Source organism: Coregonus clupeaformis, chromosome 8 (genome assembly GCF_020615455.1).
Source record: "Coregonus clupeaformis isolate EN_2021a chromosome 8, ASM2061545v1, whole genome shotgun sequence".
NCBI classification, from domain to species: Eukaryota; Metazoa; Chordata; class Actinopteri; order Salmoniformes; family Salmonidae; genus Coregonus; species Coregonus clupeaformis.
The window spans coordinates 56,432,815-56,483,567 of NC_059199.1; the positions used below are offsets into that span (position 1 = coordinate 56,432,815).

Consider the following 50,753-nt stretch of genomic DNA (forward strand, 5'->3'; position numbering starts at 1 on the left):
TATAAATGCAATTTCAAAGATTTTACTGAGTTACAGTTCATAGAAGGAAATCAGTCAATTTAAATAAATTAATTAGGCCCTAATCTATGGATTTCACATGACTGGGCAGGGGCGTAGCTGTGGGTAGGCCCACACACTTGGGAGCCAGGTCAACCCACTGGGTAGCCAGGCCCAGCCAATCAGAATTAGATTTTCCCCACAAAAGAGCTTTATTAAAGACAGAAATACTCCTCAGCATCCCCCCTCATAAGACTACCCCGCAGGTGAAGAAGCCAGGTGTGGAGGTCCTGGGCGGGCGTGGTTACACTTGGTCTGTGGTTGTGAGTAGGGTTGGATGTACTGCCAAATTCTCTAAAACGACATTGGAGGTGGCTTATGGTAGAGAAATTAACATTACATTCTCTGGCAACAGCTCTGGTGGACATTCCTGCAGTCAGCATGCCAATTGCACGCTCCCTCAAAACTTGAGACATATGTGGCATTGTGTTGTGTGACAAAACTGCACATTTTAGAGTGGCCTTTTATTGTCCCCAGCACAAGGTGCACCTGTGCAATGATCACGCTGTTTAATCAGCTTCTTGATATGCCACACCTGTCAGATGGATGGATTACCTTGGCAAAGGAGAAATTCTCACTAACAGGAATGTACAATTTGCGCACAAAATTTGAGAGAAACACACTTTGTTTTGGCATATGGAACATTTCTGGGATCTTTTATTTAATCTCATTAAAAATGCGACCAAAGCTTTACATGTTGCATTTATATTTTTGTTCAGTGTTATATAACAATATTTTAATGTGAATAAACCATTAATTAATGCATTTTCAAAGTACTAAGCATATGTTCACATAGATTACTGATAAAGACACTAGCAAACTATCAGGCAAATTGTTCATTTAAGTCAACAATTGGAAAAGGAATACCATAAAATACCACTAGGCAGCAGTGTAGTATATTGGTGCTGTATTGATGCTTTGACTATGTGGTTAGATAATGCGGGTTCACTGGAAATTAAAGTATCATGTAAATAAACAATGCACTCTTACTTTAAGTCATTTTAAAACCCTTGAACACATCCTTAATAGTAGCCTATCAGGTAAAGGCTACATTTACACTGGGGGAAAAAATCTAACAATCTTATGCTAATCCTATGACTATAACAAATTAACCTTGTTACTTAGTTGATATAGAATTGTATTCATCTGATGTTACATCTCTTAATTTTCTGATCATACTGTGTATGATTACGGCAACCTATTTACTTATCTTTCAAACATTGTCTGCCTGGATTACAACACTTCCTTAAGCAGCAAACCATAAGGACGGATGGAGTTTTCCACAATAGCTCTCTCTTGAACAGGAGATGATCCCTCAGGCACATAGACCAGCCAGTAACTCTCTCTCCGACACTGTTGCCTTTTCTGAGGGTTGATCCTATTCTGTAGCACCACCTTGTAGGTTTTGTTATCTACTTTGGACGTGAATCTCTTGGAGAACTTCTCAGCTATGTTAATGTCCGGTGTTGAGTAGACTCCTCTTCCGACAGTAGCACCAGCTCCATCTCCATCTCCATCATTCCTGATGATGCCCTGAGATCCGTCCATAGCAGGTCCGTGGTAGGACACTGGCCAAGCCTCGTCTCCGGTCCCCAACCATCCATCTCCATCCCTGTATTTGTTCAAAACCTTCAGGGCAATGCGGTTCCAGCCACAGGGTCGGACGTACTGCTCCTTTCCCCGAGTAAACACTGCTTCCCCATCCTTAACATTTGTAAAGTCGTAGTCATACCGAGAATCAAGAAACTCATTCACATTCACAGAAACAGTGGTTTGTGGAATGGATGCGGCGGATGGGGCATCTTGTAAAGCTAAGGCAACATTTAAAGACAATGTCCCCAAACTTGGGTACTCCAACTCTAGAAGGCCCTCTTGTACGTAGAACTCCTTTAGTGCAACTACATTGACAAAGTCCTGTGGGGTTAGTGAAAGTGTTCCCGCAGTGGCTGATTCCACGTTGCAACCTGAGACGGCAGACAGAGCCTCCAAGATGAGATTTACGTTTGGCATGGTGAGAGTTAGAAAACTCGAAAACAATTACGGAAAGAAGACTTCACAGAGAGCAGAAAAATCATTCCTCTTTGTGATCAGACACGAAGGCGTCTGCTCTTGTACTTTCACCTATGCATAGACTGTGCTGTGGAATGTCATCTTTACTTTCACTTTCTCTTTCAGTGACTGGAAAAACAAGTTAGTGTATGGTAAACGTACACTGACTGTACAAAACATTAGGAACACCTTCCTAATATTGACTTGCACCTCCTTTTGCCCTCAGAACAGCCTCAATTCGTCGGGACATGGAATCTACGAGGTGTCGGTAGCATTCCACTGGGATGCTGGCCCATGTTGACTCCAATGCTTCCCACAGTTGTGTCAAGTTGGCTGGATGTCCTTTGGGTGGTGGACCATTCTTGATACACACGGGAAACTGTTGAGTGTGAAAAACCCAGCAGAGTAGCAGTTCTTGACACAAACCAGTGCGCCTGGCACTTACTACCATAACCCGTTCAAAGGCAGTTAAATATTTTATTTTGCCCATTCACCCTCTGAATGGCACACATACACAATCCATGTCTCAAGTCTTAGAAATCCTTCTTTAACCTGTCTCTTCCCTTTTCATATACACTGATTGAAGTGGATTTAACAGGTGACCGCAATAAGGGATCATAGCTTTCACCTGGATTCACCAGGTCAGTCTATGGCATGGAAAGAGCAGGTGTTCCTAATGTTTTGTGCACTCAGTGTAGAATGATAGTGTACAAATCTTGATCATCCCCTTTCTTGTTATGGTTGAATGGTAGCAGCAAAGACAGAAGGGAATGCAAACGCTTAAATAGTTAAGACTTTGAATATATCTCAAGTTTGACAAGTTTACTTAAAGTGACATTACAAAATAAAAGTTTGTATTTTTTCAATCTGCAGTTGTTACATTTTTTTTCACTTTAAGTAATTATATATACCCATTGATTCTTGAACAATATAACTTATAAATACTTAATGAGCTTAGTTGAACCGTCTTACCCGATCAAAACCCCAATTATAACCCCAATCATAAGCTTGATTCTATATTCTCAAAACATGATTCAAACTATCATTTTGATCTTATGGATGGTCAGTCCTCGCATCCATAGCGCTGTCTATGAATTTGAGAGTGGTTATATTTCTTCAGCCCCATTGGTCAGCTATTTACCAAAACAATGGCAGGTTAACCCATTTGTTATTGTTTGAACTGCAGGTTGCCTCTGTGAATTGTTGCCTTTCAGGTAAAACAACAAATTTGTGCAGCACCTGTGTGAACAGGAATTGAAGTCTCAAGGTAAAAGTACTTCTGTAAATGATTGAAGTCACAATGGTTAGGACTAAACCTTATCTAACTGTAAATCTATGCCTGAGAGGTTTGGATGGCATGAAGTCAATATTTAATCTCTAACCCTGATATTTTTTCATAGGAAGTGAGTCAGCGCTATGCCAGTCTGAAGCACACTGGTAATGCCCGCCCCCATTGCTCAGGGAGTGCCAGGATTGGCCCAGGGAGATGTTACATATGCAACAGTGGCCCAATGTGTTCATCCAGGCGCATGATGCATCACATGCACTGCTGACATTGTTCTTTGAATATCCGTTCTTGATGGAAATATGATTGTATTTTGATTTGTGCATATATGAGTGTTTCTGTAAATGTTGAAAAGGTAATGTAATAATTATTGTTGGTTTTCTCCAAAGAATCTCAATACAATTGTTTTAAGCCAACAGGATATATAATTAGTTGGATAAAATAATAGTATCTTACGTATCTTGAAAGATGAAAATACATTTATTTTAGGATTAAAGAGCAACCTGTGTAAAATGTACTCGTACTGTAATACAAAGAGGTAAAATACGAACTGTCTGGTAAAGGTCATCAGTCAAATCAATGTTTTATTCTCTCCAAACCCTGGGATGCTGGTCTAGCAGTGACCACAGCGGAATAGATGACGTGATGCTGGTCTCCCAGTACCCTCGATCTTTCCCTCCAGTTCTGCCGACCCAGAGATGCATACTGAACCTCAGTGTCTTCCACATGAGAAGGGCTCTGAGACACACACGGAAACATACAAATATTTACATTTAAATTTTAGCAATGTTTTCAATGAGTGATATTCATTTGTACTCACTTCTTCCCCATCACTATGTGTGATCTCAGACTCTATAAGACAAAATATGAAAAAATACATTGTTTTCAATGAGAGCAATACTTGGGAGAATGCACACATTTTACACAAACCCTACTATAAAGACTTTTCTGTCAGCAAACAATTGGACAGTGTTCTTTACCTAGATTTGACAAGCACCTAGTCTGGAGTTCAGTTCCTTCCTGCTTGTGTTCTGTCAGTATAGGGAATAGAGTAATTTTGTCACGTTTGTAAAAAAAGGTTGTTGCATGGCTGTATAGGCCAATTTCATTTATTACAAACAAGATCAGAGGCATATAATATAATTGTTTAGATTTTTTTTACCTGTACTGCATTTCTTTCTTCTTTTGCTCAGTCTTCCTATCAGCAAAAAGCCCAGCAGACCAGCCAGAAGCACCACGATGCATAGTCCAATGACAGCTATCATCATCACAACTAATAGACAAAAGCATGAAGCACAATTTGATATGTGAAAATGTCACCTGATAACAGGACGAAAGCCCAGTTCATGCTCTCTGAAGCGAGCACACAGCATGGAGGGTCGCTAACAGTAAACACAATGTTGGGTGGGTGGCACATACAACACATAGTAATATAATAGGATCTCTATGGGGTGGCACGTATGTTCTTTATTTTGCATCGCGACTTTAGTCCATCTTCTTTAAATTTCAAGACCCTCGATATTGAACAACACACACTGCCATTTCAATTTCACCACAAAGAGCAAAAACAAGGTTTTTACCCCAATTTGTGTCTGAACTTTCGTGGACAACCTACCATTTGTAGGGCGTGTCTCTCTGTTCTCTCTCCAAACAACATCTGAAAATTATATAGTATATTGGTCATAGACTATACTTTTACAGCTCACAGTTAAAACCCTGGATTTTGGTGTAATATTTATACTTTTAAGAACTGCAAGGTGTTGCTTTGTGTTACCTGTTTGCATAACAGCAGTGGTACTCTGGATGTTGAGGTGATCTGGGTTTGCAAAAAAAGGTTATGCATAAGCATGACATTTTAAGTATGATACTGTGAAATGAAAATACACAGACAATTAAATAGATACAGTGTAGATATAAGGGAAAAACAGGAGGAAAATGCAATTTGGAAAGCTCTACCTGTTAACACCATTACTTTGGCTGCCATTTCCCCATTACACAGGTACTCTCCAGAGTCCCCTGGCTGCAGATTGAGGATCTGCAGGGCACTATCTTCATCATAGGAAAACCTTTTCTGGGTGTCCTTTCTCTCCATTTTTACGGTCCCATTTCTGAACAGAGTCGAGATGGGTTCTCGTTTCGCATGACTATCTTTCCTGAAGAACCACCTCTGCTTGGCTTTGCTAGATACTGTACAGGGCAGCAATAGGGCTCGGCCAGCAGAAACAGCAAACTTTTGGCCTGTGGGAAGATATATTTATTGTACTAAATATTGGTAACAAGAGTATTTGACACTGATAGTAATATGCTCATTAGATGAACAAAGTAGGCTATGTTTCTGCTCCCACTTAACAAAGCAATGTTCAACCTGGGCATTGACATTTTTCTACAAAGTCACAACTGCAATTACAGCAGATCTCGACAGATGGTTTAATCTAACATTATCAGGTCGAATTTCGATAGTCAAAATGAATGTCTTGCCTAGACTGAATTTATTTGTTAGTACGCTTCCTTTGCCCACGCCATTAGGGTACTGAGATAAGAAAAAAAATGCAGTCTTAAATTTGATATTGAAACAGAAATGTCCCAGAATTAAAATGACTAGCCTCCAGAAACCCAACGTTTCTGGGGATCTAGGTTTACCAAACTTCAAGTTATATGCTTTGTCTCTAGTGCTCTGCCCACTTAAGAAATTGTTTGATCAAGATAAATGTCTTCCTTGGTTGGAAATAGGGGAAAATATAGTGTCAACATTTACATTGAAATATGTACTATTCTCTGCCTTTGCTCCTAAATTTTGCCATACTCAGTTTGGACCAATCATCGCCTGCTCAAAACAAACCTGGCAACAAATCAAAAAAAATGGGTAATTGGGAAGTGCAATGGCATACCCAAACACCAATACTTAGAAATAATGCACTACCTTTACCTTTGGTATTTTTCTTTGTATTTTATTAGGATCCCCATTAGCTGTTGCAAAAGCAGCAGCTACTCTTCCTGGGGTCCACACAACACATGAAACATGACATAATACAGAACATTAATAGACAAGGACAGCTCAAGGACAGAACTACATCAATTAAAATATATATATATACACTACCAGTCAAAAGTTTGGACACACCCGCTCATTCAATGGTTTTTCTTTATTTTTTAAAACTATTTTTTAAATTGTAGAATAATAGTGAAGACATCAAAACTATGAAATAACACATATGGAATCTTGTAGTAAGCAAAAAAGTGTTAAACAAATCTAAATATATTTTATGTGTGAGATTCTTCAAATAGCCACCCTTTGCCTTGATGACAGCTTTGCACACTCTTGGCATTCTCTCAACCAGCTTTATGAGGTAGTCACCTGGAATGCATTTCAATTAACAGGTGTGCCTTCTTAAAAGTTAATTTGTGGAATTTCTTTCCTTCTTAATGCTTTTGAGCCAATCAGTTGTGTTGTGACAAGTTAGGGGGGTATACAGAAGATAGCCCTATTTGGTAAAAGACAGAGTCCATATTATGGCAAGAGCAGCTCAAATAAACAAAGAGAAACGACAGTCCATCATTACTTTAAGACATGAAGGTCAGTCAATACGGAAAATGTCAAGAACTTTGTACGTTTCTTCAAGTGCAGTCGCAAAAACCATCAAGCGCTATGATAAAACTGGCTCTCATGAGGACCACCACAGTAATCGAAGACCCAGAGTTACCTCTGCTGCAGAGGATAAATTCATTTGAGTTACCAGCTTCAGAAATTGCAGCCCAAATAAATGCTTCACAGAATTCAACTGTTCAGAGGAGACTGTGTAAATCAGGCCTTCATGGTTGAATTGCTGCAAAGAAACCAATACTAAAGGACACCAATAAGAAGAAGAGACTTGCTTGGGCCAAGAAACACGAGCAATGGACATTAGACCGGTGGAAATGTGTCCTTTGGTCTGGAGTCCAGTTTTGTTTCCAACTGCCGTGTCTTTGTGAGATGTGTTGTGGTTGAACGGATTATCTCTGCATGTGTATTTCCCACTGTAAAGCAAGGAGAAGGAGGTGTTATGGTGTGGGAGTGCTTTGCTGGTGACACTGTCTGGGATTTATTTAGAATTCAAGGCACACTTAACCAGCATGGCTACCACACCATTCTGCAGCGATACGCCATCCCATCTGGTTTGGGCTTAGTGGGACTATCATTTGTTTTTCAACAGGACAATGACCCAAAACACCTCCAGGCTGTGTAAGGGCTATTTTACCAAGAAGGAGTGATGGAGTGCTGCATCAGATGACCTGGCCTCCACAATCTCCCGACCAGACAATAATCAAGATAAGACAAAACTAGAGCCTGCAGGACTTGCTTTTTGGAGTGTGAGGGTCAAAAAAGCAGAGTGTCTCTTTATTACAGACATACCTCTCCCCATCTTTACAACCATTGAATCTATATGTTTTGACCATGACAGTTTACAATCTAAGGTAACGGCAAGTAATTTAGTCTCCATAACTTCTCAACAGCCACACCATTCATTACCAGATTCAGCTGAGGTCCAGAATTTAGGGAATGATTTCTACCAAATACAATGCTCTAAGTTTTAGAGATGTTCAGGACCAGTTTGTTAATGGCCACCCATTCCAAAACAGACTGCAACTCTTTGTTAAGGGTTTCAGTGACTTCATTAGCTGTGGTTACTGATGCATATATGATTGAATCGTCAGTATACATGGACACACATGCTTTGTTTAATGCCAGTGGCAGGTCATTGGTAAAACTAGAAAATAGTAGATGGCCTAGAGAGCTGCCCTGCGGTACACCACACTTTACATGTTTGACATTAGAGAAGCTTCCATTAAAGAAAACCCTTTGAGTTCTATTAGTAGATTGCTCTGAATCCACGATATGGCAGAGGTTGAAAAGCCATAACACATAACACCCTTTGAGAGGGAAACATATTATTTTTAAACAATGGTCTGAACAAGGAATTCATAAACTTTCGGACATAATGAATGATGAAGGTTTATTATCCTTTTATGACCTAAAGAATATGTATAATTTAACTGGTTCGTCATTGTTTTTTTATACATGTTTTTTGCAGTTAAGAACCGCTATGCGCACTTATGGAGCCATTCCATCCACTCACTGAGTTTTTATGTAGCCAGTACACAAGTGGAGGTTTTGTATTCAATCTATATAAAAAACTACTAGAAGCCCTCCATAAACCAATGGGAAGAGTTACGGTATGGAATACAGATCTTAAAGACTACAAACAAAATACAGATTGGAAAAGAGTCTAGAATGGGCCTCCCGAGTGGCGCAGTGCCACTAGAGATCCTGGTTCGAGTCCAGGCTCTGTCGCAGCCGGCCGCAACCGGGAGACCCATGGGGCGGCGCACAATTGGCCCAGCGCCGTCCAGGGTAGGGGAGGGTTTGGCCGGCAGGGATGTTCTTGTTCCATCGTGCACTAGCGACTCCTGTGGCGGGCCGGGCGCAGTGCACGCTGACTTGGTCGCCAGGTGTACGGTGTTTCCTCCGGCACGTTGGTGCGGCTGGCTTCCGGGTTAAGCGGGCACGGTGTCAAGAAGCAGTGCTGCTCGGTTGGTTTGTGTTTCGGAGGACACACGACTCTCGACCTTCGCCTCTCCCGTGTCCGTACGGGAGTTGCAGCGATGGGAGAAGACTGTAACTACCAATTGGATACCACGAAAAAGGGGGGTAAAATCCCCCCCCATAAAAAAATTGTTATTTAAAAAAAAAATATATATATATATATATATAAAACGATTTTAAAAAAGAGAGTAGAACAATATCCCAATGACCTCCCGAAATTTGAATCATCAACTGATACACTACAAAAATTCCTTCCATTTTATTTGACTCCGCAGAAACGGTGCCAATTTAAACTGGCTCCTATTACAACTTGTCTGTTGTGTTCTCAAATAAATATTGGAACCTACATGCACATGATGTGGGACTACCCCAGTGTGAAGACGTTTTGGTCACAGGTTGCCAGGTGTGTGTCGAGCATAGTTGGTGCTGCCATTCCCTATCTCCCAAAAATATTATTGTTGAAGGATGACTCTTCACTGACTCGAGTCACAGTACTCCAGAAACGAGTATGTTTGTCTGAACTGACTGCGGCAAAAATAATGTTAGTGACCAGATGGAAGCCTCCACATAAGCTCAGCATAACTCAATGACTACAAAACTTCCTTGACTTTATTTCACTAGAGCGCTCCATAGCTCGTATGAACAGCGCCAAGGAAACAACATTTGATACCGTACATTCAATAGAGCAGTTGATAAGTTCAAAAGCTTATTATGAGTTAATGTAATGCAATCATGTTTGAATTTATCAACTGTATTTGGAATATCTGTGTAGAATATCGATGTATGCAGGCTGATTCTATTCATGTGTGTCTTGGTCCCACAAACAGTTTTACAAACATAAGATAAGTTACCCATTATGTTTTGTTTTGTGGATAGAAACAGAATGTCCACAACATGAGCCCGTGGGGGGAGGGAGGGGGAATAGGAATGGGTCGCACCTACTAAGACGCGGGGAGGGAGAGTGGAGATGGGACCGACAGGACAAATAATGCTTATTTTATTTATGTTTTCTACTGCTTTTAATTTCTTTATACATGTACTTTTTGAATATTAATGCCTGTCTGTGATCTGAACACCTCGCAAAAATAAATAACAATAATGAAAAGTTTGTCACAACAATATTAATAAGTATGTTTCAGCGAATTTTCTTTAAAATAGTTTACTATCACTTCAATGACAGAGCAATTTCACTGATGGTTGTCCACTTTTCCTGCTTGAAATTGATAATTGGTTCAACCATTATTTATCGCCAGTCAGCGGTCCATTTTCAGCTCTCATCATCAAGGACAGTGTCGTGTATTAGGATTATGCCTTTGTTAAATGTTTTTAAGTGGAACTGAAAGAATGTTGATTTTAGTATCAAGAGGGAATGTTTTAGTGTAACGCCACATACAACAGACAGGAAGTGTGTTGTAGACAGGGGATTGGACAGTAGAGGGAGCCACCCACATCTTGGGGAGTTTATATATACTGGGGGAAAAACGAAGAAGGGGCAGAAGCATTCAGATTAAATTGGGACGGGGCTTCTCCAGACACCAAGTTATCCACGCGGGTCTGTAACTTATGCTGTAACCTCTTGATTTTAATAAAAGCCTTTAAACACGGTGCAGCCTAAGCGGACTCCTTGATTGACGGCAACAGCCACCAACAACAGACACGACAACAGCACCCAATATATTTTATTAAAATTCTAGAGTGGTGGTCAGACATGCGCTACATTTCACACTGTAAGCTGTCCTCATACCTTTCAGTACCTCCACGTCTGCCACTAGCTGGTCGTTGCAGTAGTAGTCCCCAGAGTCAGATGGCTCCAGCTCTTCTATAACCAGAGATCCATCAGGCTGGAGGTGATATTTCTGGTGGTTCCGGTAAGCAACCGACTGGCCTTGTTTAGTGACTATGATCCCGTTGACGTGGTGTCGCCACTGTAAGTCAACAGTGCCACTGCAGGCCAGGTACAGACGATGATCCTCAGGCACTGAGACTCTTCTCACTGAGGGCAGACATAACAAGCGTGAAGTGAGTTTAGTCTAATTAGAATAAACTGGACTAACTGATATGTTGGGAAATATAGAAATCATTTTGGCAAGTTTGGCAACACCTCTGAGCATGTCTGCTTTGTGTCACAGCTAATTTCATCTAAGACTAAATGTGGGGTAGTGTGTTGGATCAGGGGTGTTTTCTGAGAGCCTGACTTGTCCCAAGCCTCTGCAATCATCTGAGTGCAGTCTACTTCCACAGTGGCTGTATGTAGAAGAATATAACTTTTTGTCTATCACTGCATGCAAGGCTGTGTGTCACTCATATCTTCCTGAGTCCATTTTGGTCGTGCTTCCTGTGCGATCCACTATTCCTCTTTATCTAATGGGAACATGTCATATCTTTAGAGTGGGAATAAAATTAGCCCACTTTAAGGAAGCTAACATGTGTGTGGGGGTTTTCGAGACAAAACCATTAAAACAAATACAGGTATTAATGGTGGCATTGTTTGGAAAATGTTACTGTCACAATGAAGATATAGTTATTTTGGCCTCTGTTATTTTGGCAACTATGATTGTTCACATATTGTAATATAAAGTGCCTTCAGAAAGTTTTCACACCTTTTGACTTTTTCCACATTTTGTTGTGTTACAGCCTGAATTTAAAATGGATTAAACTGAGATTGCTGTCCCTGGCCTACACACAATACCCCATAATGTCAAATTGGAATTATGTTTTTTGAAAATGTTACAAACAAATTAAAAATTAAAAGCTGAAAAATCTTGAGTCAATAAGTATTCAACCCCTTTGTTATGGCAAGCCTAAATAAGTTCAGGAGTAAACATTTGCTTAACAAGTCCCATAATAAGTTGCATGGACTCACTCTGTGTGCAATAATAGTATTTAACTTCTACGGGATCCGTGTCCCGTATACGGGACGGTTGAGCTAATGTGCGCCAATGGATTAGCATTACTGTTGTAAGCAACAGCAAACTTTCCAGGACATAGACATGTCTTATATGGGCAGAAAGCTTAAATTCTTGTTAATCTAACTGCACTGTCCAATTTACAGTAGCTATTACAGTAAAAAAAAATACCATGCTATTGTTTGAGGAGAGTGCACAACAACAAAAAACTTATCACGGCATCTGGTTTGATACATTCACCTCTGAAGGTAAATAATGTACTTACATTCAGTAATCTTGCTCTGATTTGTCATCCTAAGGGTCCCAGAGATAAAATGTAGCATAGTTTTGTTTGATAGAATCCATTTTTATATTCAAATGTAGGAACTGGGTTCTACAGTTTGAGCCCCTGCTGTCTCTGGCTCCAAACCCACCCCGCCCGGCCATCTAGATGTGTGAGAGTTAGTGTATAAGCTAATGATCCATAATGTATGTCATTCCTGGGAGTGTGTAAACTTACATTTTGTATTACCATATCATTTTTGTATGTTCTCTATAGTTATGTACTTGAAAATGTATCAATTGACCAATTCGGCACATTTGGGCAGACTTGATACAAAACAGTCCAGTATTGAAATGCTTCACTGGATCAATCTGAAACTTTGCACACACAAATTTAAATTGCGCCTAAAACTGCAATATTCTATTGTGGGCTTTCTCTTGCATTTCAAAGATGATGGAACCAAAAATAATAATAGAAAACATATGTTTTTTTGTTTGTATTATCTTTTACCAGATCTAATATGTTATATTCTCCTACATTAATTTCACATTTCCACAAACTTCAAAGTGTTTCCTTTCAAATGGCATCAAGAATATGCATATCATAGCTTCAGGTCCTGAGCTACAGGCAGTTAGATTTGGGTATGTCATTTTAGGTAAAAATTCAAAAAAGGGTCAGATCCTTAAGAGGTTAACATGATTTTTGAATGACTACATCATCTCTGTACCCCACACATACAATTATCTGTAAGGTCCCTCAGCCGAGCAGTGAATTACAAACACCGATTCAACGGCAAAGACCAGGGAGGTTTTCCAATACCTCACAAAGAAGGGCACCTATGACTTGGGTGTCTGGAGACAATTTTGTCTTTGACGGGGCTGTAGTGGAGCGGGTTGAGAGCTTCAAGCTCCTTGGTGTCCACATCACCAACAAACTATCATGGTCCAAACACACCAGACACACCTTTCCCCCTTCAGGAGACTGAAAATATTTGGCATGGGTCCCCAGATCCTCAAAATGTTTTACAGCTGCACCATCGAGAGCATCCTGACCAGTTGCATCACTGCCTGGTATGCAATTACTCGGCATCTGACCATAAGGCGCTACAGAGGGTGGTGCGTACGGCCCAGTACATCACTGGGACCAAGCTTCCGGCCATCCAGGACCTATACACTAGGTGGTGTCAAAAAATTGTCAAAAGCTCCAGTCACCCAAGTCATAGACTGTTCTCTCTGCTACCGCACAGCAAGTGGTACCGGAGCGCCAAGTCTAGGTCCAAAAGGCTCCTTAACAGCTTCTACCCCCAAGCCATAAGACTGCTGAACAATTAATCAAATGGCCACATGGACTATTTACATTGACACCCCCCACCCCCGCTTTGTTTTTACACTGCTGCTACTTGCTGTTTATTATCAATGCATAGTCACTTTACCCCTACCTACAGTTGAAGTTGGAAGTTTACATACACCTTAGCCAAATACACAATTCCTGACATTTAATCCTAGTAAAAATTCCCTGTCTTAGGTCAGTTAGAATCACCACTTTATTTTAAGAATGTGAAATGTCAGAATAATAGCAGAGAATTATTTATTTTAGCTTTTATTTCTTTCATCACATTCCCAGTGGGTCATACGTTTACATACACTCAATTAGTATTTGGTAGCATTGCCTTTAAATTGTTTAACTTGGTTCAAACGTGTCGGGTAGCCTTCCACAAGCTTCCCACAATAAGTTGGGTGAATTTTGGCCCATTCCTCCTGACAGAGCTGGCATAACTGAGTCAGGTTTGTAGGCCTCCTTGCTCGCACACGCTTTTTCAGTCCTGCCCACAAAATGTCTATAGGATTGAGGTCAGGGCTTTGTGATGGCCACTCCAATACCTTGACTTTGTTGTCCTTAAGCCATTTTGCCACAACTTTGGAAGTATGCTTGGGGTCATTGTCCCATTTGCGACCAAGCTTTAACTTCCTGACTGATGTTGCTTCAATATATCCACATCATTTTCATTCCTCATGATGCCATCTATTTTGTGAAGTGCACCAGTCCCTCCTGCAGCAAAGCACCCCCACAGCATGATGCTGCTACCCCCGTGCTTCACGGTTGGGATGGTGTTCTTCGGCTTGCAAGCGTCCCCCTTTTTCCTCCAAACATAACGATGGTCATTATGGCCAAACAGTTCTATTTTTGTTTCATCAGACCAGAGGAAATTTCTCCAAAAAGTACAATCGTTGTCCCCATGTGCAGTTGCAAACCGTAGTCTGGCATTTTTATGGCGGTTTTGGAGCAGTGGCTTCTTCCTTGCTGAGCGGCCTTTCAGGTTATGTCGATATAGGACTCGTTTTATGTGGATATTGATACTTTTGTACCTGTTTCCTCCAGCATCTTCACAAGGTCCTTTGCTGTTGTTCTGGGATTGATTTGCACTTTTCGCACCAAAGTACATTCATCTCTAGGAGACAGAACGTGTCTCCTTCCTGAGCGGTATGACTGCTGCATCGTCCCATGGTGTTTATACTTGTGTACTATTGTTTGTACAGATGAACGTGGTACCTTCAGGCGTTTGGAAATGTCTCCCAAGAATGAACCAGACTTGTGGAGGTCTAAAAATGTTTTTCTGAGGTCTTGGCTGATTTCTTTTGATTTTCCCATTTTGATTTTCTGGAATTTTCCAAGCTGTTTAAAGGCACAGTCAACTTAGTGTACGTAAACTTCTGACCCATTGGAATTGTGATACAGTGAATTATAAGTGAAATAATCTGTCTGTAAACAATTGTTGGAAAAATTACTTGTGTCATGCACAAAGTAGATGTCCTAACCGACTTGCCAAAACTATAGTTTGTTAACAAGAAATGTGTGTAGTGGTTGAAAAACGAGTTTTAATGACTCCAACCTAAGTGTATGTAAACTTCCGACTTCAACTGTACATGTACAAATTACCTCGACTAACCTGTACCCCCGCACATTGACTCGGTACCGTTACCCCCTGGATATAGCCTCGTTATTGTTATTTTATTGTGTTACTTTTTATTTAATTTTTTACTTTAGTTTATTTAGTAAATATTTTCTTAACTATTTCTTGAACTGCATTGTTGGTTAAGGACTGTTGTATTCGACACATAACATTTGATTTGATTTGACCTATTGGTAGTTAGCCTTTTTTTTTAAGCAGACATTGAATATCTCTTTGAGCATAATTAATTACACTTTGGATGGCGTATCAATACACCCAGCCACTACAAAGATACAGGTGCCCTTCCTATCTCAGTTGCCGAAGAGGAAGGAAACCGCTTAGGGATTTCACCATTAGCCAATGGTGACTTTAAAACAGTTACACAGTTTAATGGCAGTGATAGGAGAAAACTGAGGATGGATTAACAACATTGTAGTTACTCCACAATACTAATGTAATTGACAGAGTGAAAAGAAGGAAGGCTGTACAGAATAAAAATATCCCAAAACATGCATCCTGTTTGGCAACAATGCACTAAAGTAATACTGCAAAAAATGAATAGAAAGTGTTATGTTTGGGGCAAATCCAATCACAATTAAGGTGGCACCTTAATTGAGAAGGACGGGCTTGTGGTAATGGCTGGTGCGGAATCAGTGGAATGATATCAAATACATCTAACGCATGGTAGAAAAAAGAAATGGAATGGAGATAAGCACAGGCAAAATCCTACAGGAAAACCTGGTTCAGTCTGCTTTCCACCAGACACTGGGAGATGAATTCACCTTTCAGCAGGACAATAACCTAAAACACAAAGCTAAATTCGACACTGGAGTTGCTTACAAAAAAGACAGTAAAGTGGCCGAATTTGGACTTAAATCTACTTGAAAATGTATGGCAAGACCTGAAAATGGTTGTCTTGTAATGATCAACAACCAATTTGACAGAGCTTGAAGAATTTTTTAAATAATAATGGTCAAATGTTGCACAATCCAGGTGTGGAAAGTTCTTAGACACTTACCCAGAAAGACTATCAGCTGTGATCGCTGCCAAAGTATTGACTCAGGGGTGTAATATTTATACATTGCAACAAAAAAAAGTATGTTTTCACTTTGTCATTATGGGGTATTGTGTGTAGATGGGTGAGAGAGAAAAAACAATTTAAACAATTTTTTATTCAGGCTGTAGCACAGCAAAATGTGGAATAAGTCAAGGGGTATGAATACTTTCTGAAGACACTGTACATCTTCATGAAGTAGCATCTCAAATCAATTTAGGAAATAAAGTTAAATAGAAATTGCTCATAATTCTTCTAATACACTATGGTTTTCCCAGTGTATACTCCCTCTTTTTATGTTTTGTTCATTTTGTCTTGAATAGAAAGAAAGTATGGGTGGTGTGCGTGTAGTACTCAATCAATGCAAAGAACAAAATGTTCACTGTACCTGTAGCTGTTGCACTGGAGGTGAGGGGAATCATCAGAAAACACAACAAAGGCTTGAAATAGCTCCACATCTTTCACCAAAACTCTTGACACTGCAGAGTTCATCGGTATATGTGATAGTAACCCCTCCTTCACTCTTCCTCTGTTCCCTGTTTAAACCAGACCAAGACCATGTGTGTCTGTGTGGTCATGACTGAGACAGTGACATTATGGTGACTGATGGGCAGGCAGCATTATACTCCTTTAATAGCATTATACCATTGACTCAACATGAGGATAACATTTGATAGTGGAAATCCCAAATGTTTCATTATGGTTCAATGAGAGGACATTGACACGTCTTATCACATATACCTGTTATACTGTGTGTCATATTGCATGTACAATACATATTTATTTCATACTAATTTTAAAATGCCTTATTTGGATTGATTGGTGAATAAGAGTCCATTCACAGGGCTAGGCCTATCTGGAAGTTGAGACAGTGTTTAATTACATCCTCGTGAGTACAGATTTGAACCAGGTGGGACCCCGGCAGAGTGACTTTCCAAACAATGCTATTAGAATGATGACAGTAGTAGCGAAATAAATGCTTTGTACTAGTTTTGTGCATTTGACATGCTCTCGAGTCTCGAGACATACCAGACGGTTCAGAGATGTTGGACATACAGTAACCTACTTAGCCTACTTCATACAGTGGAGGGCGCCAAACAACAACAACCCCCCCGGGTGCACGTTTTGGTTTTTGTCCTAGCACTACACAGCTGATTGAAATAACCAACTCATCGTCAAGCTTTGATTATTTGAATCAGCTATCTGAATTGACCCTTTATGCACAACCTTTTTAAAATCATCACTTACGTTGCTGCAACTGTCACTTTATTCATAGTTCTACATTCATTGTCGACATTTACATATCTAGCTCAATTACTTCGTACCCTTGCACATCGACTTGGTACTGGTACCCCTGTATATAGCCAAGTCATCATTACTTATTGTGTATCTATTATTACGTATTATTATTTTTCTATTTTCTCAAGCTCTGCATTGTTGGGATGGGCCCGTAAGTAAGCATTTCACTGTTAGTCTACACCTAGCATGTGACGAATACAATTAGATTTTGATTTGATGCTTAAAGTGATTAAGCAATTCAATGTATTTCAAAGAGGCTATCGTTTTTCTCATGTTGTATCTATATTTTCATTCCTTTCCATACATCATTTGAGCAAAGAAAATATTCCTTATTGTTGGACAGTTGATTGGTTTTCATAACCTGTCCTTTGACAGGAATGTCTAATTACATGTCTAGTATTGGATATTTTTAACGTCTCTCAAAATTCTGATGCGCGAGTGGGCGGAATCACCTTTAAAACGTCTGCTTTCTGACCACCCACAACGGTTTACGCAGTGTAAATAGTAAAACTATTATTGGACAGGTCGATTGAAAAATCAATCTAACAAATCGTTGCTTTGATTGGATCCTGCATTGAAAATGGGGCGGGCTTTTGCCGGAAATGTCGTTTCCTTGTCTGGATGTCATCATATGCGAGATGGTGCTGTGGACCGAATGCATATTATGAAACAAAATAAATACAAAATCTAATGTTTCGCGTAAGAAATTATCGTTTTATTTTGTACATTGATGGACCCAATCACAAATTGAGCATCATTAGCTGTAAAGTCGTTTTTGTTTGATATAATTTATCAGTGATTACACCCCCTCTAACAAACGCTTTTGTGGCTATGACTACGGATTTACTATCTGATTTGGATAGTCGTTTCTTCGCTGATAACCTTCTGACAAGCGAAGATTGGGGTAAGTGAGAGAGAGAACTACATAAATGCTACTGTAATGTATGTTTACCACCTGGGCAGCATGGATGCGTTAGCTAGCTACGTAGCTAACTAGCTAAAATGATCCGCTACTGTAGCTAACTAACGCGACTTTTAGCTGATCACGAACCCGTGAAATTGACTATGCCTATTCCCTTTCCTAAACCCAGGCAAAAAAACAAAATGTGAAAGTTAGTGATAGAATGATACGCAGTTTGGGGTGGTTTGGTTTCTTTCGTGGGTGTGTGTCAATGACTAGCTATATATGTACACTGGGCAACAAACCGGATATGTTAGCTAGTTATCAAAAATACTTGGTATTGATGTGAGAAAAGCTTGTGCTGTGCAAGCTTTCGTTTTCCATAAGATAAAGGCTAGCTGAAAATACCTTCGGTCCCAAATACCTGAATTACAAACGTATGCAATATATGAAACAACCATAGGCCTTAGCCTACCTAAAGACTGAAAACATAGCTAGCTATGGGACATCTGGTGGTCTGGAATATCTGGGCATCTGTCCCTTTCTTAAATCAATAGAATTTGCATATTTCTTGCTTTCATTGTAGGGCACTGTATTTGAGATAACTTCCCCTTTTACTGACTCTCTGAATATTGCTTTTGTATGCTCAAGTTTGCAGACTTAAGTCTTTGGTTGTCTCATGCAATCTGTAAACTGTGAGGGCTTTAATTTCCTGTGATCACTGAACCTGATTAACTCTAACATTTACTCTTTATGATAGACATAATTTAAACAGGCCTGTAGTATGAATCAAACCAATTGTGGAAAACGTTTTATAGTTGTAAAGGATAGCCTACTCAGTATTCTTTCAGCGTTCTTTCAAGAAAAAAACACCCCACGATAATGTAGGCTAGAACTATATTTTTCATTTCAGCCCATAAGTTGGGCCTCTAGTTAACGGGGTCTGCTATTATCATGAGTAGCTACGACTTTTGCTATCCCTTGGCTAATTGAAATTCAACAGTAATGGGGAACAATTCTCAGCACAGAGAAGGTTGTTATCGGATCCCTCTGCAATTGAAGCTGGGTCACCTCAGGGCTGAAAACCTCCATCTCATTTATTTTAAGCCAGCTTCCCCTCAACTGCTTAGATTTCCCTCTCTTTGCAACGCCAGAAAACCCAAACTGGACTCCTGTGAATTAAACCTGTTTTTAATTTTAAATGGGTGTAGAAAAGCATCAAACCTTGAGCTTATTTTGGGTATTGTGTTTATGATCACCACCATCATTTACAAGTAGATCCCTCTTCTTGTTTTAGCTCAAAGGTCAGAGTCATGCATTTCAACTCTTGTCAAACCAAATAAGGCACGGGGAACCATGGCGGACAAGAGGTCGCAGTGGGACATTGATAAGGCTTTACAAACGCCATAGCAACTGACACTCAAGCAACTAGACTTGAGTCTGTCCATATTAATAATTATGTTCCTACAGTACTAACTAATTGGTCTGTCTGTCTCAGATGCCTGTCTGTACCAGTGTGAGAGCATGGAGGAGGGAGAGGACGGGGAGTACACGAGAGGACTGAAATATGAAACATCGGTACGGACAAAGAGAGTTTCTGCTCACAGACCCTGACTGTATTATCTGGCCACTGTACTGCACATGTTTTATCACCACATTGAAGTTAATCCAAAGCTATGACCAATGCTAATCGCTCTTTCAATGACTTAGACCAAATTCCCTGTCTACTCAACATGAGGCCTATTTCAATCTACATCCCTACAATCAACCATTGGAAATTTCTTGTTTGTTAGTAATATATGAGGTAACCACCACTGTTACCTCCATATCTGCTTTCACAATATGGTCCAAATTTGAGATCCAACAACACGGGTAATTAAAATGTTAAAATCTTCCATTGACTTGATTTGTGCAGAAGTCTCAGTTACGAGTGTATCTCAAATTAAGATTTGGTCCATAAAGACTAGGCCTATCTGATACAAGCATCTCAGTCAATTCAGAGTTGCCAGGCCGTCATTGTAAATAAGAATTTGTTCCTAATTGACCTGCCTGGTAAAATAAAGTTGAAATAAAATACAGTGTGCAATAGTGCAGCAGTCTGCTCATTCTTGCTCTATGAGAGTAGTATCAGAATAAACCAGGCAGCGTTACACACTAGCTAGCAGTGGTGAGAGTTCAGTGTGTGATGCCAAGATGAAATGAGGTAAATTGAGTGAGCCTGAGACGGGCTGGCCGATAATGGGGCTGATTGCCTGTAGGGGCAACCGATTGCGTGCCCCCTATCGACCTACTGACTAATCCAGACGATGGCCTAATTCTGCGCTCCACTTCCTTGCTCTCTTCGCAGTTTGACAACGATCTCGTGCTGACTCTTGATCCCGACAATCCCACGTCACCATGGAGACACCTGGACGACAACCTTCTCACAGGTGCAGAGATTAATAAAACATGGCAGGAAACATGAGAAGAGGTTTTCCTTTTGAAAGTATTAGTTGTGGTAGTAGACATGTTATTACTACTATAGAAGGCCCATAAGGTAAAATAAGGACATGAATGAAATAGGCCTAATGATTTCTCCGTGTTATTTTAAAGATCAAACATGTACAAGGCTAATGCAGGATTTATGTACAATAAGCTTTCGAGCTGTTTGACCTCAAAGTATTAGTGGAAATGTAATTATGTGAACATCAATACTTCCCTAATGCACTACCACTCCAATTTATCAATAAGGATGTCATTGTAGCTCAGCATCAGTTGTGGTGTACTTGTATAACCTTTCTCCCTCCCTCCTCTCTCTTTGTCTTTCTCTCACTCTTAAGGGGACAGTCCCGTATTGAAAGATAAAATGACGATAACGCAGCCTTTGCCAGTGGACATGTGTAAGTTCCTCTTTGGCTATTGCTTACGTGTGTGTGTGTCTTAGTTTATGCTTGAATGTGAAATATTCACTGTGTCCTTTGTATAATTTGTGTGTGATGTTCCAGTGTTCCGGGTGAAGGCGGAGCCTCCCTCCCCTGCCTCCTCGCTGGCCTCAGACTGCTCCCTGACGTCACTCCAAGACTCACAGGTCAGTCCAGACAGAGATCAGCTTCCACATCACACTACTAAAAGCATCTTATGCAATATTGATGCACCACAGTTTAGAGACTCTGAGATACAATGTTCACAAAGTGCTAATTTTAGAGCCTAGTTAGAGTATGTCAAAACTAACCAATGTGCAACAAAGGTGTGAAGCCTTTTTTAAATGTCTTCCACATCTCTCTCTTTCTATCACTCAGATCACAGTGAAAGGGGAGAACCCGCCCACACCTCCTTATATGTTTGGAGATGTGCTGTCACCACCACTTGGCACATGTGAAGTCACAGTGGCCTCCGCACAACATGCCCAACCACAGTCCCAACTGCCCCCACAGCCACAGCAACACCAAACCGCAGCCAACAATGGCATCGACGCACAGGCCACAGGTGTGTGTTGCTACAGTGATGTCAGCTATACTGGAGGTGTACATGCTGCACAGGAAAGAATTCAGCCACAAGAGAGCAGACTTCATATCATGTACTTTTGATGCAAATGTTCTTGGCAGACATTTATAGTGCATGGGAGTGGTTTTAACTCCCACACTGTCATGCTCTCTGTCACACTATCATGTTCTCTCTATCGCTCACACACTCCCTCCCTCCCTCCAGTCCACCCCACTGCGGCCACGATCAAAGCCAGTACCATCCTGAGCAGTAAGCCTCCCATCCAGCCCAGGCCTGTGTGTGTAGCAGCTCTCCCCGTCCCCCAGGCTCCCAGTCCAGCCAAGGCCCTCATACTGCACAGCCTGCCTAGCATGGACCAGAGCAGGCCTGGTAAGTCCTGGGACCAGACTGACCATTTTTCACACATGACATTCCAGGCTTACCATTTGGTGAATGCACGAGGTTCATTAAAGGGGAGGCTTGAATTAAATTTTTTAAATTTCTCTGTGTGTGTGTGTGCACTTGCTCAAATCGCTACAATACCTATCAATGTATATTCCTGCGACGATTGTTGATTAGAAAGCTATTTATAGGGGCCTCCCGAGTGGCGCAGCGGTCTAAGGCACTGCATCACAGTGCTAGAGGCGTCACTACAGACCTGGGTTCGATCCCGGGCTGTATCACAAACGGCCGTGATCGTGAGTCCCATAGGGCGGCGCACAATTGGCCCAGCGTCGTCCGGGTTAGGGGAGGATTTGGCCGGCGGTGCTTTACTAGGCTCATCGCGCTCTAGCGACTCCTTGTGGCGGGCCGGGCGCCTGCAGGCTGACCTCGGTCGTCAGGTGAACGGTGTTTCCTCCGACACATTGGTGCGGCTGGCTTACGGGTTAAGCGGGCGGGTGTTAAGAAGCGCAATTCGGTGGGTCATGTTTCGGAGGACACATGACTCGACCTTCACCTCCCGAGCCCGTTGGGGAGTTGCAGCGATGAGACAAGATCGAAATTGGGGAGAAAAAGGGGGTAAAGTATAAAAAATTTAATCTCAGAGTATTTTTTTTATTACCCGTATTCTGGATTTTAGTGTGTCTGTCTGGTAAGATAATCTATTATGTAATGGCATGGTTATGTAATAGCTAAGTGATGTTCCTTTCCTCCCATAGTGGTGCTTTCCCAGTCTGTCTGTCTGGGGTCTGCTCCAGCCATCGTCAAAATGGAGCCTGTCTCTCCCACCATGCCTCACGGCCATTGCCCCACGGCCCCATTCCCCAGCAAACCCATAGTCCCAGCGTCCTCTCTGCCAGGGAACAATGGCATCGATGTGAGTGTCTGTCAGTCACATGTCAGTCAGTCAGTGAGTAGGATTTGGTCTCTTTCACTCTCTTCAACTGTTGTATTACCTCAGGCTTCACTGTCAGATCATACACCATGCCATCAGCTGCTGTTGACAAGTTCTGCCATGATTACATTTCATGCATTCTCCACTCCGGCCGTGTCACAGATGAAGGTGATGAAGAGGCAGCAGAGGATGATCAAGAACCGGGAGTCGGCGTGCCAGTCACGCAAGAAGAAGAAGGAGTACCTGCAGAACCTGGAGGGCCAGCTGAGGGAGGCGCAGCAGGAGAACGAGCGCCTCCGCAGGGAGAACCAGGCCCTGAGGGAGAGGCTTGCCGGGAAAGAGGTACAGGAGGGGTGGGGAGAGGGAGGGAGGGTGGAGTGGGAGGGAAGAAAGTACAGTGGAAGGGAGAAAGGAGAGGTATGGGAGGAGAGTAGTGGCGGAGGTACAGGAGGAGAATCAAGGGGAGGGTAGGATAGAAAGAAGGCAGCAGGGGAGCTGGAGAGCCAAGAAACCTCCCTTAAAGGTGCAATATGTAGAAATCGCTCTTCCATTTCCTGGTTGCTAAAATTCAAATAGTTCGCCTAATTTCACTTTGTGACAAAACAAGCAATGTGTACCATCAAATCCGCTGTGAAATACTGTGTATTTTCAATAACCAAAACCGGGCATAAAATTAGGTATTGGCGGGTAAGAATGTCTATTTTACCAGCCACGTTGGCAGGTGGTCAATTTGCAGGGCTCTACAGTGTGAGCATTACATTTACGAATACAAATATTCAAAAGTCAAGTATGAGCACAGTATGAAAATGTATGCACTCACTAACTGTAAGTCGCTCTGGATAAGAGCGTCTGCTAAATGACTAAAATGTAAATGTAAAATGTGCTAGTTGCGATTAATTGTAGAAAAATGCTGCAGAAGCTGTTTTCAAAGTATTTCTGCTGTTTTGTTTCATAGCTGCTAATCACACAAAGAAATACGAATCCTATATCCCACCTCACGCAACAACACTGCCTGGCAGGAGAGCTGTGCGCTCTGAGTGAAGTGCTGATAGATTCATTTTTGCGCATAGAAGTTGGTCAAATTAACTCTACAGTGAGACTTTGTCCTCGTGTTTGTTGGCTATTTACATTGTTTTATTCACAAGCTAGGTTGTTTTTCAACGTTAGTTTGAGTCTGCTGCTTCAACTGATAGCGAGGAGATGCCCTAGTAAGATCCCAAATATCACAGACACACATGACACGACACAAGTGGCCCTGTTACCACGGTAACCTCCCGCCCTTATAGGCGCAGCTGAAAATGGTCTCTTCTGATATTTTGATTAAAATTAAGGGAAATTGAGCAATATACCACATTACTTTTTACTAACACATTTCTTGTTTTAATCATGGTCATCCGTTCTGTTTTTATTTGTAATTTTTCGCTGTAATAATGGCGAAAAAATATTTTGGCCGGTAAAGAATCTGAGTGGCTGTTAGATTTTAAAAAATCTACCTGCCACAGTGGCTGGTGGACCAAAAAGTTAATTTTAGGCCCTGGACCAAAAATATAGTATTTTCAGCTGTTTGAAGCTAGTGTACAAAACCGAAAGTAAAAAATGAAACTTGAGAGAAGCATAGAAATACTGCACATAGAACAGATCTACCGCTTCTTAGACTTGCTTTTAATATGAATGACAGATCTATGTGAATTTGGTCGGATCGACCAAAAAGTTACATATCGCAGCTTTAAGCAAATGTGTTCGGCGATTACATTACTGAGCCAGAGCTAGATTTCCCTAATGAACTGGATGGACTGCATTGCTTTCAATTAATCTTTCCAAATGAAAGTCTTAAGAATGTGGTTAAGATTTGTCTGTACATGTATTTTAATTTTTTTAAGTATTGACTAGGGATACATTCAAAGAGGGCATTGAGGACACATGTTTGTACTTGCGTGTGTACGCTGTGCTTTAACACTCCTCTCTCGGTGTTCCAGGGCAGTGAGTCTGGGAACAACAAGAGGGCCGTCTGCGTCATGGCAGTGCTACTCTTTATGACCTTCAGTTTCGGCCCTGTCAGGTAAAAGTCACTGTTCATAGTCACTGCCATTCAATGAAGTGTTAACAATCGGCAAATTGGCCAAAACAAATCCTTTGTTTTTAAAGAGTACATTACTCCATGATTTTAATGTTTTGATTTTGACCAAATGTTTCTTCCAGTATCACAGACAGGAAGCTGGAGACGGGGTTACAGGAAGAGGTGGTCCCTCACACAGGAAGACATCTCATGGAGTTTGAGGCGGCTCAGGAACACAGCAGAGTGGAGGAAAGGATGGATCCTGAGGAGGAGGGAGGAGAGGATGGGTGGAAGGGAGGAGAGGAAGAGAGGGAATCCACTGATTCATATCAGTTTAGGTGGGTAATAAAGTCCAATTCATAGTTAATTCTGCATATCCATGATGGTGAGCCTGTTCGTTATGACCTTTTCACAGCCATCTGCGACTGCTGGCCATGTGGGTCGTACATCCAATCATGCATCTACCAAAGGTTCTAATCGATGAGGCTTTGCAAACATGGCTTCAGTCAAGTAGAATGCCCTTAGAGAACAAGGCAGTGTTTGAGCTGTGCAGAAGATTTGGATGCAGTCATACTGGTCTGATCTTGGAAGTATGTAACAGGCTGTCATAAAATGAATGATGTCCACATATGACATATGAGTTTACTTTGTGTTTACAACTTTTTAAGGACTTGTGCCCTTGAAAGCACTAGGTTTCCATAGAATATTAGTGATATACTGGTTAGGCTTTCAGAAGGATGTTGAATCTGTTCAAAGTTGCGGTTTCATGTTTGGCTGTTTTCAGGAACCTGAGTGACGTGTTCAGCGACGTGAAGGACTTGGTCCTGCAGGACATCGGCCGCTATTTCACCTCCAATGACTGCAGGCAGTTCAACCGTTCCGAGTCCCTCAGGTCAGCAGCGTTGCTATGGTCGCAACTCAGGAGTCATCCCATCTCTCACCAAATGATGCAGATATGATATTGTTACTCCCATCTTCAGTGCACCTGTGCTCTCATATATCTGTGTTCAAAGGAGGCGGTGTATATCATATCCTCATAGATCCCACTGTATGTGTTTATTAGTAAAGTTTCTGTGTAATCTTGAGTAGAGCTGACTGTTTCACTTCCTCCTTCAGGCTGGCGGATGAGCTGAGAGGATGGGTTCACAGGCACCAGATCGAAAGGAAGATGTCTGGAGGGAAGCCAAAGATAGTGAAAAAAGCTAGAATAGCGCAGGTGCGTTTTCATCTACTTTTTTAGTATTTCTGTATCAGATCATATTTTCGTAGTATTTCAAGTTCACATGCGCACGTGAGTAGGCATGATACCCTCTGGTGTGTTGAACGACCTCGTTGGTGTTCATGTGTATTGTTTGGTTACACACATGCATCATAGTTGTTTCCCTTCCCTTTTCTACAGAAGGCACAGCTAAGGAAGACAAACTTCTCAAGATATCTTCCCATACAGACCCATCGTTCCATTGAAAGGTAACCGTTGTAGACTACTTTTCCCAGTAGTCAACAGTGGGTGTATATTCTTCCATTTCTAAGTGATTCCTTGGCTTTTGCTTGTTCACTTGTACCATACTAAACCAAATATGGTATTTGCATCAACTGAGGAAAAAAGCTGCTGGAATGAGTCCGACCATTTTTATTGGTATTTGTCTTAGCCCAACTTCCCTTCTGTCTCTCACAGTCAGATACAAGTGTTCCCTGCTGGTCCAGAGATCAGCTACAGTGACTTCATGGACGCTATTGACCGGCGTGAGGACACCTTCTACGTGGTCTCCTTCAGACGAGTAAGACAGAACAGCAACGCCAAACCTCTACGGAAATGAAACAGTGTGAACAAAACGGACAGTTGGTGTCATTCACATAATGTAAAACAAATATGTCCGACATTTATGAACATACTTTCTCTTTGTAGGATCACCTGCTGTTGCCAGCCATCAGCCACAATAAGACCACACGGCCCAAAATGTCTCTGGTGATGCCAGCTATGTCCGTCAATGGTGAGTTTGTTTTTCTTGATATCTAGATGGAACTATCAGCAGTTTAGAATTCTGCCAAATTATAGCCTCATTGCACTGCTGTACACTTCTAAAGATATTGTCAGATATCACTTTTTTGAGATGCCCTCGTAATCTTTGAACAATGGAGATCTTTGAATTATGAATTTCGTTTACGTACAATTTACGTATTATGTAAAATTGTCAACACTTATGTGTTATGTGCCCTTGAGCAAGGCACTAATCCCTCATTTGCTCCAGGGGCACCATACTACAATGGTTGACCCTGTAAAACAACACATTTCACTGCACCTATCCGGGGTATGTGACAATAAAATCATTTTTTTGTTTGTTTAGTTAGCCTCTGTATCTGTCTATCTATTGTACACTCTCCTCCCCATCGGTATGTCTCTTTTTTCACATTACACTCTCTCTCCCTCCCACAGAGAGTTTATATAATAAATCCCAGGGATATGAGATGATGATGCAGGTTGATTGTGAGGTCATGGACACACGGATAATCCCAATCAAAGCCTCCGCTGTTCCCCCGTCCCTCCGCGACCCCCCTCCTGCTCCCCCCGCCCACCATCACCATAGCAACCACACCTCTCTCCGAGGCCGCCACCATCCCCACACCGGCGGAACGGCATCCCCACGGCAACCCTTACCTGTCAGAAGACGGGAGGCAGAGTATTACATCAGCCAGGGGGGCGGGGTTTGAGGTTAGTGAAGGTAAACAAATGAGAGGGGGATTAGAGGAGAAAGAAGAGGTAGTGGAAAACGGGATGGAGAGGGTAATGGGAGATTGAATAGGTGACGTGAGATGGGGAGGAGGACTTAATAAGGGAGAGTGGAAGGGGTTGTAGGAGGCAAATCTGTTAGGGAATTACAGAGGCCATCTGTACTAATTGAAACAAATGTTTAACAATTACGTTACGGTGCCACGATGTTGAAACGTTGTCTCAGCAACTCAAAGCAAATGTGTTTATTCTACTGAAGACTCAATATCTGAATCAATATACTAATAGACCAATGGGTAATACCCAATTCGCAAACCTACTCTGTTTTATATTGAAAAAGTCACAAAATTATAGAAGACAAAATAAGAAACAAAAAGAGGAAGCAAACCTAAAAGGCGATGCCATCATCCACACTATATAACCTCATGTCACTTGACACCCTCTTTTTTTAACATTCTAGGATTAAAAGTTTAGTAAATAATTTCTTAATATATACTTTTTAAAAACCTGCCCAAACATTGACCTAGCAGTTCACTGCACTTAGACGGCGCAGAATTAATCACTGAAATATATGCAGCTTTTTTTTTTTTGGAGAGGTTACGTCTGTATATTTGTGTTTATCGCTCTCCATTGAAATTCCATTCAGAGGGCTCCTGCAGAAAATGCAGGTCGGAGGCTAGTCGGAGGCTTAGATTTGGGTTTTGTTTATTTTTATGTGAAATGGGTTTGGATTTGTATGATGATTATTTAACTTGGGCTTCTTGGTTGTAAATATAAATGGTAGCTGTTGAGATATTATTTTTTAATTCATACATATATTTCACTCTGTCCTCTAAACCTCTTCATCTTATGGGCACAAACCTGCTGTTCCTATGCTCCAGAAGTGAGCACAGTAATAAATAAGTACATGGATGGACTAAATATATTTGCATTGAACGCAGACGACCACCTTGATCATACAGTGTGTTTGTATATACTGGTAATTTTCTGTCACTTGCGCAAATCTTGCAGCTGATCCACTGTATCTCTATGTAATTATGAAGAACAGCAACAGATGTGGTAGCAGAGAAAAAAACCTAGGATGTATTAACATCTGAATAAATTCTCAATGTCATCAGCAATATAGCAATGTTAAATTACTGACACCTTATCCAGAATCATCCAGGGACTCTGAAATTATAAAATTGATTGTGTTTCTTATACACAGTATATGTGAAGTAATTCCAGTGAACTGTAAGCGTCGTTTTCAGTTTTTTTTGTTTGTTTGTTTGTTTTTTACCCCCCAAATGCAGTCAGCCTGAGTCTTCTGACCAAAAGTGGTTTCTGAGTCTACAATGAGATGTGAAGTCATTTTCTTTAGTTGCAAACTCTCTGAACTCTCTGTATGTTTTGTCCGACTTTCTCTGCCTGAAGCACTGCATACACTTCTTCGGCAAGTGTATATGTTTGAGATAATAATGCCGTTCTCATGGGAATACCACCCATGTTTTTTTTCATTTTTATATAAAAGTATTATTATCCAAATAAATTAATAAAAAAAGTTTTGTTAGGGGTGTTGAGAGGTCTCTATTTGTAGTCTTATTTCTATTTCAGACCCTACTTTTGCCAATGGAAATACAGGAGCACAATGCTACTAGTAATATATGGTGAGATGTCGGACCCAAGACATTCCCTTTTGCATTTACATGTCAATTGACTCTCTCACACAAACACACTCCCCACACACACGCACATTATATGTACACAGACACACACACACACAAACGTTATGCATGAAAATCTATGGTTATAATGGTAGCAATGTTACAGAAGAGTATTAGGGCCAAGTGAAGAGGAAAAAATATATAAACAGCAACAGGTGGTGGTACTTGGATTATAATTTTTTGCATGATAGTACTTCTCTACCTATGTATGTAACCACGGTTCCTCCTTCTGAAAATAATTGTATTTTATTTATTAAAATTGTTATTATTTATTTGTATTTTTTATTTTATTTTAATTATATATATATATATATATATTTTTATATATATATATTTTTTTTTTTTGTCATTTAGCAGACGCTCTTATCCAGAGTGATTTTCTGTAATCTGTGGCACAACCTTTACAAGGTCCTACTACTTATAATAATATGGTTGTTATGTGCTAAAAGAGAGGATTTCCTTCTTACTAAAGCCAATTCTAACGTATAGTTTCACCAGGTCTAACTGCAGGCATTTCATTGGTGGCGCCCAGCAACAGGGAGCCAGGGAGACATGCCGTTAACCAAAACCCCTACTTTAATCTTGAAATGTAACTGACTTTATTCTCAACATTTTGACTTTATTCTCAATTTAATTTTGTGTTTATTCTCGAAATATTGCCACTTTATTCTCTAAATATTGCCGCTTTATTCTCTAAATATTGCCGCTTTATTCACAAAATTTAATTTAGACTTTATTCTTTACTATCGTGCCAAAAAGTTATAATCCAAGTACCACCACCCGTCGCCATTATTATTATTTCACTTGGCCCTAATACTCTTCCGTACAATGTACATATATGGTCAACGCCGCCTGTTTTCTTTTCTTATTGAAATGAATTTTCATAAATAAAACTTTTTACATTTCCTCTTTCTCTGAATATGAGAAGTTTGAGCTGCTGCCCTTTTGTTTGTAGAAAACGAACATTGAGTTTGATAAATAAAGCACTTTATTTTTTTTTAAGTACACTGTTGCACTTCTCTTGAACATACCAAAAAAACCAGGAGCAACATGAACATAACTCTAAACATAACTATCAACCAACTTTTTTTGTTTCTCAGTTTTCCTTTGAATTGTTACGGCTCCAGTGTGTCACCATTTTTCTGTAACCTTGATTTGATCTCTTTATTTCACCTTTATTTAACCAGGTAAGCCAGTTGAGAACAAGTTCTCATTTACAACTGCGACCCGGCCAAGATGAAGCAAAGCAGTGCGATTAAAAACAACACAGAGTTACATATGGGGTAAAACAAAACAAAGTAAAAAATACCACAGAAAATATATATACAGTGTGTGTGCAAATGTAGCAAGTTATGGAGGTATGTCAATAAATAGGTCATAGTGCAAAATAATTGCACCCCCATAGAGACTGCCATAGGTCCACACAACAGGCCCTCTTAAACCGAAGGCCAGAGTAGTTGGTCTCATTCCAGCAGCTTTTATTGTCAGTTGATACAAATACCCTCCTTGGTTTAGTCTAGTGCAAATAATCAGAAAATAAGCATATAATGCCTTCTCTACTGAATGCTTTCACTTTGTCGCTACTGCGTTTTCATCTTGCTACTGCATGTAGCCTTACAAATACACTGCAAATTATTAACAAGTCAAATTTGTCTTTGCAGCAGGAGGAGAAATTTCCATCAGGGAACTGCATGCAAAAGGACAACCTAAAAGTACAAAAAAACTGGTCTGGTGACCAAGTAAACAAAGCTTCATATAGACTGGCAGCTATGTTTTTCAGTGCAAGAACAAGAACCCATCATTATTCAGGGACAAGCTGAGGTAGTTGAATGTTCAGCAGAGACTGATGACATGAGATGGTAAAGTATATTTTAATTCCCAGAGGACAGGGCACTGCTTTGACAGAGAACCAAGGGCCTAATTGCTGAAGTAATGCCTAACTATAAAGCAGAAGGCAGATGACCAGGGCAAATAAGAGCGACAGGTTAGCCATCATAAATGCAGGATGGGGCCTCCTTCACTCCGTGACAAAGTTGAAGCTCAGCTCACACACGCACATATCCTATTCCTGGGGTATTCAGAAAAACGAGTCAAGAACAGTCCTAAAAAAAGTCTGCCTGACGTGACTTTGACATTAACTTTAGTTACTTTAGGGAATGTCAAAGTAATCAGTCAGATGGGTTCTTTTTCAGTGTCTTTTCTTGCTCATCTGGCTTTATGGATAACAAAGAGCGCATTGGTAAAGGTTAATACAACTGAGACACTCAAAACATGTTTGTCTTCATCATGCATCTTTCTCAGCTAGGGGGCACTTGAGTTCTATGCATTGTCGCTTCTCTGTGAATCAGACCCCAGTCTTTGATGGTGGGGTTGTATGACCCAAAAAATAAATCTCCATGTCAGACCCTTACAGGACCTCAGAATAGTCCATAACATTTGGAGACATTTCTGTCTGGTCACGAACGGTCTGCAGGGAATGCTACTTTCTTTTTCGAAAACATTTTCTCCTATTTTGGAGGTAATAAAATTGACTTTTGGCTCAGAAAACATGGGAAAAGAGGGATGACTATAACCAATTTTGATAAAGTAAAAGGTTCAAAGGAGAGTGTTTTGGCTTTGGCCCCTTAGGGGCGACACTGTAAACATGACAATTCTGCCTCCAGAACATTCCAATGATTTTCTTTAGATCGCACTTTAGTATAGCTGCTCGGTGCGGTGTAATTTACACTGATTTACAGGGTGATTTTACCAGTCCACTGGAGTCTGTTAGTTAGAAGCTAATGTTTCTTGTACAATGTTGTTATTTCAGTAGGTAGTATGTCTTGGATTTTAAATACAGTAGGAAATATCCTCTCACTCACTCACACACACACACAGCTGCTTAGGGTGTATTGGAAGCCTGTCTGGCCCTCAGGTAGGGGTTTACAGTCAGCTTCTACATTTCCCACCAGAGTTACAGACATGAAAGATAGACCCAGTAAGCAAAGTTACGTTAAAAAGATGTGTAAAATACGAGACATTGAAGTAGGTTCATTTTAGGTTCTGAATGTAAGGTGAAAATATGTATTTTCCAGATGTTGAAATTAGGTTTATTTCGGTTCTGAATGAAAGTTGAAGACGTCTAATAAAATAAATGAAACTACAATTACATTCTCAGTAACGCTTACATAAATGTAATTTTTTTCTTGATATGTTGTTGTTTATCTACCTTAGTTGAATGCACCTGACTGTAAGTCGCTCTGGATGAGAGCATCTGCTGAATGACCAAAATGTAAATGTAAAAACAAACACATGCAAAGCATGCTGGGTATTATTCAAATGAGTTCCACATCCAAACAAGTACACATTTGGTCGATCCGGACTAGACCAAATAATAACAAATCATAGACGTCTAGGCTCACAAGTTTGAACAGCACAGTTCAGTACAGAAGAGCACTGTATAGTACAGTGAAGTATGGGACAGGACAGTAGTTTAATTCAGTACTGCAGAGTACAGTACAGGTTAATTCAGTATAGTACAATACAGTAGAGTTTATTTCAGTAGAGTACAGAACAGTTTAGTTTAGTAGACTACATTCGAGTAAAGGAGGGTACAATATAGTAAATTATACTCTACTGTGCTTTACTGAACTCTAGTTTACATTTCTTTACTCTGTGCTCTACTGTACTGTACCAGTGGCTGTCCGCCCATTAGGGTGTTTGGGGCGGCGCCCCGCTTGTGATTGGCCTCAATTATGTATTTATTTATTTACAAAAATGTATATATTATATAATTCATGGATTATGTTTTAAATGCTCATAAAAGTGTGGTAAATGTGTACATTGTACGGTTAAAAAAATACACTGCTCCAAAAAATAAAGGGAACACTTAAACAACACAATGTAACTCCAAGTCAATCACACTTCTGTGAAATCAAACTGTCCACTTAGGAAGCAACACTGATTGACAATACATTTCACATGCTGTTGTGCAAATGGAATAGACAACAGGTGGAAATTATAGGCAATTAGCAAGACACCCCCAATAAAGGACTGGTTTTGCAGATGGTGACCACAGACCACTTCTCAGTTCCTATGCTTCCTGGCTGATGTTTTGGTCACTTTTGAATGCTGGCGGTGCTTTCACTCTAGTGGTAGCATGAGACGGAGTCTACAACCCACACAAGTGGCTCAGGTAGTGCAGCTCATCCAGGATGGCACATCAATGCGAGCTGTGGCAAGAAGGTTTGCTGTGTCTGTCAGCGTAGTGTCCAGAGCATGGAGGCGCTACCAGGAGACAGGCCAGTACATCAGGAGACGTGGAGGAGGCCGTAGGAGGGCAACAACCCAGCAGCAGGACTGCTACCTCCGCCTTTGTGCAAGGAGGAGCAGGAGGAGCACTGCCAGAGCCCTGCAAAATGACCTCCAGCAGGCCACAAATGTGCATGTGTCTGCTCAAACGGTCAGAAACAGACTCCATGAGAGTGGTATGAGGGCCCGACGTCCACAGGTGGGGGTTGTGCTTACAGCCCAACACCGTGCAGGACGTTTGGCATTTGCCAGAGAACACCAAGATTGGCAAATTCGCCACTGGTGCCCTGTGCTCTTCACAGATGAAAGCAGGTTCACACTGAGCACGTGACAGACGTGACAGAGTCTGGAGACGCCGTGGAGAACGTTCTGCTGCCTGCAACATCCTCCAGCATGACCGGTTTGGCGGTGGGTCAGTCATGGTGTGGGGTGGTATTTCTTTGGGGGCCGCACAGCCCTCCATGTGCTCGCCAGAGGTAGCCTGACTGCCATTAGGTATCGAGATGAGATCCTCAGACCCCCTTGTGAGACCATATGCTGGTGCGGTTGGCCCTGGGTTCCTCTAATGCAAGACAATGCTAGACCTCATGTGGCTGGAGTGTGTCAGCAGTTCCTGCAAGAGGAAGGCATTGATGCTATGGACTGGCCCGCCCGTTCCCCAGACCTTAATCCAATTGAGCACATCTGGGACATCATGTCTCGCTCCATCCACCAACGCCACGTTGCACCACAGACTGTCCAGGAGTTGGCGGATGCTTTAGTCCAGGTCTGGGAGGAGATCCCTCAGGAGACCATCCGCCACCTCATCAGGAGCATGCCCAGGCGTTGTAGGGAGGTCATACAGGCATGTGGAGGCCACACACACTACTGAGCCTCATTTTGATTTGTTTTAAGGACATTACATCAAAGTTGGATCAGCCTGTTGTGTGGTTTTCCACTTTAATTTTGAGGGTGACTCCAAATCCAGACCTCCATGGGTTGATAAATTTGATTTCCATTGGTAATTTTTGTGTGATTTTGTTGTCAGCACATTCAACTATGTAAAGAAAAAAGTATTTAATGAGATTATTTCATTCATTCAGATCTAGGATGTGTTATTTTAGTGTTCCCTTTATTTTTTTGAGCAGTGTATATTGTTCAAAACAAGCTGTTCAGTTACTTACTACTCTGCCCTTCAGTGACTGCCAGGCAGCTCTGCCTCCGTGGGTGCATTGGCCATGCGAACATTGCTTGGATAGCTTAATGCTTTTCCAGCTATTTGTTATGAGGGGTATCTGCCCTAATGAAATCACAGGATTTTATAGCATAAATTATAACAGCACAAAGTAAATGTGCATTCAGTCAGAATGTATGGGTCTGCTCTATTCTCCTCCCATTATTTTTTTACATTTACGACTTATAGGAGTAATTAGGGTTAAGTGCCTTACTCAAGGGCACATTGACAGATATTTCACCTTGTCGGCTCGGGGATTCGAACCAGCAACCTTTCGGTTACTGGCCCAACCCTCTTAACCGCTAGGCTACCTGCCGCCCAATGAGTCTCTCGCGCCAGACGGCTTTCTTCCGCACGTGAGACTAGATCCGCTCTATCAGTACAGATGACGCTAAAGCAAAAATAATCACAACAGTCATGGGAGCCTGGGACCTAATAAACTGGACAACTACATCCAACAAGAATTGGACAGAGGGAGACACTAGCTAGAACCTTCTCATCGAGGATCTGGTAGGACAAAAAAACATGGCCAATTGTTTCCCCCCATGTTGTTCATCAGGTTCTACTGTAGGTGACAGGGCGACATGTATCACAAAGCATGGTCAAGTTAATTAGCCAGCTACAGTCATTTTGATAAACATTGAGAAATAGTTTGGTAGATTATTTGGTATAATTTGCCAGTTATCTACACTTGATAAGCAGCTAGCTAGCCATAGTGCTTAGTTTGTAAATCGGGAGGTGCCTGAACAAAAAGTGAGCGTGAGAAAGGGGTGAACTGGGGGGCTCTGAGGTACCGGAACGCATAAAAAGAAATTGCATTTTCATAGTGGCATAGAGCAGTAGAGGTGCTTGCAGAAGTTGCACAATACCCCATAATGACAAAGCGAAAACAGGTTTTTAGACATTTTTGCAAATGTATAAAAAAACTAAAACAGAAATACCTTATTGCTATGAGACTCGAAATTGAGCTCAGGTGCATCCTGTTTCCATTGATCATCCTTGAGATGTTTCTACAACTTGATTGGCATCCACCTGTGGTAAATTCAATTGATTGGGCATGATTTGGAAAGGCACACACCTGTCTATATAAGTTCCCACAGTTGATCGTGCATGTCAGAGCAAAAACCAAGCCATGAGGTCGAAGGAATTGTCCGTAGAACTCCGAGACAGGATTGTGTTGAGGCACAGATCTGGGTAAGGCTACCAAAACATTTCTGCAGCATTGAAGGTCCCCAAGAACACAGTGGCCTCCATCATTTTTAAATGGAAGAAGTTTGGAATCCCCAAGACTCTTCCTAGAGCTGGCCGCCCGGCCAAACTGAGCAATCGGGGGAGAAGGGCCTTGGTTGGGGGTGACCAAGAACTCGATGGTCAGAGCTCCAGAGTTCCTCTGTGGAGATGGGAGAACCTTCCAGAAGGACAACCATCTCAGCAGCACTCCACCAATCAGGCTTTTATGGTAGAGTGGCCAGACGGAAGACACTCTTCAGTAAAAGGCACATGACAGCCCGCTTAGAGTTTGCCAAAAGGCACCTAAATATTATCAGACCATGAGAAACAAGATTCTCTGGTTTGATGAAACCAAGATTGAACTCTTTGGCCTAAATGCCAAGCGTCACATCTGGAGGAAACCTGGCATCATCCCTACGATGAAGCATGGTGGTAGCAGCATCATGCTGTGGGGGATGTTTTTCAGCGGCAGGGACTGGGAGACTAGTCAGGATCGAGGGAAAGATGAACGGAGCAAAGTACAGAGAGATCCTTGATGAAAACCTGCTCCAGAGCGCTCAGGACCTCAGACTGGGGCCAAGGATTCACCTTCCAATAGGACAATAACCCTAAGCACACAGCCAAGACAACGCAGGAGTGGCTTCGGGACAAGTCTCTGAATGTCCTTGAGTGGCCCAGCCAGAGCCTGGACGCAACCTATCCAACCTGACAGAGCTTGAGAGGATCTGCAGAGAAGAATGGGAGAAACTCCCCAAATACAGGTGTGCCAAGCTTGTAGCGTCATACCCAAGAAGACTCGAGGCTGTAATCGCTGCCAAAGGTGCTTCAACAAAGTACTGAGTAAAGGGTCTGAATACTTATGTAAATGTGATATCATTATTATTTTTATTATGGGGTATTGTGTGTAGATTGATGAGGGAAAACATCTATTTAATCCATTTTAGAATAAGGCTGTAACGTAACAAAATGTGGAAAAAGTCAAGGGGTCTGAATACTTTCCGAATGATCTGTATACTGAGACAGAGGGGCACAGTTTGGCTCGCTCTGATACTTTCTCCGGTGATAGTTTCAGCAGAGAGGAAGAGGCGAAGCGAGAGGGCTCACTCTCGCCAAAATCTGTTCAGAATACGCCCAAAGCGTTTTTATGGGCATATTATGCAGACCTAAGCTTGTAGCCTGTTTTCCTGCCTATGGGACATCAACTCCCATTGTTAGGGCAGAGATATGAGCATCTCGTCATTATATACAGATCTCTGGTTTTAGCCTCTTGCGAATTGGAAAGGAAAGTTGGCGATGCTGGCTTTCCCTAAAGTAAATTGATGTTTTGAAGTTGTGAAACATAGATCCAAATCTGAACCAATCATAGACGTCTATGTTTGGGGTAAATCAAGGCCAGTCCAGAACCAAACATTTACTGAGTGTACAAAACATTAGAAACACCTTCCTAATATTGAGTTGCACCCCCTTTTGCACTCAGAACAGCCTCAGTTCGTTGGGCATGGACTCTACAAGGTGTTGAAAGCGTTCCACAGGGATGCTGGCCCATATTGACTCCAATGCTTCCCACAGTTGTGTCAAGTTGGCTGGATGTCCTTTGGATGGTGGACCATTCTTGATACACACGGGAAACTGTTGAGTGTGGAAAAACCCGGCAGCATTGCAGTTCTTGACACACTCAAACCAGTGCGCCTGGCACCTACTACCATACCCCGTTTAAAGGCAGTTAAATATTTTGTCTTGCCCATTCATCCTCTGAATGGCAAACATACACAGTCTATGTCTCAATTGTCTCGAGGCTTAAAAATCCTTATTTATTGTCTCCTCCCCTTCATCTACACTGATTTGAAGTGGATTTAACAAGTGACATCAATAAGGGATCATAGCTTTCACCTGGATTCACCTGGTCAGTTTATGTAATGGAATGTTTTGTACACTCAGTGTAGACGTCTATGTTTGGGTCATATCAAGGCCGGTCCAGACCAAAAATCAACGTCCGTGGACGTTGGTATCAAAGCTGGACAGGACCACAAAAAGACGTCCAAAAAATACGTCAGGGTCGCTCCGTGCGCACTTCTGCCATCTGGTGTCCATACTTTACATTGAAACAGTTCAGATGTAAGGATTCTGCATACACGCAATCTAGTCGTGAGTAAACCATCCATAACAATGCTTTTGTTCCTCAGAGAACCCAGGGGATCCAAAGGCAAGGTTTTTCTCAATGTAAGATGGCCATGGATTCTTCCATTTACATTTAAGTTCATGCGTCAACAAGTCTGCAAAGTCTCACAAAAAAAGTTATGGACATTAAGTTAATGACCACTTCAAGAACAACATCTCTGCAGAGAGAAAGAAGAGGAAAGCAGGGATAGAAAATGTTCACCCCATCCATCCCTCAGTGCTTTGGCAGGAGTGACCCATAACCAGTGTCATGCCAGCACAGCCATGAAAGAGAGCTCGAGAGATGAAGCTCAAGAGTGAAAATGATCATGATAATATCAGGGATGGAAACTCATTAAGTTTGCTTAACACGAGTAAAAGTCCCCATGACATAATTTCCTTATTTTATGGTCCTGACAGATGATATCATTTCATATATATTACTGTCCCAATTTTTATAATACAGTAATAAGGGTTATTTTTTTTCTACTTGGGTATTTCTTTCCTTTTTACTATTATTCTTTCTGGCACACAGGGGGAAAGAGTAGTTTTTAAACCAATTGATAATGACAGAATATTGTGTGTGTGTGTGGGAACAGTTCTCATTCTCTCCCACTGTTTTACGACAGTGTCCAGTAATTATCTTATTGCTGCTGAAATAATCACAGAGGGCTCTTCAAACTCTTTTGATCTTCTCATTCACACACACACACACGCAAACCTGCAAACAGATTCTCTCTCTCTCTCACACACACACCCATACACATTTGTGAACCTTATTGCAAACCATTCATAGAATGACCAAGAATGGGCTAAAGTTGCCCATTTAAATACATACCTATTAAATGTCTAGAGCTGCTGATGCGGGTGAGGGAAAGATAGACTCATAAGAATAACAATGGGTCCCAAATAGCTTTAATGTCAAGGTGGCAATAAAGTCCAACCACCCGGAACAGCCTCTGCTTGTAAACACTACCACCGGCTGGCTGAACGTGTTAGTGAGTATGTGTAAGTGTCCAGGCATGTATAGTCTGCTTGTGTTTATGCAGATGTGTGTGTGTGTCCAGGCATGTACATCTGTTTGCTTGTGTTTACATTGTCTCCATGTTGTGTTGAGGAAGTATCAGGGCATGGACATTGGTTGATCTTTGTGTGCTGTGTGTCTACCTGCATCTCTCTCTCGCGCCACCTTCCTGAGCGAAGACGAGTTTATAGATGTATTCCTACGCTTAGTGTGGGGGTTCTGTCGTTCTCTATTCACAGCATTTTATGTGTGTTTGCAATGTTCTGTGCTGTCTTTATAAGCGCAGACAGGAAAGACTAAGTAAGGTATATTAAGCACTGTGCTCATTTAGCCTGCTTTAACATGTAGTATGTTCAGGTCTCTCTAACCTGTCCCCTGAAAAATAGACACCCTCCAGTCATTTTATTCAATTGAGCTTTATTTCACTTTTATTTGACTGGGTCTGGTTGGCTTGGGTTACAGCAGTTGAAACTCTCCATTATATAAAACTGGCTTCCTGATTTACGACTGGCAGTCCAACTAGGCCTGTGTGCGAGAAGGGCACTGTCAGTGTGTGTGTATGTACAGTGGGGTCTGAAATTGACACCCTTGATAAAGATGAACAATAATGTCTGTATAAAATAAATAAATCAAATACTGAGCTACAGTGGGGAAAAAAAGTATTTAGTCAGCCACCAATTGTGCAAGTTCTCCCACTTAAAAAGATGAGAGAGGCCTGTAATTTTCATCATAGGTACACGTCAACTATGACAGACAAATTGAGAAAAAAAATCCAGAAAATCACATTGTAGGATTTTTAATGAATTTATTTGCAAATTATGGTGGAAAATAAGTATTTGGTCACCTACAAACAAGCAAGATTTCTGGCTCTCACAGACCTGTAACTTCTTCTTTAAGAGGCTCCTCTGTCCTCTACTCGTTAACTGTATTAATGGCACCTGTTTGAACTTGTTATCTGTATAAAAGACACCTGTCCACAACCTCAAACAGTCACACTCCAAACTCCACTATGGCCAAGACCAAAGAGCTGTCAAAGGACACCAGAAACAAAATTGTAGACCTGCACCAGGCTGGGAAGACTGAATCTGCAATAGGTAAGCAGCTTGGTTTGAAGAAATCAACTGTGGGTGCAATTATTAGGACATGGAAGACATACAAGACCACTGATAATCTCCCCTCGATCTGGGGCTCCACGCAAGATCTCACCCCTGTGGGGTCAAAATGATCACAAGAACGGTGAGCAAAAATCCCAGAACCACATGGGGGGACCTAGTGAATGACCTGCAGAGAGCTGGGACCAATGTAACAAAGCCTACCATCAGTAACACACTACGCCGCCAGGGACTCAAATCCTGCAGTGCCAGACGTGTCCCCCCTGCTTAAGCCAGTACATGTCCAGGCCCGTCTGAAGTTTGCTAGAGTGCATTTGGATGATCCAGAAGAGGATTGGGAGAATGTCATATGGTCAGATGAAACCAAAATAGAACTTTTGGTAAAAACTCAACTCGTTGTGTTTGGAGGACAAAGAATGCTGAGTTGCATCCAAAGAACACCATACCTACTGTGAAGCATGGGGGTGGAAACATCATGCTTTGGGGCTGTTTTTCTGCAAAGGGACCAGGACGACTGATCCGTGTAAAGGAAAGAATGAATGGGGCCATGTATCGTGAGATTTTGAGTGAAAACCTCCTTCCATCAGCAAGGGCATTGAAGATGAAACGTGGCTGGGTCTTTCAGCATGACAATGATCCCAAACACACCGCCCGGGCAACGAAGGAGTGGCTTCGTAAGAAGCATTTCAAGGTCCTGGAGTGGCCTAGCCAGTCTCCAGATCTCAACCCCATAGAAAATCTTTGGAGGGAGTTGAAAGTCCGTGTTGCCCAGCGACAGCCCCAAAACATCACTGCTCTAGAGGAGATCTGCATGGAGGAATGGGCCAAAATACCAGCAACAGTGTGTGAAAACCTTGTGAAGACTTACAGAAAACGTTTGACCTGTGTCATTGCCAACAAAGGGTATATAACAAAGTATTGAGAAACTTTTGTTATTGACCAAATACTTATTTTCCACCATAATTTGCAAATAAATTCATTAAAAATCCTACAATGTGATTTTCTGGATTTTTTCTTCTCATTTTGTCTGTCATAGTTGACGTGTACCTATGATGAAAATTACAGGCCTCTCTCATCTTTTTAAGTGGGAGAACTTGCACAATTGGTGGCTGACTAAATACTTTTTTTCCCCACTGTATATTGTATGCTCAAAATAATGAGGAAATTATATTAATACAATTGCTCAGAGAAAGAGATTTTGTTTAACACAAACATTTTTTTCTTCAAAAATAATTTAGGGGTCAAAATTGACACCACTAAAGACTCATATAAATAAAGTAGTCAAAAGTCCCATATTCCTAGCACGCAATGACATCAAGCTTGTGACTCTACAAACTTGTTGGATGCATTTGCAGTTTATTTTGGTTGTGTTTCAGATTATTTTGTGCCTAATAGAAATTAATGGTAAATAATGTATTGTGTCATTTTGGAGTCACTTTTATTATAAATAAGAATAGAATATGTTTCTCACCATTACCAATAACAGGGGAGGTTAGCATGTTTTGGGGGAATGATCATTGACCCTCTGTAACTTTCTCACTCATCATTATTCACGATTCATTCAGGATTATCTGTAATATTGGTAGGATCCACATTAATGTAGAAGTGTTTAGAAATATTATGTTCTTATTTACAATAAAAGTGACTCCAAAATGACACTGCATTATTTACTATTAATTTGTATTGGGCACAAAATAATCTGAAACACAACCAAAACTAACTGCAAAAGCATCCAACAAGTTTGTAGAGTCACAAGTTTGATGTGGTCATTGCGTGCTATGAATATGGGACCAAATACTCAACTTTTGACTACTTTATTTATAAGAATCTTTAGGGGTGTCATTCATTTTGACACCTACCTTTTTGAGAAAAAAAAAAGATTACTTGTTAAACAAAATCTCTTTCTCTGAGCAATTGTATTAGTATAAAGTAATATAATTTCCTCAATTTGTTAGCATTCAATATAGCTCAGCATTTGAATTATTTATTTTATACAGTCATGATTGCTCATCTTTATCAAGGGTGTCAATCATTTCGGACCCCACTGTGTGTGTGTGCGCCCGTGCGCAGGGCCCACGTGTGAGGGGACACACAAAGCTCTTGAAAGGGAGAGTCTAGATTTGTCCGAGCTGGTGAGTGTGATTTATGCGGTGAGTGCGTGAGCCAGTAGTATGCGCACTGAAACAGCACATGTGCTCACTGTTTATATGTGCAGGGAATATGTCCTTGCTTTAAGTGTTGAGCACATGCCCTGGGCATATGTCTGCCCTGTGTGAGCCTACACTTGACTGAACCGCTTTGTGGGAATGAACATATTCGACACAATAACTGATTGAGTGGTAATGAACATGCAGAGCGTAAAGGGTGGCCAACAACCTCTACTAATCTCTGTTAAATGCTGTTCATCATCTCTCAATTATAACCAATTTAAGGACAGTAGCGTTTAAGGTGGTTGTTAAATGTCTCCACATGTTCGCAGCGACTGTGGAAACAAGGCTACCGCTTGCGTTCTCTGTTGACTTTAACATTTCAGGGCATTTTCCCTAATAAACACCTTGTATCTGAGCCAGCCTGCTACACTGGAATACAATACCGCTATTATCACTGTAATCATGTCACCAGCTCCCGGCTAAAAGCCATCAACGGTAACAATGCGGTTAAATGAACGTCCATAAATGTTTATTTAACATGTTTGGTATGTGTTGGGAGATGTTAGGCCAACACAGCTATATGGAGAAATAAGTGTAGGATCATTGTTTTCATCAGATTTGGTTACTCAGGAAAGCTCATCTTGCAATGGTAAGGCTGCAATGGGTTTTATATACACTCTGTGGCCAATATGCTGCCTTCACGGAAGCTACCTCACGATCAGCTCTTTGCCCGAGGGCCCGATGCATCAGATGCCCCAGACGCCCCAGACGGACTTAAATAAATCTGTGTATGTGTTCTAACTTCAAGCCACAGGTCTGCGAATAATGAAAGCAGGGTGAAGACCGCTACCTGACTGCGAGTTAGTACCAACAGTGAGGGAAAAAAGTGTTTGATCCCCTGCTGATTTTGTACGTTTGCCCACTGACAAAGACATGATCAGTCTATAATTTTAATGGTAGTTTTATTTGAACAGTGAGAGACAGAATAACAACCAAAAAAATCCAGAAAAACATATGTCAAAAATGTAATAAATTGATTTGCATTTTAATGGGGGAAATAAGTATTTGACCCCTCTGCAAACATGACTTAGTACTTGGTGGCAAAACCCTTGTTGGCAATCACAGAGGTCAGACGTTTCTTGTAGTTGGCCACCAGGTTTGCACACATCTCAGGAGGGATTTTGTTTCACTCCTCTTTGCAGATCTTCTCCAAGTCATTAAGGTTTCGAGGCTGACGTTTGGCAGCTCAAACCTTCAGCTCCCTCCACAGATTTTCTATGGGATTAAGGTCTGGAGACTGGCTAGGCCACTCCAGGATCTTAATGTGCTTCTTCTTGAGCCACTCCTTTGTTGCCTTGGCCGTGTGTTTTGGGTCATTGTCATGCTGGAATACCCATCCACGACCCATTTTCAATGCCCTGGCTGAGGGAAGGAGGTTCTCACCCAAGATTTGACGGTACATGGCCCCGTCCATCGTCCCTTTGATGCGGTGAAGTTGTCCTGTCCCCTTAGCAGAAAAACACCCCCAAAGCATAATGTTTCCACCTCCATATTTGACGGTGGGGATGGTGTTCTTGGGGTCATAGGCAGCATTCCTCCTCCTCCAAACACGGCGAGTTGAGTTGATGCCAAAGAGCTCCATTTTGGTCTCATCTGACCACAACACTTTCACCCAGTTCTCCTCTGAATCGTTCAGATGTTCCTTGGCAAACTTCAGACGGCCCTGTATATGTTCTTTCTTGAGCAGGGGGACCTTGCGGGCGCTGCAGGATTTCAGTCCTTCACGGCGTAGTGTGTTACCAATTGTTTTCTTGGTGACTATGGTCCCAGCTGCCATTGACAAGATCCTCCCGTGTAGTTCTTGGCTGATTCCACACCGTTCTCATGATCATTGCAACTCCACGAGGTGAGATCTTGCATGGAGCCCCAGGCCGAGAGAGATTGACAATTATTTTGTGTTTCTTCCATTTGCGAATAATCGCACCAACTGTTCTCACCTTCTCACCAAGCTGCTTGGCGATGGTTTTGTAGCCCATTCTAGCCTTGTGTAGGTCTACAATCTTGTCCCTGACATCCTTGGAGAGCTCTTTGGTCTTGGCCATGGTGGAGAGTTTGGAATCTGATTGATTGATTGCTTCTGTGGACAGGTGTCTTTTATAAAGGTAACATGCTGAGATTAGGAGCACTCCCTTTAAAAGTGTGCTCCTAATCTCAGCTCGTTACCTGTATAAAAGACACCTGGGAGCCAGAAATCTTTCTGATTGAGAGGGGTTCAAATACTTATTTCCCTCATTAAAATGCAAATCAATTTATAACATTTTTGACATGCGTTTTTCTGGATTTTTTTGTTGTTATTCTGTCTCTCACTGTTCAAATAAACCTACCATTAAAATTATAGACTGATCATTTTTTGTCAGTGGGCAAACGTACAAAATCAGCAGGGGATCAAATACTTTTTCCCCTCACTGTATGTTCTGAGAGAGAGAGAGAGAGAGAGATGTGTGTGTGTGTGTGTGTGTGTGTGTGTGTGTGTGTGTGTGCAATTGTGTTCTGACACATGTGTACATAGATCCATGTTATGTGTGCATCTGCACTGGATGTGGTAAATGTGTTTTTGATAGGGCTTGACTCCGTAACGCTTGTACAGTATGAACTAACTGCAGGAGGAAAGTATATTACAGAAGACTTAAGACTAATAACGTTACATGCATACTGCTTGGATCAAAGTAAGTAAGCAAGCATTGCACGAGCAATAGGAACAGGAGCCTATCTTCTGTTTCTGTACCGTGAGATAGCTTGATGTACAAGTACACCCCCTGGACAGGACTCTAGTCTATCGCAGCTTTGATCGAAGACTGCATCTGAATTTAGCATTTACATAAAAGGGTATTGGTTACAGTTGTACATGCCTTCAAGCATCAAATATGTATATTTGTGTGTAGGGGAATGTGTGTGTGCACAAAATAATATGCAAAATATATGTCATGGATTGGGCTTGTGTGTTTCATGTATTTTACTGTGTACTTGATTCACCTGTCTCCTCTCAAACCTCAGCTGAAAAGGTCATTAGCCAGCGCCAATGGTCCCAAACCCGGAACTTCCGGGTCTACAGGCAGCCGATAATATTAAGAGATAGTCTTCCTCTCTCTGTCTGGGTATTGTCTCTTTGTCTGTCTCTGTCTGTCATTCAATTTTACCATCAAGAAGCTATTTAACGACAAAGCAATGTGTTAGATATTATAGCAATATTTGCATCAGCCAAATCAAAACATCATGTGGTGTTGATTTACTTTGTTCCCTTTTTTATCTGTTCTTGCATGTATGGATCTCTCCTCCTCCAAGAGCCATCCATCTCCTTCCGTGACTGTCCCTGTCCTGGCCTTTTTGCCTCTTTATTTCCTGAATGATAGACACAGTACGTGCCCCCATTTTGGCTCCAGAGTAATAACCGTCAACTGGGGCTGCTTTGAAAGTGAGACACACATCATCAGTTCTGTTTCACAGAATGTGTGTGTGTGTGTGTGTGTGTGTGTGTGTGTGTGTGTGTGTGTGTGTGTGTGTGTGTGTGTGTGTGTGTGTGTGTGTACCTGAGTCTGGAGAGCTGGAAATTAGGCAGAGGCTGCTAGGCCCAGGGACCATGTTGGCTCTGTTTCAATGGCTCTGCATGAGGACTATGGCAGTAGGCATATGTCCATCTTGGCTCTAGCGCTTCATGTGTTTATATCTTTCCCTGCAGTGGAAAAAGAGCGAGCAGGGGACACAGGGAGGAAGGGAGAGTTACTATAAATGTCAATTTGGACAATTCAAGCCCAACTTCAGTGGCGATGCCACCTCAGACTACTCAGCCTTCTTATTGAAAGATATGAAGATGGAGAGGCAGGGAGGACTTAAAAAACATTTGTAGATTTGTAGAACAACATGAACAAAATGGTCAAGGAAAATCCAAGAGTCCTTAAGTGATGGCGAGAGAGAGAGAGTACACCAGACAGCGGCAGGGAAATAAAGAAATAAAAATATTGAATGCTGAGTGAGCTTTTATAGGAACTGTGTGTCCATGCATTGGCATTGATTTATGACTTTTTAGTGTTTTGGCAAAGATGGAATATTGCTGTTATAGCCATAAAGTCACTTAGAATTTTTGAGAGAGAGTAGTGGGAGAAAGAAAACAGGGAGAGAGGGAGGAGGGCATACGAGACTGCAAAGAGTCTGCACATGGAGAGAGACGGGCAAAATGAAAGCATGCTAGAGTCAAGATAATAAAGAAACTGGAACAAGCCTTTGAATTAATTCAAAATGTTACACTCCATGAGGGCATTTCATGGAAGTGTGGTCCTAAAAATATTGACGGTTGCTTGTGAGCGTTGGAAAGAGCAGAGGCAGGGACATGAGGGAAGAGAAAAGGATAACAGAAGACAGGGCGAGTTGACAGAATATTGGACAAAGCCATTACGTTATTTTACGTTCTGCTGGACAGTCGTTTTTCAAGCTTCAGACAGCGGGTGCCACCAGCTCTGTGGAAAGCGTTGGGTTGGAGGAAGGGAGGAGGAATTTGGCTGGTAGGCTACAAAGAGTTATGTCACCATCTGAAACCGCTTTATTGATTCCATAACTTTGCCTTCCGGGTATAATCATTTTCTGATATGTTCAAACCAACCATCCTACAATCCAACATTCAGTCTCTATATTTTCGCTACCACTCAGCCTAAATGGCAAACTTTCTGGAATGGAGAAAGTGTGAAAGGCAACACCTGCCAGAGTTAGGACAAGTACATGAGGAACTGAGAGCAGAGGATGAAATTGAAGTTTCCGTTTCACATAAACTGGACTGTCATGGAGTGAAAGCATTGGTGAGCTACATATCTCATCGTTGCTGTCACTGCATTGCTCTGCCATGACCTCAGCGTAATGCAGAAAGGTCAAAGGGTAAAAAAAGCCATGTTTCCCTATGACAATGACCTGTTCAAAAAGGGGGCTAAAACTCCATGACACATCAAAATGACTCAGATTGTTGGTCTTTGTGGAAATTAGATTTAAGAAATATATTTATGATTGTAAAACAAATGTTTCTCTGTATGAGCCCCTGTTGATTTTGGGGTTATTTTAGGCAAGAAGGATGGTCTGATCAGATATCCAAATCCTCAGGCTGAAAGGTACCAAAGTGTCAGTATTAATTTACATAAAACATAGTATGTGAACTCCAGGTCTCTGATATGGGCACTCTACAGGTTCAGTGTGCCATTTTGCCAGTAATAAAATGTTTGAGTTTCACTGCAATGGGAACAAAATGTGTTCATGAAATGTGTTCATGGATGTGTTCATGGAAATTCAGGGACCTGTCGAGTGAAGGTAAAGTATCTCAGTACCATTTTGCATCAGAGGATGGGATTCATAACCCAAAGAGCGGCTTTCATTTTATAGCATGTTTTATGGCCAAATGTGTGTTTATGCACCAGTGCAAAGTTTGCAACTCATTTTTGCAGAAGAACAATACCTTCAAAACATGAAACTGTTGTCTGCAGTTACTTTACTGTATTGTCTAAATATTTATTTGAACATCTTTTGAGATCTTTTTGTTCTGCCAGTGCCTGTTTCCCTTAAAGTTTTTGAAAAGCATCTAACTGAATCTGAATTAAATATAAGTATTACATTGATACTTTGCTAGGTTGCTAAGAACTTAAATGGGAATAGTTATTTATCCATCATTGTTACCGTCCCTGCTTCTGTGTTTAGCAACTAACAAATTATTTATCGGGCTGGGACGGAAGGTTGATGATGACGTTATGATCTCAGACAGTTAGCGGAATTAACTGTTATTATAACTTCTAGATCTAAATCCGTCTGCACTATAAGATGGTAGACTGATTGGAGATTGGAGGTGTTTTCCCCAACCTGGGAAGGGGACTAGCAGTCGCCCATAGGGAATCATCAGCTGGGACGCTCAACCTTCAAATGCTGGACTACCTATTCTTACTTCAATAGGAGGTTAAAAAAAAGCAAGCCTGACCATATATCAGAGTGTTAATGTATTGGGCAACTTCATCCTGGAACCACATGACTTGAGGGTTAGTGGGGCGTCTGTCTCATAGCTACCTTGCCTCATTACACCGTCACCCACAGAGCAATGCACGGCTGAGTGGGTCATGGACGGAGGAACCTGCCGGCCCTTGGGTCCCCCAGGGGACATTCACAGCCTGGTAATGTGGAGATAAGACGGCTAAACTAGTGATGGATGGTTCCAATGTCAACAAGGCTACCGTCGAGAGACGCGTAGGTAAATGACATGTCAAATGAATGTGGAAATTACGGTGTCATATCGGACTACAGAGAGAACTGCGGAGTGATGAATTAGCAACAGGCGCACTCGCCAGCAGGGGAGAAGACGGGAAGAGACTGTGTATAAATATAGATGCCATCACCCTTTCTACAGAAGCTCAGGCTGACCATTATAAACTCAACACTCGCACAGAGAGAGGGGAAGCAAAAGAGGCGAAAGAGACACACCTGGAAACCATTAACCTGACAGCTGTGTCTCCAAGGGGGAGGGACTTTGGGGGATGCGCGCAGTCATGTGTCCCCAATAAAAGGGTTTCCCCCCATGGCCAGATGTTTTGCCCTGATGGGTTTAACAGCTGCTGTGAAATATGCATCACTAATGTAACACAGGCACACACTTTTATGTGTGGGAGCTCACACACTGACAACGAATGTTAATTGATATATCTCAAACACTTTCTACAATGCTGCTTTCTAGGGTCTATCCATAGCTCATAATGAAAATACAAAACAATCTAAAACGGATAATCTCGATTTCATTCGATAATTGCAACTAACTTTGCTATACTTGACAAAGGGTCCCAAGTGGCTCAGCTGGTAGAGCATTGCACCTGCAATGACTGGGTTGTGGGTTTGATTCCTATGGCGGATCAGTACGAAAATGTATGCACTCACTACTGTAAGTGGATCTGGATAAGAACGTGGGCTAAAAAATTATTTAAATGTTTTTAAAAAATACTTGGCGTTTTACCCATTACAATGTAGAGATGAGGTAGGCACATACAGTGGGGGAAAAAAGTATTTAGTCAGCCACCAATTGTGCAAGTTCTCCCACTTAAAAAGATGAGAGAGGCCTGTAATTTTCATCATAGGTACACGTCAACTATGACAGACAAATTGAGAAAAAAATGTGTTATCAGTATAAAAGACACCTGTCCACAACCTCAAACAGTCACACTCCAAACTCCACTATGGCCGAGACCAAAGAGCTGTCAAAGGACACCAGAAACAAAATTGTAGACCTGCACCAGGCTGGGAAGACTGAATCTGCAATAGGTAAGCAGCTTGGTTTGAAGAAATCAACTGTGGGAGCAATTATTAGGACATGGAAGACATACAAGACCACTGATAATCTCCCTCGATCTGGGGCTCCACGCAAGATCTCACCCCGTGGGGTCAAAATGATCACATGAACGGTGAGCAAAAATCCCAGAACCACACGGGGGGACCTAGTGAATGACCTGCAGAGAGCTGGGACCAAAGTAACAAAGCCTACCATCAGTAACACACTACGCCGCCAGGGACTCAAATCCTGCAGTGCCAGACGTGTCCCCCTGCTTAAGCCAGTACATGTCCAGGCCCGTCTGAAGTTTGCTAGAGTGCATTTGGATGATCCAGAAGAGGATTGGGAGAATGTCATATGATCAGATGAAATCAAAATAGAACTTTTTGGTAAAAACTCAACTCGTCGTGTTTGGAGGACAAAGAATGCTGAGTTGCATCCAAAGAACACCATACCTACTGTGAAGCATGGGGGTGGAAACATCATGCTTTGGGGCTGTTTTTCTGCAAAGGGACGAGGACGACTGATCCGTGTAAAGGAAAGAATGAATGGGGCCATGTATCGTGAGATTTTGAGTGAAAACCTCCTTCCATCAGCAAGGGCATTGAAGAT

At 41.6% G+C, this 50,753-nt stretch overlaps 2 protein-coding genes across 3 annotated transcripts; one reads left to right on the forward strand and one right to left on the reverse strand.

The window, feature by feature from the left end:
• Nucleotides 1-3,850: 3,850 nt before the first annotated feature.
• Nucleotides 3,851-16,684, reverse strand: LOC121572935. Its single transcript, XM_041884973.2, has 9 exons — nt 16,533-16,684; nt 10,717-10,965; nt 5,348-5,629; nt 5,166-5,207; nt 5,007-5,048; nt 4,554-4,664; nt 4,372-4,422; nt 4,212-4,243; nt 3,851-4,129 (listed from the first exon to the last, which is right to left on the reverse strand). The coding sequence occupies exons 1-9, from the start codon at nt 16,600-16,602 to the stop codon at nt 3,968-3,970; spliced, it is 1,041 nt and encodes a 346-aa protein (XP_041740907.2). The 5' UTR covers nt 16,603-16,684; the 3' UTR covers nt 3,851-3,967.
• A 1,353-nt stretch (nt 16,685-18,037) lies between these two features.
• On the forward strand, nt 18,038-29,483 carry LOC121571985 (cyclic AMP-dependent transcription factor ATF-6 beta). 2 transcript variants are annotated; one of them, XM_041883819.2, is made up of 17 exons: nt 18,038-18,347; nt 19,843-19,922; nt 20,692-20,773; nt 21,164-21,223; nt 21,329-21,411; nt 21,623-21,809; nt 22,032-22,196; nt 22,967-23,157; nt 23,305-23,484; nt 25,119-25,201; nt 25,342-25,536; nt 25,983-26,090; nt 26,315-26,414; nt 26,598-26,665; nt 26,874-26,976; nt 27,105-27,189; nt 27,633-29,483. In XM_041883819.2, exons 1-17 carry the CDS (start codon nt 18,275-18,277, stop codon nt 27,905-27,907), a joined length of 2,118 nt encoding a protein of 705 aa, XP_041739753.1. In that variant the 5' UTR covers nt 18,038-18,274; the 3' UTR covers nt 27,908-29,483. The 2 variants fall into 2 exon arrangements, with proteins under 2 accessions (XP_041739753.1, XP_041739755.1); XM_041883821.2 differs by having other exon boundaries at nt 22,967-23,124.
• The last annotated feature ends 21,270 nt before the right edge of the window (nt 29,484-50,753 follow it).

Excerpts from the sequence above, each read along its gene's own strand:
- LOC121572935 (XM_041884973.2), bottom strand. The coding sequence starts at position 16,602 with ATGTGGAGCTATTTCAAGCCTTTGTTGTGTTTTCTGATGATTCCCCTC. Across the intron at positions 4,423-4,553 it reads AAGAAAGAAATGCAGTACAG|AACACAAGCAGGAAGGAACT; the intron begins GTAAAAAAAATC and ends CTATACTGACAG. Across the intron at positions 4,244-4,371 it reads TAGGTGCTTGTCAAATCTAG|AGTCTGAGATCACACATAGT; the intron begins GTAAAGAACACT and ends TTTGTCTTATAG.
- LOC121571985 (XM_041883819.2), top strand. The coding sequence starts at position 18,275 with ATGACTACGGATTTACTATCTGATTTGGATAGTCGTTTCTTCGCTGAT. Across the intron at positions 23,485-25,118 it reads AGAGGCTTGCCGGGAAAGAG|GGCAGTGAGTCTGGGAACAA; the intron begins GTACAGGAGGGG and ends TCGGTGTTCCAG. Across the intron at positions 26,415-26,597 it reads AAAAAGCTAGAATAGCGCAG|AAGGCACAGCTAAGGAAGAC; the intron begins GTGCGTTTTCAT and ends CCTTTTCTACAG.